The 62,747-nt window shown below is 39.6% G+C and overlaps 3 protein-coding genes and 1 long non-coding RNA gene across 4 annotated transcripts in view; 1 reads left to right on the top strand and 3 right to left on the bottom strand.

Annotated features, from left to right (window-relative positions):
• Nucleotides 1-7,338: 7,338 nt before the first annotated feature.
• TRAM1 (translocation associated membrane protein 1) lies at nucleotides 7,339-30,401 on the bottom strand. Its single transcript, XM_030479611.1, has 11 exons — nucleotides 27,730-30,401; nucleotides 24,836-24,899; nucleotides 24,189-24,310; nucleotides 23,869-23,985; nucleotides 22,927-22,985; nucleotides 22,454-22,538; nucleotides 18,803-18,873; nucleotides 18,610-18,714; nucleotides 17,915-18,058; nucleotides 16,796-16,953; nucleotides 7,339-13,595 (listed from the first exon to the last, which is right to left on the bottom strand). Exons 1-11 carry the CDS (start codon nucleotides 27,850-27,852, stop codon nucleotides 13,522-13,524), a joined length of 1,122 nt encoding a protein of 373 aa, XP_030335471.1. The 5' UTR covers nucleotides 27,853-30,401; the 3' UTR covers nucleotides 7,339-13,521.
• Nucleotides 30,402-31,583: 1,182 nt separating this feature from the next.
• On the bottom strand, nucleotides 31,584-47,151 carry LACTB2 (lactamase beta 2). The gene is made up of 7 exons (XM_030479623.1): nucleotides 46,929-47,151; nucleotides 46,263-46,426; nucleotides 44,872-44,995; nucleotides 42,450-42,628; nucleotides 38,187-38,335; nucleotides 36,667-36,748; nucleotides 31,584-34,056 (listed from the first exon to the last, which is right to left on the bottom strand). The coding sequence occupies exons 1-7, from the start codon at nucleotides 47,048-47,050 to the stop codon at nucleotides 34,013-34,015; spliced, it is 864 nt and encodes a 287-aa protein (XP_030335483.1). The 5' UTR covers nucleotides 47,051-47,151; the 3' UTR covers nucleotides 31,584-34,012.
• Nucleotides 38,672-42,435, bottom strand: LOC115605358. Its single transcript, XR_003990574.1, has 2 exons — nucleotides 40,776-42,435; nucleotides 38,672-40,678 (listed from the first exon to the last, which is right to left on the bottom strand). It is a non-coding gene; the product is annotated as an uncharacterized LOC115605358 (long non-coding RNA).
• A 15,247-nt stretch (nucleotides 47,152-62,398) lies between the features above and the next one.
• Nucleotides 62,399-62,747, top strand: part of XKR9 (XK related 9) — a 1,753-nt gene continuing 1,404 nt past the window's right edge. The window contains 1 exon segment of the mRNA XM_030479602.1: nucleotides 62,399-62,510. Coding sequence (XP_030335462.1) covers nucleotides 62,414-62,510 — 97 coding nt within the window. The 5' untranslated portion in view covers nucleotides 62,399-62,413.

Here is a 62,747-nt window from a genome sequence, read left to right as displayed (position 1 = left end):
CTTACCAGGGAGCCGACAAGCAGAAATCTACAACTCCATACAAAAGAGGCTGTAAGCAGTCGAGTTTTTCATATACAAACATGCCTGAACTGTTGCCCCCTAGATAACGAAGAGTTAAACTCACAGACTAGCTTGGAAATTAAAGATATGAAACTACCGGATTCATTCCTTCACAGGATTAACACACCCTCTTAAATCTCTTCTCAGAGCATGCAGAATCCTCGACAAGACTTTCTGTGAGCATTTCAAGACTTCAGTGCATTCAGAGACCTCAACAATTTACTTTTTAATTCACCTGAATGGCCATTCCAAGTCCTACATGCAGTGTAATGACATCGTCCCTTACCACGTGTAAGAATATATGAGATGGGTTATTAATGCTGTTTCATAGAGCCATACCAATGCACTCTAATGGCTTGAAGCCTCCTCCCTCACCCTGGTTTCCAACCTGATAGCAAAACAGAGGATGACTCTCATTTTGCCTTAATGCAGCGGACCCTTCCTTATGCAATTTGCATAATAAACTTGCAGAAACAGGTCCTCAAAGACAAAAATAAAATAAAATAGCACCACTTCCAGTCACGCTGCAATTTAATCAACAGAACAATGAATTATTTTCTATGCTTTCACTGCTAACAAATCACAACTTATTTATAAAGCTCAGTACATTAGAATTGTTATATGAAATATTACTGTACAACAAATTCCTCCCCAGAACCACTGCAGTGTGAAGATAGGAACTGAAGACTATGGAATTATTGAAATTTGTGTTCTCTTTTAACTCAATAGCAAGTTATTTGAACAAGAAAGCATTATTTCATTATAGAGTGTGAGTAATATGCTTATTCACAGGAGTAACAGCTAACTCGGGTACTTCCAGCTGATACCAGGCAACATTCAAATTTATCTAAAATACATAGCTACTGTTATTTGTTGCAGAGAATGGTTGGAGATCAAGAACTAGAATACCTTGAACATAGGGCACACAATGTCATTTAATCCCAGACAAAAAGGCAAATGTTCTCTCTGAGGTTTTTCCACCCCACCTTCTGCAAATCTCTTTCAGACCGTTTGTTGCATTCATGGTGCAAATGTCCTTGAAAGAGAAAAATAAAGAGAGCATGAAGGTGGTGCTTTAGAAGCAAACTGCAGCTACATATGCCCATGCTTTCCAGGAACTCGCAGCTGCTTTTTCTCCTCAGTAGTGGCTGCAGCTGATCTCGTTCTTTTAAGAAAGCTAGCCCCACCCGTACAGGAGTTTCTCCTCCAACAGCCTCCCCACACTCCCCCATCATTAGGGAACCATAATTCAAGCTTAAATACCTCGGAAAGAAATTCATTTTCCTGCAGCAAAGGAAGACTGATGCACAAACATTAGAGCAATCTAATTTTAGATCATTCAGACAATACGCTGGATCCTTAGCACATTTATTTAAGGCTATTTATAGTCCTCCAGACGCTGCTGGAAGTATAGTCATCCATTGTGGAGCTACTCTGCTGCACTCCTGGTTGGGAGGGAGGGAGGCAGGGAGGAAGGAGGGAGGAGGCAATCAAGAGTCTGATTGTTCTGGGGAACACAGGTACGGAGGTGTTAGATGAAATGTTCATTTGCAGACTGAACACAGATCGAAAGGTTCAGCCGCTTAGCGACTCCACTGCTGCCAAAAACCATAGGGGCACTGTAGAACTTGGAAGTCCCAAACCAAGCCAAATTACAGGCCCAGATACAAACGCTGCTTATAGCTGCAGGCATGGAAAAGGGACTGTGTGCCAGAGTAGGGGGAAAAACCCTGAAAAATTTTCAAACCTCTGGGGGCACAGAATAAATGGCTACACTGTACCTCAGAGCCCCAGCGTTGAAGTCAGCAGCTTCTTCATAGGCATGTGACTTCCAAACAAAGTTCTTCTTTTTGTTGTAGGCACTTGCAAGCTCATCTAAAGGCTGGCTCTCCACAGTCTGTAGGGCTGGGTTATCAGGAGGCCTCTCAAACCCTTCTTCAGTTCTTCTTTTTAATTTATTTTGTTTTAAATATCAACGTATCTTCTGGCTTCAGGTGAATTTTAACAACATATCTAAAGCAACATTTCCAATGCACGCATCCAGTGGTTGAATAGTAATTCAGTTCCCCATGGTACCATAGAAGCTTTTGAACCATCAGCTCCAGCGCCAGTTCTTCTGCTGCAAGGTGAGGACATATTGCTTCTCCAGTTCTCCTTGTCTGATACATGGATCATCTTTTCTCACATTTAGATGCAAGTCCTGGTGCTGTTAGCTATCCTAGAGCAGACATGCTATTTTAACTGCCAGTGTCAGTCAGATATCCAGGCCAAAGGACTCTTTGAGTTGAAAGTATGGAAAATCAAAAGTGCTACAGCACAGCATCTTGTTTTCATCACAGTGTGTCTTGAGTAGGAAAATCTGCTTTTGAACTTATTGGTGGTTTTTGTCAACCTTCCCCATGAAGCTGAATCACCTGGCCACACAGAACCCAAGGCATTACCATTTTTCTTTAAAGCAGCAGCTGCAAGGCACAGCAAATACAACACATTTCAAGGTCGCAGATCTTTAAGTCAGTGTCCTAGTATCTATGTGAGCTAAATACGATCCACTATTTAGACAGGAACACATAGAAAGTTTAAAATGATTAGTCCAAGGTTCACAAAAAGACTGATATAGATTCAGAAACGGAACTTAACTCATTGTGGTTTTCAAGTTAACGTCTTAACCATACTGTGCAGCAACTGAGTTTGCTATCAGATGTAAGTCTGCCTTTGAAAGTATTAGAAGGCTTATGTTGGGTGATCAAGCCATATTGCTCTGAACTGCAAATGATGGTTTCTCACTGGAAGAGAACAACTTCACGTGTTATGAAATTACCATGGACAAGGATAAGTAACTAATAAAATGGGAAAGGACAAAAGAAACTGGCATAACAACTCCTGAAGTAGCTCTACCTCGGAGATTTTTGTTTCTAAAAATTATGTCTTGTGATTAGTTACAACGCTTTAAGAACTAGCTGATCTCCAGTGAAGGAAATCCAAGCTACTCCCAGCAATGAGGGCAGACCAGCAGCATTCCTGTCAAAAGGGGTTAATTTGTTACGCTGCCTTTTTTCAAGACCTCATGATCCCAGGCCTTTGAAACAGCCAGTGTTTGCTATTGAAATACTGCAGAACTAATGTATTACGGCCAGTTTAGGCATCTGCATACAGACGCTACCATTGAAAAGCATTTTCCTGAATCATTTAAAAGATGTTTTAATAGCATCAGCAAGAACAACAGAGAACCACCGCATGGGCGCTACGCTATGAACCAACCCAACAGGCCACTGGAGAGTGAGCATGGCCAAAGAAGACCAGGCTGTGTTCTACATAAAGCCTTTTGCTTCCCTGTTGGCAAGTTACTGTTTATTTTCCTTATGAGGAACTATTGTATCCCCAGTCAATGTCCTAAAATGAGTATGTCAACATTTCACTGTTCTAGGAATATAGTTATGCAACTCAACCAACACGTAAAAGCATGCAGCAGGATCAGCTAAAACAATGCAAAATGTGTATCAGAAAAACGTGGTTTAAGATAAAAAAGTTAGGTCTAGAAGTGAATGAACTGGTATGAGCTACTTCCCAATAAACGTAAAATAACATACAAGCCCAAGCATTTAGGTGAAGTAGAAAAGGCACATAAAAGATAGCAGAGTTAATCAGACATACAGCACAGTTTCTGCACAAGAAAATACTAAATAGACTGGGAACCCCCAGGCTCGAAACAGAGACTTATAAAATCATGTGTAGTATGAGAGAGATGAAGAGGGAATGATTATTCACTACTTGAGACTCACACAAGGAAGTCATCAGGTTTAAAATACAAGCCAAAGGAAATACTTTTCCCAAACAAGGCATAGTTAAATTGTGTAACTTATTGAGTGTTGTGGATGCCAAGTATTTAAATGGGTTCAAGAGGGATTATACAAATGCATGTAGAATACTTCCATTGGTGGCTATAAAAAAAAGCAATAAAAGTTTTGATGCAAGCAGATGCTTCAGAAGTCCCTCAGCTGATGACCGACAGAAACTGGGTGGATGACACAGGATGACACTTCCCTCAGTCGCGCGTCCCTTCCCTAAAGCACCATGAAGGCAGGACACTGGAGCGCGTGGTCTTCTGGGTTTGTCCAGGGCAGCAGCTCTTTGCAAAGGAGCCATGGAGACAAGAAGTCTGCCAGGCTCCTCTGTAAGAGGAACCTCCAGGGTTAACCATAGTTTCTCTCAGCCTCCACTGGGCTCATTCTCATGACTTTGCTGACTTGTGGGGCAGAGAAGAGGAAGAGGGGAGAGAGACAGGAGGAGTAGAGAGGGCCGGCAGAACTATGGCACCATTCATGCTGCATCTAGAAACTACACCAACATTTCCTTCACCTTCTAAAAATTTTCCTCTAGAAAGCTTCTGAGAGTTTTCTTGACAGCACAGACAGTTTACAATGTCTGAAAGGGGTTTTTTTATGGCATGCTATGAACAAAACTTAAATACCACTGCCAAGAATTAAAATGATTTACATCATTCTCTCCAGGGTGGGGCATACTCTATTTAGTTCGAGGCTCCTAATATCCCCCATGCTGCTGAGCTGCATTTATCGCTATAAATTAAAATGTTTCCATTTCAAATCCCCTCAGTTCTTGAAGCAGGGCAGGGTTGGTGGTGGGGAAATGGGGGTATGTATTAAAATCCTGAGGGAATCAACTGTTTCCAGCACAACTGCAGCTCCTGGCTCCTACTGCATTTCTGCAGGTCTGAGTGCAGCCATTTGTCTCCAAAGCAATAGCCAGGGCAGAACGAGAGTGCTCAACATTGTACCTTCTCCGTGTCAGGACTCCAAGTCTTGAGACCCGTTTTCAAATGCACTTCCACAGATGTGGAGCCACATAAATGGACTTTTTGCACAGTGTCTGTCTCAGAGGTCAGCATAGCAATACTGAGCTGGTGATCAGGACAGTCAGACACTCAACCTGTCACTGGCAATTCAATGAATTACAAATCAAGGCAAACTCACAGCTCATAACATGATTCAGCCAGTTTGCCATCTCTTACCAGGACTACCCAAATCCGGATGTTCAGGAAAATTTTGCCCAGACTCCACCGAAGTCCCAGGACATTCCTGACGGAGAGCCATATTTCTTATTATTCTTCCAGAGCTAGATCATGCTGCACTGCAATGCTTTCTGACAGCAAAAGCATCCTAGCCCAGAACAGCTAAAGCCAGTGCAGAGTGTTTTATTTTCTGGTCAGACTAGGGTAGAATTACCCCAAAGACAACAACAAAAATTAGTGTATCCCACAGTGTTTCCCAGTGCCACCCCAAAACTTTCTTGTATATAAAAGGGGGCATATGCTAAAGGAACAAGACATTTCCTCATAATTAAAGGCAAAATCTGTGAGCTGAATATTTTAACTTATATTTTCTGAGAAGTTGCTTTAACCACTGCAGGGAAAGTTTTCATCCTGCAGCATCTAAAGGGAGATGTCCATAAGAAATACTCCTACAAAATAAGGGTCTCCTACTGGCAGATAAAAGCTGACATTTCTTTTTAGTTCAGGAAACAATTTTATAAGCTCCTCTAACAGTAACTTTGTTTTGAAAGCATCAAAAATTGGTGGAAACAGAGATCAGGTTTTCTGTACTTTCCCCTTCCCCAAGGATTAAGCAAAGAAGTCAGCATCTGGCACAGCACCATGTAGTTGCTTACAGAACTGAATACAGCCTGTAGATGTAATCCGAGGCTTTGCATTCTCAGCGCTGTTTTTAATCTAAGATGTTGCACTTTTGGGTTAAGATAAAGCTTTAATACTGGAGGTCTACACCCTGCTTTCTTAACCAGAAGCGAGGGAGTAGCTTTGGGCCAAGGACACCTTACAAGGCCTATAGAAAACACCACGGGTTTTATTATTGCGTCACCACCAAGATCCAAAACTACAAAGAGTTGGGTCTAATTTAATTCAATGCTCTGTTTTCTGATTTACAACAGAGATGCTGTTTAAAAGGAAATAAGTAATTTTTGCTGAAAGTGCAGCAAAACCACGGGCCTCTCTATGTATTTTTGCCTGCTACCCGCAGACACCGTAAGTCAAGCCCAGCTGAGGCAGCCTATGGTGGCCTCTAGTGGCTGTTTTTCCCACATCCCAAACTCATCACACGATCTGGCTCTTAAGACTCCATATGCTCCACCTCCCATCAGTATCTGCTGTGTCATTCTGAGTGGCAGTGGGACGAGATGATGATTTCGAGAGGTGCAGGAGGGGAAAGATAAGGCAGGACCCGTTACAGTCATCTTAGATGCCTGTGCTCACCAGCTATGGTGGAGACAGTCACTTTGCAGGTACACCTATTGGCAAGGTGCTTCTGGTTCTCACATGTTTTCCTCCGATTTTCTAACACAACTTAACCTACGGTTTAAGCTACATTGTCCATCAGCAAAGCCAAGAACCAGATGCATCCTCGTGGGAAATTGATCTTAGTATTTTCTTTTGATTAATTTGAGGAATTAAAAGTTACGAATGCAGGTTTTAAGAATGATTTAGTAGTTCAGTAGTTCTTCAAAAGCAACAATCTGATGTATCTTCAGGTGAACTGAACACAGATCCTGGGATCTAGTCAACCCCTCCACCATGTAGCAAATGAAACCCACAGGAGGGTAACATTTATGACAAAGGTTTCCTAAACCCACTCTAACTTTCCCTAACTCGAGCAACAGTCCTCAGTTCCCCCCCGTCTTGCTCAGATCATCAATGTATCAGTGTAGAGGTTCAGTTTCAGACTGGATGAAATTTTACTCTTCCATATCAGTGAAGCTGAAGTCTACAAAGGCTTTAAAAGTTGCTGAGTTGAAGAGCTTGGAAATACTTCAATTTGAATGGTAAGCTCCCAGGCCACACCAGACATTGCCCAGTGCAGTTTTTGGTATTCTCTAAGGTTGTGGTTACCCTCTCAAGCTTGAAAGTGCTATTCAAAGGGTACAAAACATTGCACAAGCATTACAGCAAACAAGCCCACTTTCCCAAGAGGGAGGACCAATGCAGTTTCTCAGCTTGACAGGAGGTGAGAAACTCAGCCTTGAACTCCTGCTAATTCTGTGCAAGCTCCAGCTCCAGCCTGAGTACCAAACCATTTCTCTTCAGCCAAAGATGTCCTGGCTCTATGTTCACTGGTTCAAGTGTATAACCCCAAACAGAACATTCTATTTGTCTTTGACCAGTATCTCTCTGCCACTGATGCTTCTGGACTGTAAGCAAAGCCAGATGCAATTTACACGCCTCCATTTTTGTAACAGACTATTCAAGCACAGTTTTAATTTGATACTCTTTATTATGATATCCAGGAAAACAATAACAAGGTGATTGTTTATTACAGCTTCCACAGACTGGGCTCCAGACCTTACTGTCCTGGGTACACACACGCACACACACGCACGCACAAAAGACAACCCTTGCCACAAAGAACTTACAATCTAGATAAACAAAACAAAGAATGATTAATCAAGAAACAAAGAGGAGGAATCACCTGCATGAGAACACAAGATAGTTTTGGCTTGGCTTCTAGTCTGGAGTTCACAGGCTGAAATTCTGAACCTGTTACAGAATTCTCACCACCATGGGCTGAACTTTCATCTGTTCATTACAATGCAAGATACATTCTTCAACATTTATAACCAATATAAGGAGAACAAAAAGCTCCAGTTCTAGACCATAATTTGTCAAGTGGAATACAGCAAAACTACAGACTAGAGATTCAGAGATCTAAAGTAACAGTGAACTGCAATAAGGAAGAACAAAAAACCATCCAGGAACACCAATTTCTGCTAAACCAGTTCAAGCTTACTAATATTTTTTTCACTTCAGTATATCAAATTGCCTAACACTCTTGTGTGTAGAATGAAGAAGTACCAACTGTGTTGTGCTGCATGACAATGCCTGACCTTTAATGTTAACCACAATAAGGACAAAAAATGAATACTGAGAAGCTGTCAAATCGTAAAACTACACTTTTGCTGCTCTGATTCTGCAAAAAGTTTCAAACACAAAAAGAAGAAAAAGGAGTTGGCATTTCTGGCACTCACATCACAGATCTGCCATGCTTGAGCTGGATAAAAATGAACTGTTTGCAGAAACCTAAAATAAAAGTGACAGGACACATACAGAGAGATCAAGAGCAAGCGCACTGGATTCAAACCTAGGTAGTATTTTCTTTTTTAAACCTAAAATAAGAGTTGTTGCCTTTTGTCTTGTCAACATCAAAAGAACTTCTCTAAAAGGCAGAAAGCAGCCTACTGCAGCTGCAGCCCAGCACTCCTCACCCATTGTTCACAGAAGGGGAACTGACAGCTGTAGATGCCAACAGTGGTTCTGTTTCACCCACAAAGGCACTTGCTAGCTGCATGTGAGCTATATCCAAATGCTACATTGCAATACAAGTTGTATCAGAATGTATTCATCCTAAAGAGTTTCAGTTCCCAATAAATGCGTTCTGATGACAGCCAACACACTGATGTGCTTACTTCTTGCACATCTGATCCAGAAACATTCTGGCACTGCTTTTATTTTAGTTATGAAAAGCACACCAAATTCCTTAATGTGTATAGAACTAGGCTTAGTAAATCCTAAACCGACTAGTTCAGGGAGCAGTGAAAGGAGTGGATACCCACCACACATCCATAACAATTTACCATATAAAGAAAAAACCCAAAACAAGAAGCATGGGCTAATCCAATGCTCTAAAGATAATCCACAACTAACAATGTAAGAAATTAAAATTTGATGAACAGATGATAACTGACATCAGTCCTTTGAAGAGTCTTATTCTTTTCAAAGGATCTCCTTACATTTTCCCCACACCTTAATTTTGTAGGACATTCTTATACCCTGCACAAGAGAGAATCCAAGTATTTGTGTAACAAGATGACTCTTATTACAGCCTCCAAGCATTAAACCATAGTCCCCTGGAACATAGTATCTCTGTATGTAGGCTCTCACCAATGTGTAAATGCTACAAGTATCACAACTGTTTCTACCCATTCAAGCCCCTTCAATACTGAAATTTTCCAGAGAACAATTAGGACTGCAGTGACCAACACCACACAGGGAGCCCACTGAAGCTGCCTCTCTCCATCTTCTACAACACAGGCCCAAAGGGCTGAGTCACGAATGGAACCAAACCCAAGCATGACCTAGGAAGCAGCTGGAAAACAGGAAAACAAAATAAGAGAAACCAAACAACCCCCCCCCTCCACATACTTAGATAGGCAGACAGTGCAACTCTTGTGAAGCCCTCTGGAAGACCTACTCCAATACATAAAAGGTTCATGTGGAGGAGAAAAAAAAAAATAAAAATCACCCCCCCAAAAAGCAAAAAAGCTGTAGTTTCCCAGATGTTAAGAAAAGTAATCTTGTTTTTTTAATCCAAAGGGAACTACCTTTTCAGAGTTGCTATTTCTACACCACCAATATCATCTTACACTGCTTGGAAATCCCAGAAAGGTATCTCAGTTCAGTAAAGCACATTGAGCGTTTTCCCTTCCCGCATAGTATCTGACAAAAATCCACTAACACTTACACAGTTTGGCATGTAGGAGCTACCAGAGAGACCAGTTTCCTTCTGGTATAGATGACTGGAAGCCCTTTGATGAGATCTCCCAACTCATACTGTAATCTAGAGTAACTTTCAACCCAATGCACAGTCGAAAGGGATAGCTGCTGTAGAGCTTGATCCACCTTTTCCCTGTATCTTTTCTTCTTGCTTACACATAAATACTTGTATACCTCCAGGATTAGTATTGGGCAACTAATCCAGTGGAAAAACAACTAAGCAAACAAGCTAGTTTTCAGCCGCACTACCTCCCTGATCTAGCTCACCATGCAACCAGAGAGGCTTGTGCTAGACATAGCAAGGGGCAAGAACCCCAATTCTGGCAGTGACCTACATTACTTCCAACTTAGCATGACCATGAAAATGATTCCTTCCCTTTAATATCCAGTTTTGCCTTCAACAAAATCACCTCAGGTGCAGTGAGTCAGAAATCTGCAAAGAGCAAGAAGGCTGCAGATATGTATTAACCTCTTCTACAGAAGTCCATTTGTACCAAAGCACCACATTGCTTATCACAATTCTGGGTTGCATAACTCCAAAAACACAACTAAAATTTTCAAAGAAACACGTACTCAGAAAAAACATCAAATGCTTATCAATAACTACTGATTTTCTAAATGCATTATTCCAAAATACTTAATTTACTTTCAGCATATTCTAACATCAGCAAAAACAGCCTATGCATTTTCTCTGCATGGTAAATCCATTGATCATTCCTAAGTTTGGGCACAGGATCACCTGACAAGCAGTATTTCCAAAGAGCCACATTCATGATTAATTCACACAGGAGAAATCAATTTTTGCAACTAGTCAAGAGGAGAAAGTGTCCAGATAAAAACAAAAACTCTGAAAATTAATTTCAGCTGCTCTGTGTTCCTTGTTTGTACTTTGAAGTTACACATAATTACTCAGTAAAATACTAGATTCTGGCACATAAACCAAACAGACTCTGGGGAGGGGAAAACAATGTCTTGAACTAATCTGTTGTAAGTCTTGAAAGGTTCTGACAAGAGGGGGCAGGGAGGAGGGAGTTTAAGAAAAAAAAAAAAAAACCCAAAACCCTATCCACAGTCTGTATCAATTACTCATTTCAAATCCATCTAAACAGACAAAGCCTTTTCTTTGTGAGACCTGGTAATTGACCAGGATAAATTACTACAGCCTAAGCAAAAATTATTTTATTAGGCGTGTAAATGACTGAAGAGCTCATTATTACATTCCTATTTCCAATTTTCCTGATTCCGTAATTAAGAAAACATGATTAGACAACTAATCTTCTTCCAGCTTACTGAATGCCAGATTACAGACAAAGAGCCAAAATGCAGTAACGTTTGAAAATCAATTTTAAGCAATTCAAAAGAAGTTATCCTGGCAAACAACAATCTTAGGCCAAAACAAGTAACAACAAACCAGAAACAGGAGCCTCAAAATCTTCTAAATTCACAGGTGTTTCCACCCCAAGGTAGAAAAATAAAAATTACTGCTTTTGCCTCAGCCAGAATGATAAATACGTATTTTTAGTTATGACACAAGAGGCAGAAGATCCTGGCTTCTGACACCCTATCCAAATTCTAGAACAACTGAAATTACTCTCTTATTTGGAAGAAAGCAACAACTCCTATAAGGCAAGGATGAAGAGGAAGCCATTGTGGAAACAAAAGTGTTTTTTCAAGAAGCCCAAAGGCCAAGAACATCCATAAGGCCAAAAGGAGACAAAAAGTAATGTCAGTATTAACAGGCAATATACTCTTTTCCAAGTTTTTGGAAGTGAACCTGACTTTTAGATTTCAAGATTACTGTGACAAAGAATGAGGTTTACAAGATACCATTTGCCTTAGGGAAACAACTATTACAACCTTCAGACTCCAACAAGTCTTAAAGATTTTAAGAAGTACCTTAAACGCTCCTTTCAGAATTTGTTCCTCCACCCTTTATGATTTTCACAGCCCCAATACAACCAGATATCACCAGCAAACTGACTTAAGAGTCAAAGTACCAGACCAGAAACTTTAAAAAGTTGCCCTTTTTGGCTTAAGGTACAACTTGAGAGCAAGGCACATGCAATACTAATATCTGTGAAGGTCTTTATAGAAACATCACACATGAAACATGGTTTTAGTATTTAATATCTGCAATTCCCTCAAAATTTGAGTTCAGATTTTCCATTTCATGGTCAGATCAGACATATTCACAGTTTTGTCAACTGGGTTTTATTTCCTCAACTAAAGACACAGTATAGCTACTTCCACAGAAGCCAACTGGGCATCCTGCAGCACACGCTGCCCCAGAGGTCTCAAGCTAAGCAAGACCAACTCCACTTCAGGAGCTGTGAAGCAGATACATGGGAACTGTGACTGAAATTGCCCAAAACATTGAAAAAATTATACTGCAATAACTCTCAATAGCTCTAAACAACTGAAGAATGGATAGTTATTTGCAGAGAAGATTTTGTACTAGAAACATTTATTCTGTATAGTAAGCAATCGAACTGTAGAAGATACAGAAGGCAGATTTATAACTTTGTTGGGTATAAACTCAACTATAGTAACAGTTTTTTAATTAAAACTATTTTATTTATCAGCTTGATTGCTCACAATTACTCCTCTCAATCAATAAGCAGTCCAATACTTGGCTTAACTTGAAAGACCGATTTAGCAACTTCTTCTTAAGACTGAATTAAACCTCCAACTCATTCTCAAGTGAAATTGGTTGAATTATACCTGTTACAAAAGGGTACACAGGAAACATTAACTGCATATTAAACTGGAAAAATAACTGGACAAAGCTTCACATCAAATACAATTACAAAATACAGATAATGGAAAAATTCTTAAATTAAGATTTTTCCAGTTGTAGCAAAGGGCACAATCAGTTTTAAGAAGTTGTAGCTTTTAAATACTTTTTCATAAAAATATATATAGGAGAAATCAAACCATTTCCTAACAGAGGTGAAACAAAGCAAAGCAGTCAGAATAAAGGAATGTTTCTTGTAACTCTATCCATTTATCTAACAAATTCCCTCTCCACGGAGCATTAAGATGCGTCCTAGAACAAACACAAGCACCACACTGGAAGAACCTCCACCCTCTAAAATGAGACAGACAAGTTTTCAGAGAAGGTCCAATGCACAGTAATTGTCCAAGATACATACACTTTAAAGCACAGACAGGAGTTAACAGTGCTACTGAAATCAACTCTTCCTATGACCATACACACTCCCTTCTAATGTTCAAGTGCTAAAGCTATATCTCAAAAAGGTTTTTTGCTCCTTGTATGAGATTTCTAACCAACAAACAACAAGACTCTGGAACATTTCCAATTAGTTCAGTTTTGTTTTAATGACATGGGGCAATTCTTAGAGCACACATTGTGTAGCTAATGACTACAAAATAAAGAGGTTTATTGGTGTGGTCTTGGAATCCCAATTTGAACTGTAAATTTGACTCCAGGTAATTAACTCAAAAGCCAGAGTATCTGAAAATGCATACTAAGTTTTTACCTCAATTTTGCAATACTTCTTGAGGAACTTGGAAAAAGTGAAGTTGGTAGAACAGTATATATCACCAAGATTACAAAAGCTGGAAGGAAATAATACATTGCAACAGTGATCCTCACTAAGTGAAGTTATTTCATCACAATAAATGTTTAAAAAAGTGTCAATGTTATTTAAAAAGTGTTGTATTCCCCTCCCACCCAAGTATTTGAAGATAAACCTTTTTCCTTAGTCAAAATGGCTTTTAAAAAAAGTTTCTCAAAACAACAGCAATAATCAAAAAACATGAATTGTATTTTCTTTAATCCATAACATCTCTAGTGCTGAAGGGCCATCCATGTAAAAAGCAGATTCTTTGGGGACATTAGTCAGTTAACTTAATAAAACCCAGTTTTACGAGGATTTATCCTTCCTGCTACGAGGCGAGTCTGCTCCATTTGAGGTCACTGTTCCATTTATTCCATTTTCTAGAAAAAAGAAGAAAAACATTTTTCAAATACAGTGAGACACTTTATATTTTATTACTTTTTTTTTTTAGGTCCTATACAAATAGTCCTCTAACTTCTTTTCTGATGTATCTTCTTTGTTTAAAGAAAAACAACCCTCATCATTAAACCTCATCATAATTCAACAGTATAGTGAAGTTTTTACAAAGTGCAAAATTTAAAGTTTACTATGATAAAGTCTGGTTTCCTGACATGGCCACACATTTAAGCATGTGATTATATATATCTAGACTGAAAATAAAGACCAGCTATAATACTTTAGAAGATATTATCTTAAAATGTAAACCACTCAACCTGTAGATGTAACTGTCCTTTGAAATTCTGGAGAGACAGGTCACACAATACAATTCCCTGGCATAGGTCTTTATTGTTTATCCCACTCATTTAATATTTTAATTCTTGCTGAAATTACACTTCTTCACTCACCTTTACAAGCTTTTCACATACATAGGAAACCTTTATATATACACACGTTTTTAAAAGTATATAATGTAACATATAGAATTTATTTATGTTCTGATGAAGGTATTTACACAGAAAAGATGGGCCTAAGTAAAACACGAGTTGGATTTGAGATGAATATGTGTATACCTGAAGACTTCAAGCATGAGACCAGGCACCTATCTAAGAATACAAAGCAAGAACATGTTATCAGTGGCAACTTCTATCCCACTTCTGGGCCAACTGAAAGGTCTCAAGAGTTTTAATCTGTTCAAGCACCACAGAGGATTTTATAGCAAATGTTTGTCCTAGAACAATGACCCACAATCTGTGTATTTATAATGCACACAACTTGCAGTAAAATGGAGCAACATGATACCACTGTGAATCGAAAGTATCCCTTTTATTCAGTGTCATCACAACCCAAGGAAGGAGATACGCTGCCTGACAGTAAATAAATTCAAAAAAACAGATCTGAAGAGCAGAGTGCATAGCCAGCTATAATGCTTGCTGCTTAACATCTCTGCTCCAATTTATAGTATCATTCTGACTCCAAGCAACTGCTGTGGGCTTTTTTAACTGGTTAAATTAATGTTTTCCATCTACAGATGTGTTGCAGATCACCACAGAATGTGGCCAACCCACAAAAAACAACTGTTGATCTCCGTCTCTCCCCCACTCCACCCAAATGCTCCCATTTAGGCAAACAAGCAACTCCAAAAAAAACCCCCAAACCCAAATTCAGAAACATGAGAATGAGACCAGACATGGGCCCAATTAATCACATAGGAAAAGTCAAAGCCTATCCAACACTCGATTGTAAACGGTACCACCATTTTAAGCCTACATAAGATGGACTTCGGATACTTTTCAAAAAGTTCATGTTATTCATCAATCAAGCTTACAAACAATGAGCTGGACCCAAGTCAGCTAACTGAAATCATATTTTCTTAAACAGTTAAGTCAAAACAAGTGAAAGTAAAACAAAGAACAAGAATCAGCATGTGCCTGGGTACTCCACCTACATCACCAGTAGGATTTTTCTACTGTCATTTCTTGCTTTTGGCACAGTCTAAAAGTAACACAATGTGCCCTGGCTCCAAGAATCCATCCAACCACAAAAAAAGGGAGAAGAAAAAAGAAAAAGAAAAAAAAATCCAGACTGTTTTAAACAATTTTATTGCACATATTACTCTTTCAAAAACACTGTCTTGCTGCATCTTGTGCAAGTGTTCTGAACAGAAAACATTGCAGGAATCTTCAAAACAGAAGCATCTGAAACAGCACTAGCCTTTTGGATTTTAAAGTTCTTTTCTTTCCATTTAAAATAAGCTGTAAAATTCTTCAGTCCTTAACAAAGGCATAACTCAATTATTTTGTGAATTAAACCACAATGCCAACTAAATGACTTTTTCTCTATTTGTTTACCACTTTCAAGTCTCCACTGAAGCTGGGTGAAAACCAGCAACTTCAACAAATTGCAGGAATTAAATAGTTTAACAAATTTTAGAAAGCTGCTACATTTTTGATTCGCTGTTTAAAATGCCATTTAAGTTTATGCTTTAAAAATATTCGTCATAGAAGATTTAAATTAATTCCACAAAAAAAAGACAGATGCAATGAACATGAAGCTCTGATTAAATAGTACGCCTACATAGGAAACTACCTCCACTCCAGTCCAACTGTATTTTCTGACAAAAACAAAAAACCCCAACACCACACAAAAGCCAAGTAGTGGTAATTACAAATCATCAAAAGGGAGTACAAGAATACTCTAAAGAACATGATTTTAATAAAAATAAGAACTTGGAAAGCCCCCAGAACAATACTGAATTGATCTCTGACCACAAATCTCAATTCTCAGTGCAATGCTCTTTACACGTTACATTCAATGTATCATGAAGTGAATAGGTTGGCAATACATGCATGCCAAAATAAGCTTTTGAAACAATTTAAGCAGTTTCAGAAAAGTGCACAGGTTATTCAAGCTAGCAATTACAAACACAGAAGTTTAACTGTTGGTACAACAGAAATACTGAAATGTGGGGATTGTTTTTCAAGGGAGCACATAATTTTCCTTGTAGGAAAAAGCATTCAGTTCATCTTCCATGGCCTTTCCATAAAGAGTGTGACATAATCAAGTCAAACCTTGAGTCATTAATTCATTTCCCAAGGCTTCTACACAGACTTAGAGTAGTAAGTAGGTATTACCCCCCCTTAAAATTAGTGACAAAATACTATCTTTAGTAAAAACAGTCCAATATAAGCTTATTTTCTGAATGGATCAAACCATCTCCTTGCCTTAAACCCTCAGAATTTAGTGGCAATGAGAAGTAAGCTTGGAATTCATTGCAAGGAAAATTCAGCAGTAATTGATTATGAGAACAGATCTAAACCTGTGCCTGTTCCCCTTTTATAAGGGGAATAAGCATGACACATTTTGCTCAAGTGATAAAATTATACCTAATAAGAATCTCATGTTGCATTAACTACATACTAATTCCTTCATTCAGCCAATCAGAAGAGAAAATCCAAACAACTAAAATATAGAGATTTTTTAATTAACCCACCCAACAATATCCACCAATACCGTCTCTGTAACTGAGCCATCTCAATTGCAAATTAAACCTAAAATGTTTCTCTAGCAAGTACATTAAAGAAGACTCTCCGTTACCTAAGTTTTGAGAAGTCATGGCAACAGAAAAACTGAAAACACAAACCTCTTTCTTTTCTGGAGTTCTTTCCTTTAGCTGTTACAAACTTCTTTTTCACTGACTGAGGCTGAGAAGAATGCTCTCTCCACCTCCGAAGCTGGAAATTAATGAACTTCCACATCATAAATGCTTGAGTCATGCAGATGGAGGCCAGCACACTGATTCTAGAAATTGAACACATGTAAAGGTTTATCAGTAAGCTTATCTCATGCAAATATGACAGAAAAGTAGAACACCACCTCAGATAGTTTCTTGAATGTCATGAACTGCTTTTTTACTCAGGCTCCTCAAATACATTAGAGTGATTCTGTCTCAAAAACATGAATTTGTAAAAGTTCAGTTTTGCTTGGATTTTCTTTTGTGACTTTCTTTCTCCCCACCGGTAGCATCCATTTTCTAAGCCATGCAAAAGTTAGCTCATGTAGGGCGACTGGGCTTAGCACAGCTGAACAAAACTAGATACAGAGCCAAAGTCTCTGCTCCCCATCAAAACCAGGAAGTACTAGAATTTTTCCCTGCTTTCTCCTTTCTTAGTATTACTCTCAGGCTTCCAGGTAGTAACAGCTGAAAATGGTTTAAGAGAGTCTTGCAGTTCTGCATAGCAATTCTGCAGGGCAATGCTGACATTGTCAGTGTTTTAATAACTTCTTTTTCTGGATTTAGTTTATAAAAACGCCAGGTGGTTGGCTGAACATTCTGCAACACACAGCAGCAACAGGAGCTGTAATAAAGGCAGACAAAGAGGTAGGAATCTTCAAACAGGACCAAAGATGCTCTGGGCATAATGCCTTGACCTCTACAAATAAAATTACTTCAATTCTCTAAAACATTTGAAAGTAATTTCTGTCAATATTAGCAAGATATTCCTTTAAATTCTGGGGTTTTTTTCCAACAAAAAACCCCAAGCAACCAGTTACAGATTTATCAGCTGTACATAGTAAATTCTTCAATTCATTTCACTGCGCCTTACAAGTTGTTACATAAGCTATTCCTATTGATCCCATTGGTTGCATGAAAACACCTAACCTAATTCAGAATTACTAGCATTAACACCATATCACTTACACTGTGTATTTCACACAGGTTTACAACTCATGCTTTAGAACCATTCCAAGTTTACTTTACCTAACGGCCAGGATATTAAAGTTTCCAGTACTGAAATTCAGCTGCTGATCTTCTGCTCTTGCCAGTCCAAAGCCAAAAGTGAGGACCGAGAGAATCAAGGTGAGAAGCCTTCCCAAAACAAAGAGAACTGCCCAGAGTGAAAATCTACCAAGAAAAACACCACAAACACTAAATGAATTTTCCATTCACAAGTACTAACAATGCAAATATTTACTCTTCACCATGTGAATTCGTTTGAGATTTAAGAACTTACCTAAATCCATTATTGTGCACCTGTCCTAAACTGGTCTTGTATTTCTAATACTCATAGAAGACAAAAAAGCAAGAAAAGCCCTGCCTCACCATTATTTTCTTTACAAACCAAAAGTATGTTCTGAAAACTGATTTAGACTTAATAGGAAATGTTTTCCAATACTATTAGAACATAAGCATGTTACTAGTTTGTATAGAACTGGCTATATTAGCAATCTATGCTGTTCCTTTCTCTACCAATCTTCTTTTTTTAAGTATTAGTACAAAGTGTAAGGTTTTGTTTCATTTTATACTGCTACTAACATTTATTTCAACAGTATGTAGAACTGTGGCCTCAAAGGAAAGGCTGTTTGAACATTATTGTTATTTTGGTTTCAGGTTAGTTAAATGCACAGGGCTTTGAGACAGAAATTATACTAATTTAGAAGATAAAGTCTACGTACCCTTTCTGGTATTTTTCATCACTGAAGTAAAAAAGACGGGATATGTGGAAAAGAAATTCAACGAAGTAATGCAATACCAGAAGAACAAGTCCAAGATGGGTCAGACTATCAAAACAAATAAAACAAACATTCAGACGTTTTGTTAGATGTTTAAGACAGAAAATGAAGCCAGCAAAATTTACCATTTACTTACTTCAGGAGATAGGCTCCAGCAATATGAAAGAGATAAAGTCCAATGTAGACAATCTGGCGAAAGATATCCTCCTATTAAGAAAGAAAAGTACTTATGCATTATATACAATGCTACACATTATGGTACAACGTTACATAATACCACAAACTTTGAAATTCTTCTTGGTTTATGAGCTACCTTAACGTGGCTTGTTTGGCACTGAATTACTCAGCCTAGATAATCTAATTCCACATATATAACTTATTGCTTACTTACTAGTAATATTTGATATCTTACACTTGTGCTATTGTGAGCAAATGCATCAAACATGAAAAAGATGCTTTTTAAAAGGGCCTGGTTTTATTTGATGCAACTACTGTGAATTTATACTACCTACTACAATACTTATTTGGTATGTATTACTGCATCATCAGATAACTTCCTACAGTTCTGCATGTTTGTGGCCCGTCAGATTCTGTCAAGTTGCTACAGAAATAAAGTAACAGTCTATGAACCTAAAATGAACAGGTTTCCAAGTGTTGACATCCATTTTAAAAATCCAAGATCTTTCAAGATTCTGGCAGACTGCTGCTGGCAAATACAGAGAATAATGTTATTAACCAGTCATGCGAAGCCACATGGTCACACTTCCAGCTAGGTTTTAGCCGGCCTTGTTAAATTGAACACTTCACAGAGATGAAATAAGAAAGAGGAAGAGACATGAATTCAAGTATAGACACACAGCACACTGAAAGCAGAAGGTGCCATCTGTGAACAGAAGAAACACTAAAATAAGCTAGACCACGGTACAAATCTGTCTTGAAGCTGTATGCAGAGTACATTCAGTTGTGCTTAAGAAACTCCTACTTTTTGGAAAGATTCCCTAAACTTCAAGCAAGGGGCTTCAGTTTTATCTTGTATGCATATAATAATTTTCTTTTTTAAAAAATGCCTAAAAATTTACTCTTGTAAGATCTATGCTATGTTATGCAATATTCCACCTCAAAGCCAACAAAAACACAGAATTAAACACTTGTCACAGCAGCAAACACACACATACACAAGGAGCAAGAAAATAGATAAAGACCTACTCTAAGTTATCTGAAAGAAAACAAAAAGAGAGTTCTTTCAGACAAATCAGAGAATAGCCAGTACAAATGCTCAGTTTCTCCAAGTACTACCAGGATGAGCCTTTTGCACTTCATTTTCAGAACTGAGGTAACATTTAAACAGCCCATGCTGCACACTCAGACAAGCTGCCAGACTGAAGGCCTCCTGCAACAATGCAGGTGGAGATATACACTACTATACGGAAAACCAAATTAAGAACTTTTTTCTTGTCTACATCAGCAGTACAGACAACTAGACCTGAGTAAAAGAAGTGAGTTCCTTCAAGAGAAAGAATAAGGCATAGAAGCCAAGATGGCAGAGGTTAAATTGTGGTGAAAGAAATAGCAACAATGAACTTGCTAAAACAAACGAATAATGCAGAAGTCAAGAGGCCAAGATTCCAAGCAGTGACCCAGCAAAACACTACTATTCGATAGATCACTCTGCCACTTGCAACAGCTGTCTTGAATTTATGATAAAAAACCCCTCCATACTTGGTTATTAAGTTAAATTTCAAAGATATCACTACCACAATATGGGAACATCATCTGCAGTGTATCTGCAAAACATCAAGTGTTTAACATGTGTCTGATCAGCATGAAAACAAAACACCCCATCACTATCTTCCCAAGCCTCTTCTATGCTCTCGAACAAAGACCTATGGTTGCATAACACATCTGTTTCATTTTCTTCAATAAGGCAGAACTCTGGCAACAGAGATGCAGTCTAGCCACAGCAACAACAGTCACAGAATGGTTTGGGTTGGAAGGGACCTTTAAAGCTCATCTAGTTCCAACCCCTCCTGCCATGGGGCAGGGACACCTTCCACTAGACCAGGTTGTTGAAAGCCCCAACCTGGCCTTGAACACTTCCAGGATGGGGCATCTCAGCTTCTCAGGGCAACCTGTGCCAGTGCCTCACCACCCTCATCATACGGAATTTCTTCCCAGTATCTTAATCTACCTCTTTCAGATTAAAATCATTGTCCCTTGTCCTGCCACTACAGGCCCTGATAAACAGCCTTTCTCCATCTTTCTTATAAGCCCATTTTGAATATTGAAAGGCCACAAAAGGTCTCCCTGGAATCAACTCTCCTCCAGGCTGAACAACCTCAACTCTCTCAGCCTTTCTTCAGAGGAAAGGTGCTCCAGCCCTCTGATCATCTTCATGGCCCTCCTTCTGGACCTGCTCAGATTCATAACTTTCTTGTGGTGGGGACCCCAGAGCTGGACACAGTACGCCAGGTGGATTCTCACCAGTGTGGAGTAGAAGGGGAGAATCACCTCCTTCAACCTGCTGGCCAAACTTTCCATTCATCCCCAACCTGTATTGATGTTGGGGATTCCCATGACTCAGTTGCAGGACCTTGCACGTGGCCTTGCAGAACTTCATGAGGTTCACTTGGACCCAATCCTCAAGCCTGTCAAGATCCCTTGGGATCACATCCCTTTCCTCAAGCAAATCAACTGCATCATTCAGCTTGGAGTCAATCTGCAAACTTGCTGAGAGCGCACCCAAATCCCACTGTCTACATTACTGATGAAGATAAACAAAACCAGCATTGGTCCCAGTACAGACCCTTGAAGAATGCCACTCAGTACTAGCTTTCACTTGGATGTTGAGCCATTGACTGTAACTCTTTGGAAGCAGCCAGTTCCTTATCCATCTAATAGTCCACCCATGAAATTCATCTCTCCAACTTAGAGGTACAAATGCTGTGGGAGACCATATCAAAAGCCTTAACAGAAGTTCAGGTATATGACATTAGGAGTTCTTCCTCATCCACTTATGCAGTTAATCCACCATAGACAGCCACTAAATTAGTCAAGATTTGCCCTTAGTGAAGCCATGTTAAGAGTTTAAATGAATGAAGTTTAAAAAGAAAACTGCATATACAAAATGAGCCTGAACAAAAACATGCAAAGAGACTACTTAAATTGATCCCGGAAGACAAAAAGCGTGCTACAACAAAATCTACAGCAAACTCAGTGTTCTGAGAACCTCAACAGAGAAAACCCTTAGGGGTAAAAGGATGCTGTTAAAAATTGAGCATTAAAAACAAATTTCAGTACACAACTATCCAGAACTTCTGCTCCAGACAGTGGTATTTAAATCAAATCCCAGAGTTTAATATTCCTTGTACTTAAGAAATTACTCACTGCTTATATCTACACCTGTATTATGATTCATTAAGCAATTGTGATTTCAATGAGACTATTCAGACTACTAATTACAAGAAACAAAAAAAGAGTTTGGAAAGAAAATCTCACATTCATTTGTTCAAGGGAAAATTCTTTTAGTAGACGAGAAATATTTACACAACAGATACACAGCAATTTTACTGCTATTGTAAATACAGGATTTAACTAAAAAAGAATTAACTACTTTCTCACACAGACATTTCAGCACCCAAAATTCCATCAGGAAAAGTGGATAACACAAGCAAGAACAAAGTAAGAAATCTAGGGTAACACATTACTCTAGAAGTCCAAAAGAAATTCACTATTCTACTGTTTTAAGTTGCTTGCTTTGGAGTTCTTTTCATTTCCACTTTGAACTTACTTTTTTAGTTTTCTGGAAGTACAGTTCTGGAAAAGCATGAAACCAGTATGCCAACTGTAAGATGTAGAAAAACTTCATTTGAAACCTGTACAATACAGGAAGAATTGAAGAATATTACTTTTTATCGATGAATTTAAAACATTTCAGAAACTTGCTAGTGAACACATTTAATCACTGCCTCTAAAGAAAAATGGAGATCCTTTCTGCAAGCCAACTAAAAAGACTTTTTTTTAAGAAACATTAAGACAACTAAAGCTTGCAAAAACTTAATTCTTTAAATAACAGCTAACAGAAAGAGAACTCTGCAGCTACAAACTGACAGAGAATCAAGTTCCTTCATAAATATGAGCAAAAATACATGAACGACTAATACAGTTTTACAGACTACTTATTCCACATGAATTGTCCATGACACACCCTAAGATTAAAATACTCCCTCCTCTCCCCAACAATCCTCTAATGAGAGGCCTTACGGAATCAGAGTGTGTGGATAGTCCCTCCACAGAGAGGTTGGATCTGATATATAATTCTCCTAAAAGAAAACAAACAACAAAACCAATAAACCCTCAAAGATGCCACTTCCTAGTCAGAAATAATGAATGAGCATACATACATGTATTTATGTATATTCATGTGTACATACAAACATGCACACACCTACACACACAACTAAAAGCTGCAGATCAATATATTTCCTTTTATTAAAAAACCCCAAACCCACAAAAACACCAACTAAAAAAAAAGACCCAATACAAAAAACCCCCAGAAAACCTCACAAATCCCTAAACCAAAACCCAGCTGGTTTAGAAAATAAAAAGCAACCAAACAAATCAAGCATTCATTCAAGATACAGTATCTTTATGAGATGGTGGTTATTTCAGCATCACTGTAGCTATAATTCTTCCCTTGTAAACTGCTGACTAGCTTGGAGCTTAACTAAGAGAAGGAAAACTTTTATGGAGTCATTATGTTAAAGAAAAAAACCCACTTTTTTTTAAACTAAGCTCATACACATGCAGCCACTAGCAAAGAGCATATCATCTGAAAGCACACTCACCTGGAGCCTACAGCAATCTGTTCATCCACACATTCCCTAGACTGCCAAACTGCTATGCATGATGCTTTTTTTTTTACATTTATTTTACACTAACAAGCCAACACAGAAAAAAACTACAGAGAATGAAGTATCATAATAAGGATTAAAAAGCTTTAGCTTATTCAGTCGACTCAGACTGAGCAACAGTAACACTACTGGACTTCATACTCAGTTATGACTACAGCCTACACAGAATCCCTAAACTTGTCCCTGCTTTAATATTAAATCCAGCTAAAACCAGAAAAATAAGCCAAAAATTTATCATTGTAATTGCAGTTTTTGAACTCTTGTAATACATCAGAAGAGAAAGCATACTTACAGAGACAAGAATACTTGTTCCCCAAACACAGGAGAAAAGGTAGAATGCACTAAGTTGCCCAGACTCATTGAACTTGCTATGCTTCGTTTTTGAAAAGTGCATTTTCCTATTAATTTTCTGAAATGAAAGTCCATTGTTATTTATGTGCTGTAGTACTTAACATCTACCTGTCAACTGCACCTGAACATCTAAAAGTTTCAATGCATGTTATTAACAGTTAAAAGCTTTAATGCAAAAGTTTACTTTTAAGTTAATAGTCTTAAAGTCTAATTAAAACCTGACAATTATCTTCATGAAAGGAATTAATATTTTGTACTTACATCCAGTACGTACTCCTGAATTATAGCATGTATGATTATTGCTACAAGCATGTAAAAGAAAATTGTAGCCAAGTCTTTGATGCCATAGTGATAGAGAGAGATTGTTTCTGCAGATTGTTCTTCTAAAAGACAAACAGAAATAACTGTTAGGCACCAATACAGTTTAATAGCTGATAAGCTTGTTTCTCAAAGTGAAGCCTTTCAGACAATAGTTTGCAGTCAGCTGAATAAATATAGGTCAATCCATCATCATGAGCTAGGTCAGTAGATTGTTTACAGTCATCTTCTCCATCACATCACAAATTAAATTTGATTCTGGAAAGATATACTATAAAAATGAAAACTTAAGTGCATTTAGAAAGCTTACCCAAATGCACTTAAAGGGGACAATAAAATTATGTTAAACTATCATGCTGCTTTGACTAGCAAAGATCATCACTCACAAAATCAGAGTAAGAGTCAGATGGTGTTTTAGCACTAATGATGGATCCAGCAGAACAGAAACATTGTCCCCAACCTAATTAATTAAAATGAAGTTTTACTAAAAATAAAGTCCTTGAAAATTGCTTATTATCTATTCAAATTGACAAATTCACTTACCCTCAGTCTAGAAAGCACGGCATACTAACCTCCTGCAAGATACATACCTGTGGCAGGAATGGTAACATTATACTGAAGTGTAACAAAAATGACAGCTGCTTTTGCTGTAATCTGAAAGAGAAAAAAACCCAGAAGCGCTATAAAGTTTGTTTGATATAGTTTATTTCAGTGAAAACACTTGCCCATAGTTTTAGCACCCTTCCCCAACACGTTTGTCCCCTCCCACTAAACTGATCAACTCACATTATCACACCACTTCACCCGGCTTTCCAAAGGCAGAACACATTGCATGATCTCTGGGTATTCTGTAAGCAAACCTATCATTGCTTGAATGAAATATCCTCAGAAATGTTACTCACAAGTAAGTCTTTTCTACAATGTTAAAACAAAACCACATGGTGCAATTTTTTTCTCCAGTCCATACTGTATTATTACATTAACAGAACGTACAATACCATGTAATCCCTAGACCACGATGCATGCAGCAACAACTGAGAATAAGCCTCACTTAAAACTACTTTTTAACTTGACAAAATTTAAGGGCAATATCATATTCATAAATCTGCGGGTGATTTGGAAAATGTGGGCAGGAGAGGAGAAAAGGCATAAAGAATGGAGAAGCATTTCAGGCCAGCAGCATGCCAGCTCAATACAACTAGCATTCTTTTGACCCTGGGGATCCTTTGGCAAGCAGTGTAAAACAAAATAAATGAGATTTAGCAGTGATACTACCCCTTTATGATGGACAGTAAGAAAAAGCAGAATGGATAAAAGGGGGCGGTGGTGGTGATACTATAAAAGCCACCAATAAATAACCAGGAACACAAGTTCTTTATATAAATTGATTTTCAACTTTAACACATCTTTGCTGAATTCCAACACGAATCAACATGTCTTAACAGAGAGGGAAAACCAGCCAGGCTTTGCAATATTTACGAATTGATTGTTTCTTCTGTCTGTAAAAACCTAGCATCCTTATTGCATTTATAGGACTAACAAAAACTTCTTTATGAATCTTGGAAGGATACTTAAGAGTATTTAAAGTGATGATTAGGTTACTACCACTACACTCACAAGAAATAAGATTTATTCTTAAAACTAGTGCTTTGTAAAAAAGCCCTAAACTTTCTAGGGATCTCTGAACAGACAATGGACAGTTCGTCCCATGTAACTTCAGAGAATCCAAGTAGCTTGCCTGACTTAGTGAAGTTGCCTAGGGCTTCCTATTCATCAAGAGAGCCTTCAGAGGACAATTCAAAACGGTAGTCAACTCAGAACTGCCCTTTGAAGGCTCTGCCAACTACTCACAGTCCCAATTCAGAGTCAGGCAGTATGAACACCTTACCATACCAACATTAACCACAGCAGGTGATTTCCAAGACTTGTATCAATGCATGTGAAAAACAGTAACAATCTTCTCAGCCATACCACATCTATACCAACAAAGGCACATGGCCATTCAATGCTGGGATTACAACAACCTGGAAACAAAAGACTTCAGCACATCCGATCGTCCCCAAAACTTCCAACCTCACCAGTAATACTGTAACACAGTAAATCAAGAAGCAAACATAAAAGGTAACGGTTTAGGCCCATCTCTTTAACCTCAATCCCCAGAAAACCGCCTTGGTGGTTTTTAACAGTAAACCCAAGTATAAGAGCTTTCGTGGTCCACCCTGTTTTTTTCCTTTCCACGTATGTATTTCTTTTTTGAACTCCACTGGCCTCTACTGCTGAGCAGCTGGATAAAATTATTCTGAAAACCATCCACATAATAGAAAGGAGCACATAGAGCATAATAGAAACTTTAAACAAACACCCAAAAGCCAGAAACATTTAGCCAACAAAAATGGGAGTGTCTGACGGGACACCACTGAGAACATTTTGGAAGTCACACAGGTAAACTGGCTTTTCGGTTGTCTCGGTGGGTAACCAAGAAGCGCCAAAAGGCACGTTTTAGATCACTACAACCAACACGGGGGCACAAGGAGAGCGCCAGGCATACAAGCGCGCCCCGCAGCGCGGGGCCGAAGGGAGAGGTCCCTTCCACCGCTGTCACACCCGGCCGCAGCCTGACCCTCCGACGGGGGGAGGGAAGAGAGGATTACCCCGGTGCCACTCGAGACACCCAGACCGACCTCCTGCGGACTAACGGCTTCTCACACCGCGCTGAGCCCCAGGCGGGGACGCGGGCAGGGGGTGTGCGAGCGTGCGGCTGGAGACCCGCCGTCCCCCCCGCGCGGCGGCCGCACGCATACGTCGCCGCCCGTTCCCGCCGCGCGGCCTGACGGGAGCCGTAGTGCCGGCGGGGCCGCGCACACAAAGCGCGGGGATCGCCCGTCGCGCTGGGCCTCGCCTCCCCTCCCCCCCCCCCCCCCCCCCCCCCCCCCCCCCCCCCCCCCCCCCCCCCCCCCCGCACACTCCTCCCCCAGCCACCGCGCTCCGACTGCCACGTAACCCCGCCGCCAGCAGGAAACTCCCCCGCCGCCGCGGGAGGAAGCGCACCGCCCCGCTCCCCGTCCCCTCACGGCGGCGCCGCGCTGCAGGCTGGGGGGTTGCGGCACACGGCCTCCCCTCACTGGCGGCAAGTGGATCCGATAGCCAGGTCCTGCCGGCAGCCACGGACTGCGCCTCTCCGGGGAAGAGGGGCGTCCCCCGGGGTCCGGACCCGGCGAAGTGAAGATGAGCGGCGGGGACGGCGCCCGCGCTGGCGGGGCAGGGGTCGGCTGCTCTCCCCGTGCACAGCGGGGCCCGGGGCGGGCTGGCGGGTAGGTGCGCCGGGAGGCACCCACGCTGGCGGACGACAGCCGCAGCGACCTGCCACCCACCCGCCCCGGTGCGCCGGGACCCCCGCGCACTCCCCGCCCAGCACCCACAGCCTCCAGGGGAGGGGGAGAAGCGGGAAGAAGCCCCTGGGGTGGGGTCGCCGGTGCCGCCTCACCTCGAACATGAGCCCCAGCAGGAAGATCACGGCCACGCAGGACACGATGTCCGCATGGTTCTGCACGATGAACTCGTGGCTCAGCACCGGCGGGTTCTTGTTGCTCTTCTTGCGGATCGCCATGGCGGGCAGGGAGCTGGGCGCCGCCGCCGCCTCCCCGCTGCCAGCACAGCTCCTCTCGCCGCGGCCAGGAAGAGGCGGAGGGGGAGGAGGCGGCCGCGCAGCCGAGGAATGGCAGCGGGAAATGGCAGCCGCCGCCGCGCCGCTTCGCCTCGCTCCACCCCGCCCCTCCGCCAGCAGCGCCCCTGCCGGCCGGCGGCGCGCCTCCCTCCCGCCAGCCCGCCCCCGGGGCGGTGAGGGGCAGCGCCCGGCAGTTCAAACCCACCAACGGCGGGCGCCTGGTGCCTCCCCGCCCCTGGGAGGCCGCCGCGGGGCCTGCCCCCGGGGGCTCGGGCAGTGGTGCTGGGGGTGCTGCGTGGCCGGCGGTGCGGGCTGTTGCTCGCTAGCCCGGAGCCCGCGTAGGGCACTGGCGTGGCTTCCTTCTCCCACCGAGGCAGCGGCGACAGAAAATGGCCGTGGGTCCCGCTCCGGTGGCGGAGGAGGCGGCCGCGCTCCGGGGCAAACGGGGCGTGCGCCCTCCCGGTCAGCGGCCGGTCAGAGCCGCGTTGGACTCCGCTCCCCCCGGCACCCCGTGCTGTGCGGGTTCATCTTGGATCGACGGCCGCCCCCTGGGCTCTGGCTAAGCTTTGCTGCCGCCCGAGCGTCCGCGGCTGGGGCCAGGCCCCCGGAGGGCGCTATGGGGAGGCCGCGCTCGCTGTGGTTAGGGCTGAGGCGCAGCCGCAAGATACCCACAGCTTCCCTGCGCTGGCGCCTGCTCCCGTTACGCGTACAGCCAGGAATAACTTGCGTAACCCAAGTAACAGAAACGAAGAATGCAATGACAAGAAAGCCAGAAGGGAAGAAAAGCTATCCGGGGAGTAGAGAGATTGAAAGGGAGGTTAGATGCGGGTTAAAAAACCAGCCCAATGGCAGAAGGCTGTTGCCAGGTTAAAACACGAATGAAGAGGTTTGAGAAGTCGGCACAATGTAAACAACATCCAGACCGAACTGAACTGTCCAAGTTCCCCAAAACAAGTGCCACTTCTTGTTTATTAAATGTTCTGGCTGGCAGATACAGTGCATATATCTAGAAGAAAGATCAAGGACAGGAGTAATTTATGGCTGAAGTTCAGCATTGTCAGAACAGCTTTTGCTGCCAGTAGCTAATGAATACAGAGTAAGGGATTAAGATGCAGCTATTGGCATTGCCTTGCGAGAATTGAGAGTGTGCACCAAATACATCATATGAACTAGGTTGGTTTCTTCAAACGGTATGGAGCAGTGAGGACTCGTGGAGCAGACTGTCTGGTGTATGACCAGGTTTTTCCAACTATGAGACACCTTTACCAGCAGAAAAGGTACTGAGAGGTTTTGTATGAATTTATTAAATCAGGAGACAGGGATACTTGGTATCTAGAGATGATCTGTGGTATTTAAAAATACAGAGAAGGACACAGAGATTTTCCCCATCACAGCTGGAGATTTTTTTCAATATAAAAGAAAGGTTTAAACAGGACAATCATTCATATCTAAGTCCAAAGATGTTCTGTATTCTAGATCATCCCCTGGTTTTGGCTGGGGTAGAGTTAATTTTCTTCACAGTAGCTGGTGTGGGGCTAGGTTTTGGATCTGTGCTGTAAACTGTTGATAATAGAGGGATGTTTTAGTTCTCGCTGAGCAGTGCTTACACAGAGGCAAGGCCTTTTCTGCTCCTCACACCACCCCACCAGTGAGTAGGCTGGGGGTGCACAAGGAGTTGGGAGGGGACACAGCTGGGACAGCTGACCCCAACGGACCCAAGGGATGTCCCATACCGTATGACACGCTCAGCACATAAAACTGGGGGGAAGAAGGAGGAAAGGGGGAATGTTTGGAAGTATGGCACTTGCCTTCCCAAACAACCATTATGTGTGATGGAGCCCTGCTTTCCTGGAGATGGCGGAACATCTGCCTGTGATGGGAAGTGGTGAATGAACTCCTTGTTTTGCTTTGCTTGTGTGCATGGCTTTTGCTTTACCTATTGTACTGTCTTTAGAAACGAGTTTTCTCACTTTTACTCTTCAGTTCTCTCCCTCATCCCAACATGGGGGTAGTGAGCGAGCGGCTGCGTGGTGTTTAGCGAGTGGCTGCCTGGGGTTAAACCATGACACCTGGCCACCGCAGTTATTTTATAACCTTAAAATAAAAAGAACATTATTTCAGCAATAACACTGTAAAAGTATATCCTGACTGCATACCATATAGTCATGGATGTAACATACCTCACCTGTGAAGTATATTAGGTTGGGATAAAAATTAGAATCCCTTTTGCAGTGTAGTCTTGCATCTATGTCCCACCTCAGCCTTAAAAGAGATCAGGTCACCTCATCTCCACAGAACACAACAAATAGGACTGAACTGGGACAAGACATCCTTTCCTCAAGCTATAATCAGCGAGTACTTCGTTCCAGTGCCTCACTAGGACTCTCCTCATACAAGCACAGAGCCCCTTGTTTTCAACCTGGTTTTGTGTTTGTCGTGGTGGTACACTGTAAGCTGCTATAGTGAAATGGAAGACAAGGCAACCCATTGCCTCATCTGAACAGTTTCCAAACCTTCTGTTTATTGGAGTTCCCTCTTCAGCCACATGATAGTTCTTGTGGCTCCTTAGGCAAAGCAGGATGATCTAAACCAGCAGAGACCATCCGCCCTCAGTCTGCTTCTTGCCAGTGGGTTGCTGGTCTGTGTTTACCAGGTTTCTTTCCAGATGTCTGTATTTTGAAACACTAGGCCACTAAATGATTGTTTGAATGGGGGAAGCTTTTGACATCTTCTTACAGAAGCCACCTAGGCCTCCCTACTACCAAAACCTTGCCATGCAACCCCAATACCCCATTTCAGGGGGCAAGAGTGTGGAGGATTTGGTAAGAGGCGTATTACTGTGCCCACGGTGACAGAAGCAAGTTCCCTTCCTATTTGGGAACCTCTCCTGAATCCAGTGGTCATGAAACATACTTAAGAGACATAACCACAAATGACATTTTAAACGAAGTGTAAATAAGCAAGCTAGCAAGAAACAGAATAGAAAGTCCAAAAAGGTTGTAACTACCATCAAACCTTTTTCCTAGGTCTTAAACCTGGGAGTGCTGGTGGACATAAGCTCATGAGAAGTGAACAGTGTGCAGCTGTGGCAAAGAAAGCCAACAGGATGCTGGGTTACCTCAACAAGGGCATGACTAGCAGAGATAAAGATGTCATTATCCCACTCTACTCAGCGCTTGTCAGGCCACACCTGGAATACTGTGTTGTTTTGGTCCCCACTATACAAAAAAGATGTGGACAGGCTGGAGAGGGTCCAGAGAATGGCCATGAGGATGATCAGAGGACTGGGAAGCTGCATGAGGAAAGGCTGAGGGAGCTGGGCTTGTTCAGCCTACAGAAGAGAAGGCTCAGGGGAGACCTTATCACCATGTTCCAGTATTTAAAGGGTGGCTACAAACAAGAAGGAGACTCCCTTTTTACAGGGAGTCAGTCACATGGAAAACACCAGGGGTAATGGACACAAGTCCCACCAGGGGAGATTCCAATTTTATGACTCTCTGAATGCTGATCAGTGATGCTGCCTCTCAGGACACGATCTTCAAATTAGCTGGCAGAAGACTGGAAACACAGTTTGTGCTTCTTCCAGCTTCGGTCTCTGGCAGTTGAGAATATTAATGCATCAAATGACATTTGCCCTTTTAGCTTGATGAGGCAAGAAATTGCCCTTTCTCCTGTTTTTATTCTTAACTTTTAATGCATTCTGCACAGATGAATGTATTCATGTCAGGGATGTAAAAAGGCTAATCCCCATTTTTATACATACATGACATTTAGCTTACATTACCACTCTATTTTTAAATAAGCAAACACTCCTTCTGATTCATTATCTCATAATCAACAAGGAGTCCCAAGACTTTCACAACATGTCACAGCTGATGTAAATATCTTTTTTTGTATATACATCTTAGTGCAATTTCTGCTTTTAAAATTCCAGAGACACCATACACGATCATTAATGGCAAGGCTGGTTAAACTGCAATTTCACTCATTATTTGAGAGTGTCATCGGTTTGCTACAGCACAAAGCAGAACATGGAATTTTCTGATATGTATCCTCTTGCTTTTTTTGCCGCCTGCAAGTCCCAACAGTACTTTAACTGAAGTCTAAAGCCATTTCTGTGTATTTAAAGACGAAGCACAGTAAAACAGAAGATATCGTGCCTACCAGCAAATTTCTTCATTAGCTCAGAAAGTTCATGAGGCATCACCACTTCACACCAGTTTCCTGCTGGCTTAGGTTTTTAGATCTCATGACAGCAAACTGCCATTTCATGGATATTTCTGTTTTCCTGAAGCAAAATGACATCATTCAGAGCATATGAATTCAGTTTTTAAAAAAACCCCACAGTGATAATTCCATGTTTATTCCTAACAATCAAAGAGGTAATTATAAATTCATGAAATGGCTACAGGAAAACAGCAATTAGTAATGGCAAGAAGTCCATGTGAAAATTTCTGAGTAATTATGAAGAGAGAAATAATCCAAAAGGAATTGAAAAAATGTAAGGTTTGTGGGAGAAGGGGCACAAAAAAGTGGCCGAGATGGGAAATGAAGGTAAACAGAAAACACAAGAGGAGGAAAAACCAGGAGACCTGAAAAACACCCCAAAATGGCACTGCACAGGAAGTTCAAAGGGAGCAAGAGTCATGATGTGACCAAAAATCAAATCGATTAACTTTGCAAAAAGCCTAATTTTATAGAGCAGAAAGTTATTATTTCCCCTCCTCAGGGGAGGACTGAGTAGCCTCAGTCTGGTTACTACTTCAGATTATGATTTCAGTTCTAGATTGCTGTTCCTGGGAGTATCTGTGTTTTGGATTTGGCTCAGCTGATCAGCATAAATGCCATCAAATTCATAAAATAATGATAATAATTAAGACATGCCTTAAATATGCAACCATATGCATGTTTGACAGACCAGGGTACAGGATTGAATGGTGAAAGGTTTTCAAGGATTTTCAAGGACATATAATTGTCACTGGTGCTTTCAAACACACCATATCTGTATTTTTTGTTGGTGTTTTTTTGCTTGTTTGAGTATTTTTTAGTTTTGCTTTTCCTAAGGTTGAGCTAGCATTAAAAGATGTGTATGTATCATAAAAACTTCACACACGTTTGAATACAAAGTAATGCAAATATTTATACACCTCTGAAAGTTTAAGCTACACAGAGAACTGAACTTGCAGTTTAAATTAATCTTCATTGTATTTTAATACATTATACAGTATCTTACAATCAAATACAACCTTTTGTTAAAATATTTGTAGTTTAAATGGATTTAACAGCAAAACTTGAAGCTGCTAGTTAGAGAGCAATAGACAAACTTAACTTTATATGGTGCATATACATCTCAATTTATACAGCTTTTGAATTACATTCTTGCAGAGTCTTATAAAGAATTTAAAAGTCTGCTTCAACTCTGTGTTTTTTGACATTGATCAGTAAAAATTAATGAATCCTTTGAATGAATTCCATAGAAGTGGTGTTTCCACCAGAAAACAGAGAAGTGTGGAATTACTTTCAGTGTTTTTTTTCAAACCTACTGCAGTGAGCAACCAGCAAATATGTGCACAGGCAGCTAAATCAGAAAAGGAATATAAACCCCAGTATTTACATTTGTTAACAAAAATAACTTGGTTTTTAGAATGTACAGATAGCTTATTAGAAAATCAGTTTTTGAAAAGCACAAGCAAATGAGAACAGATTCAGAATAACATCTTTTCTATTCTTTTTACTAGAGATTTTTAATATATCTGATTCATTACATTTATAATATTGTAATATTCAGTTTTTAAGACCTTGCTATTTGTCTTCCGCCACTGATGATAATGCTGCTTCTTTTATAACAGAGGTAACATTCAGCTCTTTGCTCTCATTCTATTTTATTAACTCAGTATCTACCAGGTTATTTTTAAAATTCCCAAAATAATAATATGCAAACCATTAACTGACTGTTAGATGCTTTACATTTGTTAGAATTTAAAAAAAAAAGAAAAAAAAGGAAGAATTAGTTGTGATTTTGCTTGTTGTCTGGGCTCATAATTTTATTTTTTCATGCAGCAACTGTGCAGATTTAAAATATTCTTGAGCAATCTTGTGTAACTTATAAATTGTTTTTCCATCTGAGGTTGGGAGAGCCCTCATGTACTGTTAAGAAAAAAAGGCCAAATTAGTTGCAAACTAACATTTAGACACTATATATAAACATTAGACTATCTTAGACTTCACCTGTACATGCATATGTATGTCTATACATGTCGTTTTCATTAAAACTATTGGAACACTTTCTCCCAGGCCAGTGTTGAGTTTTAATGCAAGGTGATAAACATTCACTGTTTCACAATGTAACCTAACAATATAAAAAATAATAAAAAAGGGTTTAATAAACCTACAGTTATTTAAAGTTCAGAACATTAATATTTCTAGATACTAAGAAATTTGAGGTAGCAGAGCACTTCTTGCCTTTTCTGAAGTTTATGAGCTTAAGAGAAAAAAACCTTGTGCTGCTAAATTAAGAACAGTCAAATTATTTTTATCAACTGTGTTCTAAAAATGTGTAACAATGACCAAGATATTTGTATCAAAACATAGAAGAAAGCTTACATGCACCTACTGTACCATGCTCCTCTACACAAGGCATTATTTTTCTGTTTTAAGTGGGAAAAGCAAATCTGTAAAGGCAGTATCATTCCTAAGTGAAAGCATAAAAGTTAGGTACCGACATAAACTGCAATCCCTACAATGAAGTGGTGAATTAATGACTGCAGCAGACAGCATATGGCCATAATTTGCATTGAGTAACTCTCTTGTAATGTTGTAATATGCCTGTCATATTCATTATCAATAGTGACAACATGCTGCTTTGGAAAAATGCTTTGTGAAAATTAAGCAGACAGTGTTATGACTGCAACTCAAGTCTTCCATAGTGAGAACAAAACCTGAAATACTGCATCTCAGACTGTGTGGAAAGGACATCATATCAAAGCCAAATTAGTAAGTACCATGAGTACACAAGCATTTGTATGCTACACGCTCAGAACCAACAGAATCAACCTCCCTTAACAGATGTCCTTAATTTGAACAGAAAAACCGACAAAGGTCACATGATGTTACGTGCTTATCAGAGATCTGGGTCTAAGATATTTTTGTATTTAAAAATTTAGCAACTGTTTCCACACTGCAGAGATCAGCACAGAAAAACCCCAAGTGTTCTGATAAGATTGTTTTCCACCTTCTCTGTGAGCAGAAATTGAAGATTAAAAACCAAACCAAACCAAAAAACGCTAAAGGGCACCTATGCTTTGTGGAAAGCAGGAGCATGCAGCTGAATCAAGGACCTCCAACTGCAGTACAAGACTCACAACTATTCTTCCTCTAGTTACTTAAACTTCCTAGTAACTGCAAACAGTTGCAGCTAGGGGAACAGATATCTAACTGAAGCTCCGCATCTGCTGGCTCTTCAAAATTCTAACGTGATTTCTGAGGAAAACAGCTTTTTCTTTTTTTTTTTTTTGTCTGGTAAGCATGAAAAGGGTGCTTTTTTTGAAAACAAACAACAAAAAAACCCAAACCCAACCAAAAAAACCCACTCTGGCTTAAGAGATGAAAGTCACTATCTCACTCAAGCAAATTAATTCTTGGACATTTAAGATGCATACACAGACTCTTTTGTAGGAAGGACTGCAAGTCTGCCTTAAAGAGGAAGTTAATTTACCCACTACTTCATCTAAACAGAAAATGCTGTTGCTTAAGCTACTTTGGCAGCGAAAGGAAAGGATAAATAGTCAACAGCCTCTGATGGCCCAGAGGAATCTCATGGAACCAAACTGGAGAAATATGTAGGTCAATAATGTATGTTAATATCCAAGAATTGAGATCACATTCAAGCGCTGGTGCCATAAGTATCATGCTGGTAAGCTTTCATGGCATAAGGACATAATTTTTTGAACTTCAGTAGTGACTGTCTTTGTGTAACTCTAGTCTATCTTCTTTGAATAACAAGGTCATTATTACAAATATTAAGTCTCAACTGTTCAAACAATTAGCACCTAGTAGCTGATTTATTATTAAAATAAACAGAAGGCCTAAGCTGGAAGAAATACCCTAGTTTCATGTTATTCAGGTTGGTAAATGCTGAAAATGTGAAACAGTTGTAAATATTTGTGTAATTCTTTACTTATATGTAGACAGTCCTGGGTGCAGTTACATAATGTACAGAAAGAAGTATCTTCTTTAGCTTCTGGCTGAATAATGTTTCCACATGTGTATGCTATTACAGAAATAGAATATTTCACCTTGTAAAAGCACAATGTAGAAACAGCAAACTAAATATAGTTGCTCAACTTCAGTACTGCACTAACCAGAAATTGTAAAAACTTACCCTATGTGATTTTAACCATCTCTAGAACACAAACATACACGTTTAGGTAAGGCAGAAATGTAAAATGTAATCCCATCAAATGCTATATGCATGCACATTTAGGTAGGAATTTCAGCAAATACACAAGGTTCAAACACTAGCATTAGAGGAACGTATTCCATGGTATGTCTTACATAAAAATTAGAGGTATATGCATTGCAGTATATAATTGTATATGTTGTATATGTATTTTGTATATAATTCTACTTCAAATTGTCTGAAGGACAGCTACTGCAACTAATTGCAGGTTGAAATAATGCACTAAAATATGATGAGAAACAGCATACAGAAAATCAAAATGAAAATGATGCTCCTTCCACCCTCCATCCACAACTTACACACTTTTCCTTCTTTCTCCAACTTCTTCAAGTGGACTAGGAGGTTACTTTCTGCTGCTCCAAGTAAATTTTCAGGGATCTCCTAAGGGGAACACAAATAGGCATTCTCTATTTGTTTAAATATCTCCCAATTATTTTTTCAATATATGGAACTTGTAGTTTATTAATATAGATTTTCCTCTTCTGAATTGTTGAGTACTCAGTTATATAATGACAACAAACTGAAATGAGTAAATCAATTTTACAGCAGTTAAACTAGTAGCCTAATAACACACTTCTGTTTGCTTTGCTCATGTTTTGCATTATCCATCTGTACTACGCAAAGGTTGGCCAATGCTGAGAAAACTGCTTTTGTAAGCTTGGTTTGCACCAGGTTGTCAGCGTAGCTGAGCATTTTTAAAGACAACTTTAAAGATGCATTTGTCCACTGATACTTATCCCTTCTATTCCATGACAATATTTGCATGGGTTTAAATATCCTTTAGTAATTAATATCTGTAAATGAGTAAACAATTTAAAAATACAACTTCAGAAGGACAAAATGTCTCTTAATGTTTTCCAATGCTCATTAGGTAAAACCCAAAAACATTTCTCAACATCATCCTCTCCAGCTCTATCACCTTAAAAGTAAAGCCAGCTTTTTTAAAATTAAAAAGTTCTCCAAATAAAGAGTCTGGCAGAAAAATTCATTAGCAAACTAGCTCAGTAAATTGTGAATCTTAAAAAAACTCTGAAAGATTACACTTCTTTAAAAAATGTGAACGCTTTAGTAGGACTGACAGAATTCTATCATATAGTGACAGGACAAGTGGTTTGTGATTTACAGAAACATGTGAACAGCTGTATACTTAAAAACTGTATTTGTTCAGGCAGGGAAACTGCAGGAGCTAAACAGCCACAGTACATCAGCATCACAAAACTTTCCAAGGTGATGTAGTCATTCTTTTGGAAACTGAGCATCAGCATAACCATGAAAAATGAGCTGTGAAACTGTTTCAGACCTGTTCACAAACCACAGCCATTGGCAACTTTAACATCTTCCTTCAAAGCAAATGCTTCATCTCTTTTATCTCTACTTGCTAGGAGGACTAACCCTCGTACCACAGGTACAAATTACTGAGGTTACATGAAGAATAATGAAGCACTGAAAAAAATTCCTCTTAGACATGTCTAATGACACGCACAGGCTACCCAACTTCTGAGTGCAATATCCATCTCTGTGCAACTGCAGCGCATCTGCACCCTCCTGCAAACTGATAAATCAGAAACTAGAAGTTTTAACCAATCTTTCAGGAAACTAAAACCACCTTGACAAATAACAATTAACAGTCATCTCTTACTTCTCACTTAGAACTGAGCACTACAACTTTATTTTTGCTTGGTCCTATGAAACTATGCTTAGGACCATTGTCCTGGGTTCAGCAGGTCTTCACTCAAATACTTAAACTGTTACATACCATTTTATGAACATAACTTCTATTTTCTTTAGTTTGATCTAAAAACTTCTAATCAACAATTACCTTGTATACTATCTTCACAAGCTCTGAGGATGTATATGATTTTCCAACATTCTGCTGGAAAACATTCAGAATTTGCTGTTCACGTGCAATTCGGTGAGAAATGTAGCCTTGGATTCTAGTATTTGCATCACGTACTACTGGGCCATGACCTAAATCAAAACACACATAACAGAGCACTCTTACTTACATTTGGAATTAAGTATGTTATTGAATAACTGAATCATTCGTATGTAAACTCTGGTAGACTTAAAAGTCATAAGAAAGGAGCAGCACCTGTATGTACCACCCTGTCAGAGTACCCTTTTTTTTTTGGCATATAAATAGGTGAAAATTAAGTTTGGATGTCTGCATCACAGTCCTCAGTTGCAATGTGCTAAGACGGAAAGGAAAACTTAGGATCAAGGGAAGATTAGGCTATTAAAAAAAAAAAAAAGAAAAAAGGAAAGGAGTTCAGGAAAGGAGCTCACTGCTGAAGAGATTTTGTATTACCTCTGCCTGTACCACTGTCCCCAAAGGATATTGATACTGATGATTTTAACTAATGCTGGTCTTTCAACAGTAGTGGTGAGACAAAGGACTCATCTACTATTGTGCTGTTGGGGCTATCTAGCGAACACAAAGGCGAGAGAAGTAAATTTTAATTGCAACACATAAATTTTCCGCGACAGATCTTCAAAACTGACTCACACACTATACTTTATTCCCTTAAAAACATACTTTTGTAAGTCTGATCAAAAAAATTAGTAGAAGACAAATCAGTGAGCCAGCTGGAATGTGTCAGGGCAGGAATAAGCAATGCACAAGCAAGGTTGTATGTGGATCATTTTATGTCTGGCTGGTTAATAAACAAAATACATGTTTTTATTGCGGCAGATCAGAAACGTTCAACTGACTGAAAGGTCTTTGATTCAAACTAGTAAAAGGCTTAATTGGTAAAGGACTAATCTTTGTGGAAAGATCAAATGCTGCCTCATGATACACTAAAATGACAGATTAAATATTTTTCAGACATTGAGAGTTACATGCATAGAAATTAAACTTAATGTTTTACCTATGGAGAAATTTACTTGCATGAATATTTGTCACATGCTTTTTATAGCAAGGTTTTCTATTTCTTTACCTGTGTACCTCACCTGAAGTAGCAGCGGCAAATTCCAGCTTTGCCAGTATAAACTCCAAGTAATTTATAAAAAGGATAGAACAGAAACTACTTTAAAAAACCATAACTTTCTTTTAGAAGTTTTCTGCTATCATCCAAATCAGTTTCTTCTGAGGCTGACTATTTTCAAAAAACCATATTCTTTACTTGTGCTTTTGGGTTAACTGACTACATGGGGTTTTAGTTTTAAGGTTTTAAAATTAGAGCTTATTTTGCCTGAGGACAAGCAGTGTATAGAAAAAGAGCAACCAATTTTTCATGGTTTGAATATCCGTGAAATGAAGTGTCAAAGGAATCTCTTCTTCACAAGTCAAAATATTTATGCATATATTCACTTATACACTCACTTCAACAGTTTTGAAATGACAAAATGTACACTGAAGCTTACCTTGTGTAAAGGTAGTATTATAAATGACAAATATGAACATGTGAATATAAAACTGTAATCTCATATACACATATATTTAATGATTTCAAAGATACTTAATTTGAAGCTATTGTTACTTACAACATAAATTACAAATATGACATTATCTCTAGTAAATATGTTACCATTTATAAAACCAAAAGTTTAAATTTAGAAAAAATACATCAAGATATAAAGACACTATAATGGTAACTGTCCATTCCTTTTTCATCCTCTAATGACAGAAGTCACATTAAAGTATTCAAAATTAAGGCATGGAATCACAGGACAATCTTAAAACCAGTCCCTGCTCTTCTAAGTGATTTAATTGACCAATGTCAATTAATTGACCAATGTCGATTTAATTGACCAATGGAATGGAACCCACATTTTCCAAAGTTAAAGGCATTTCATATCCATTACAGCAAATGTGTATGCATATACATACATTAAAATGATGTCAGAAAGCTTAGAACTAAATCCAGATGTGGATCTTTCCCATCCGTAATTTTTCAGGGACAGCAACATAGTTAACTTCACCAATAAACAAATATCTGCATAAATGTAAAATGTTTCTGAGCATGTGAAACAGACGTCAAAATCGACTGTCTTTCCAGTAATTCAGATTTCGTATCCGGCCACTTCTTATTATTTCAGACTTCTGTATAGCCCAGATGATCAGAAACAGTAAATTTTTATTCTCGTAACACCCTACGAAGCAATACAGACTCTCTTACTTTACAGTACATTAAAGCACAAAGGATGAATTTGAAGAAAATAATCGGCTCATGAAACCTCACCCAGATTTCCTAACTCCAGTATGTTTTTTTTCTGTATTATCAAGCAACATCATTTATTACAGGATGGGGAGCCCTCTGCTGACTAAAAAGCCCTTTTCTGGTCCAAAGGATTCTCATCAACTATCGGCTGTAAATAGACTGTCACAAGCATTATGCCTGAATTCATTTCCACATTAAATCAAAAAAAGAAACGTGGAAGGGGAAGGCAGAATTCAGCTATTAACGGGTAGCCAGCAGTCAGCTTGTTACAGAAATTCATGCTCTCCTACATCTGAGGCTGCAATGTGAGTGCTAGAGCATGTAGAGAAACAGTTCAAGAATTATGAAGACCTAAAACTGCAACAAAGTCAAAGTACTGAGCTTATGCAGAATGTACTGGTAAAGCAAACTACCTTCTAGTTACCATGTTACTGTAGTACATACCACTAATTTAAACAATTGTTCTGATGGGGCAATAGCTATTGTTTACACAAACGCACATACATTTTATGATGCATGGATAAAAAAATAAAGTTAGTTCCAAACTATCTATCTCAATACTTAGCTACTCATCACTGAAAATGCCTAATATCCCACTGGCTTTCTTACTGCAAGTACAGCATGAACATACTTACAACAGTGTAGCGAAAAGTTACAAATAAAAGGCACAAATGTTCAACCTTGGTCAACGTAGAGTCTAGATAAATAATGATTAAGGAGAGAGTAAAATACAACAGATAAAATTGAATTTGGCATGTATGGAGTTTTGGAAGGCAGAAAATTAGAGGAACATACTGTGTTTTGAAGGTATTAAAGAAGGAAAGTAGAACATTCAACTGCTCAATAGATTGAGATTCTGGAGGCTAAAATATCATTAATTTTACCAGTAGTAAATTACTGTGAGCAAGTCACTCTTTCTGTCTATGTCAGCTTCCACATCCATGAAACATCTATAATGATATTTTTCTTAAATAGCATTTTTATGGTAAGACCTTAAAGCACTTAAAGAACAGCTACTTCAAAGAAGCATATTTTAAGAATGAACACAAAAGAGATTTGGTTATGTAGAGCTAAACACAGATGGTTAATGGAGGAAGACAGAACTGAGAATGTAGACACAGTTGCTCAGAATGACAAGTGGAAGAAGATGAAACAGAAAAAGTCAGAAGAAATCCTGAGATTTCTGAAAAAGCGAATGAGGAGCTTAAACCTTAGTCACATAATGATTTCTTAAAATCCAGTCTTGCCAAATAGACATGTGGTTTATTTGAAAAGTAAATGCATTCCCAAGGTTTGGGGGAGATAGAGGAAAAAAATGAAAGCAAAGTCACAGAATAAATGAATCGGTGACATTTTTAGAACATGGTGTTTGGCCTCTTGGCTCTTGTTCAAATTTAAGCTAAGTCATTAAATAAGACATCCATTTGACAGTTCTGCAGCTTTCCAAGATAAATTTGTGATTAATCAGTGCTGCAAAAGACAAGACATCTCTCTCCAAAAACGTTCCTAAGTTACTCACATTGTCAGCGTGTGTGGGGATGCAAAGGACCAAAAGAACAACTATTACTTTTTCTGCCAGGATACATTAAAGCGTACAGACAGAGTAATAGCAGAAACCCAGATTTGCTGTATGACTCCGACAGTGATTCTGGCCTCTGTATGCTCTGGGCACAGAAGCACAAGATTCACCCTCAAATAGAGAAATCTTGGGAAGAAAAGATACCTACTACTGAAAAATTCTCAAGTCTTGCAAACCACGATGCCATAAAGTCTTCTTGGCACTGGACATATATTAAGTAATGAACTTGAATTGTTAGATTAGGAATGGTGTTTGCTTACAATAAGAGTTCTCAGATTCTTAGAGGCTATAGTTAAAAAATATATAGTAAAACAGAGCAGTTATAAATAGAACCACTTACCTGGATATATTAAATCTGGTTTCATTTGTAACAACCTTTCCAAAGTTTTCATGTAATCATGCAGGTCTTCAATTACTGTTGTTCCTTCCCCTAAAATACAGTCACCAGAAAACACAGCATTTTCTTCTTCTAGATGTAAAGCCATATGATCATCAGTGTGTCCAGGCGTATATAAAACTCTGTTAAAAGAACAACAACAAAAAGCATAAGGCTTTTCATACAGCATATATGCTTTATTTTCAGAAGCTAGAAACAAATAATAAAATTATACATTTAGAGTAGCCCACAAACAGAAAAAAAATAGACCAAAAAAGGCTGAAATGTCAATGGAAACAGGGTATTGCTTTGTCTAATCCCAGCCTATTTTCTTATACCATGCAGAATATATCTCAAACCCACTTTTAGTTGCGTGACACATCATAATAAAAGTGCATTAAGGGAGCTGGCTAGCCATGTAGAATTTGTGTTATAAAGGGCTTTACTCTGAAGCTTTAAAAAAGAAAAATTGACATGTCATTTCCAGATTGAAATGTGTGAAGTTCTTGACATACACCTTGCATTTAGCAAAAGAAGGTAAGGACGATGTTGCCAATTCTTTTAGAAATTAACTAAAAACTGCTGGATCCAACCCAGATAAAGTTCTGTCTCCCAAAATTTATTTTTCCCTGAAAGCCCGGTGACAAAGTGGAGCTGTCAAATACAACAAGGAATCATGGTCTTCTAGCTGTTCTATGTGCAGGGCATTAAACGTCAATGGTAAGAATTCAGGACCTCACAGCTTGAATAAGTACTGCATTAGAATGAAGCAAAGGATGAATGGGCAGCTGATACGAGCTGCTAAGGAGGTGTACTGTAGTGTCCCTACACTATAACTTTTGAAAGGCAGAAGGCCTCATGATGAAGTTGATTCAAGCTGAAAGTAACACAACTCAGACCCACATCGCTGCTGAAATTCATGAGAATCTTCTTGTTAATGGCAGATGCATCAAAGCAGTGATTAGGAACTGACAGAGCTGGTGTCAAGCACGGTGTACAGGCCAACAGTGTACATGCTAAACAGCACCTAGCCACATTAGCAGAGGGCTGGGAGGCCAGAAGCACAGCACCACCTGATGCAATGACTTCCAGCTCTTACTGAATACTGAGTTCATCAGAAAGCAGGTGAGCCAATACCCTGCAGAGGCAACATAAAAACCAAGTTCATGGGTTGCTGCATCATGCCTTAGTAGGAAGTGGTATCCTCCAGTTCCTGATGAAACTTAACCACTAATATGGAAAAAAACAAAGGAAAAAGAACCCAACTCCGCCTGGCACACTTTGAAAACTTGGAAGGTGGCTAACCAAAATTTACAATGCAGATAGTGGTTATTTTGGAACCAGTGGTGGATCTAATTGTATCCTTACAGTGCTTACTGAATTAACAAGGTGGGAATACCTGCTTTTAACCAAGCATGAAGTTGGGTCGCATTACCCCAAACCTCAAAATGTGCCACCTCTGTCCTACTTGGATTCAAATTTAACGAGTTGTTTTCCATCTCTAAACCAATTTTGTCTAAACATGCCACTAACGGTCTGCAATATTCAATATAATACTCTCTATGTTGTTGTTTAGGTGCTTGCTTGTTTGTTTTGTTTGCCTTTTTTTTTTTTCACACTAACAAAATAAAATGCTTTTGGTCAAATACAGCCTTATATTTTTTCTTCCAATCAGCCAACTGGTATTTTCTACAAGTGGAATATAATTCACATATAAACTGAGGAAAACAAGCATGATTTGTCCTTAGAAGATTAATGCCTTGTTAATGAAAGAAGTGTGGTAACAGAACAGTCCAACCTTTTCAGTGTGTGTGTTTGTGTAAGGCAGAGTGGCTTTCTACTTCACATTGATTCAAGCTAAAAAGACAGGCAACATGCTCCCTGGGAGCATGGGAAGAAACCCTCCTGAATTGGCACCCTATGAGAACTTGACAGGTTAAAGGTTTAAGATTTAACATTTTAAGTGTGTTTTGGTATCTTCTTGGGAAATATTTTAAAACTAAAAAGAAAGGCATGCAAAACAATCCATCCAGACTACGATAAACTTCCCAAATGTATCAATTTTAATAATAATTACTCATCTAAGAGTGATGAGAAAGTAAGTAAAATCCTATTTGATTTTCCTGGAGGAAATATTTTTCAAGGGAAATGTTCTTAATTTCTCTGCTAAAGAAAAACTAGAGGCTAATTCCTGATAATCCTCATTCATAAAAACAATTTCTTAGTATAAACATACCCTGCTAGATCATGATAGGAAGTCTACACGTCCAGATGTAGAAAAGATTAGATGTATGGCTTGACAATCATTAGAAGTTAGGATACACGTATGTGTCAGAATTATGAAGAAAAGACATGATTCAGCAAACTTGCAGAAAATGGTGTTTACCTGAGTGTGGCTCCTTCTGTCCGTACCACATCTCCCTCTTTAAGATAAAAATATTTATGTCCTCCACTTATACTTTCTTCACGGTGAGGGACACGAGGAAGCTTACTGATGCGATATTCGGAGTCTATTTAAAAAAAAGCAAAGAAAATGATGTTTTGAATTTGTCACTAACAAAGCTTGATTATAACACAGTATGAATACAAAACCTGAAGCAAAAAATTCTGTACAGTAACTTTGTTTACAAGGTGACCTTATTCCAGAGCCACAAACACTGAATAGTGAAAGCCACCGAATCTGAACACTGTACTTTGTACCAGCAGCAATTTTGAAGATGAAAAAGCACGAGTTAAATAATAAAGAAATGTCAAGAATTACCATATTTTACAAATCTTCCTTCTTGACTCATCAAGAGCCAAAAACCACAAGTTTCTACGACAACGCATTTCTGTGCATTCTGTATTATGATTCACAGAAGCACCATTCGACATTTGCCTAACACTGGATGGAAGCTTTGATCTGCAGCTTCTCTCAGTGTCTGCCATCCTCACCGGTACATGAACTATGCATGCCTTGGTTGGAACAGCTACGGACAGCAACTCGGAAAGTTATCTATACCCTTTGTTAGTCTTTACAACCATGCTCATGGGTTGACAAGACCAAAAACCTCACAAAGGCATCCATGTTGTTTTAAATAATGCCTACGCTTTGTAGACAAGCACCTGTCAACTTTACAAAATGTGATAAAGCCTATGACAAAGCTTGTGACAAAGACCAAGACACTAAGAACTGCCACATTATCCATGCTGGTTATTCTTTTGCCAGATACTAAAGCAGAAACCTCTCTTACTGTTTATCAACACTAAATAGACATTTTTAGATCAGAATTTACCTGCAGGCTGCCCTACCCGCTTTCCTCTCATGATCTGAGGCCTATGAATTTGTCAGCAATTACTAATGGTTTGCTGTAAGGAATCTCAAAGTTATGCATGTTTCTTTTTTCAAGGATTCCATTATTTATTTTTTTCACACAGCAAAAATAATGGTCAATTTGTCATTACTGTCAATGTAGAAAGGAACGAGTATCAAGTTTTTCCCTGATCTCTTAATACCATGTAAACTGCTGATGTTAAATTAGGGTCTTATTGTTTACACATAAGAAAAATTCACTATAAAGGTATGCACAGGTGTTGAAGAAAACCTGCCACAACTACAATATTCAGATTACCCATTGCTCTTATTCCATACACTGCAGCAGTATCATGAAATTACATGTAGTTTATATGGAGATTCCAGAACAGTAATCCAGCTGATTTGCACAGAAGCACTCAGTCAAAGTTTTTTCTTTACCATGTATCTAACAATTTCAACCATACCCGAAATCTCTGGCCTACCATTAGGGATGTTTTCGCAGATATCAGCTATTCCACCGACGTGATCGTGATGCCAGTGTGTCACTAAAATTTCTTGAATTGAGATGCTGAACTCTGACAGTGCCTGCTTTAAACAGCCAATATATTCAGGAATATTTGGCTGCCCAGTGTCAATAAGGACTCTTCTACACCCAGACAAAAGAAAAAAAAGAGGAAAAACCCTCAAACAGTGAGATAATTCAGAGTGCTCATGTGACAGTTAATGTTACACTGCATAGCAATGTGGCAGTCAAGGATGCCTCCATATTCCAGACACCATCTCTTCCCTCCCTGATATTCCACCGCCCCGTGACACAGCAATTTACAAAGAGAGATAAATAAATAAATAATAAATAAACTTTGACCACACATTTCCAACTCCAGGACAAGCCGCAGGAGCCACCGTTTAGCACGGTGCTGGCCGGCAAGGCCTGAGCCGAGGCGCCCACCCGCTTCCCTCACGGAACTCCCTCGCCCGGCTGCGGATCCACACCCCACCCGCACAAACCACCTCCTGGAACCGGTCCCAGAGGCTTAACGCTGTAATGTTTGTTTTCTTCTCCTCTCTTTTTACTCTAATTAAGAGATTTCGGAACAACCGGAGGCAGCGCACAGGCCTAAAGCGGGGCCCCCGAGCAGGGTCGTTACCTGGACCCGGTGCCCACCAGGTAGGTGTTGGTGCCCTGCAGAGTCATGGGCCCCGGATTGCAGCCCAGTACCCGCACCACCCGCGACGAGAGCCGCTCGATGCGCGGCAGCAGCGACACCATCTCTGCAACTGCACCCCGCAAATAAACCTTCCCCCTTCCCCGCCGCCCTGCTCCCGGCTCCGCTCACACCGACACCGAGGGCGGGAAGACGGAAGCCACTACTTCCCCTGCTCCGCCTCTCGGCGCCGTACGCGGGACCTTCCGCCCGGTTGGGGGCGGCTTCTCACGGTCGTTTTCGATTAAATGCGGCCGCAAGAAACACCTCAAACACTGTGGTAATTCGGTGGAATAAAGGCGATGTTCTCCTTTGGCGGGTTGGTGCCTCGCTGCTGCCTTGTGAGAGGCAGGTCCGGGCTCTGCTGACTTCTTCCTAAAGCCGGAGGAATTTATTGTGGTGACAGCTGCGTCTTCTGTATATTCTGAGAACATTCCCGCTTAACAGCATATATAGGAGCTATATATGCTCCTGTATGTCATGTAAGAGCTATCCAGGTTTCATCATTTTAAGGAAAAATGGGGAGCTGCTGGAGGGTGTTCCAGTGAAAGGGCACTAAAGGGCTGGACATCTCTTCTGTGAGGAAAGGCTGAGAGAGCTGGGACTGTCCAGCCTGGAGATGGGGAGGCTCAGGAGGGATCTCATAAATGTATATAAATACCTGAAGGGACGATGCATAGAAGATTGAGTCAAGCTCTGTCACAGGACCATTGTCTCTGGTCTTCTCACAGGGCCCAGTGGCAGGACCAGAGGCAATGGGCGCAATCTGAAACACAGGATGTTCCCTCTGAAAATCAGGAACCACTTTTTCACTGTGAGGGTGACCGAGCACTGGCACTGGTTGCCCAGAGAGGTTGTGGAGTCTCCATCCTTGGAGATGTTCAAAAGCCGTCTGGACATGGTCCTGGGTAACTGGCTTTGTGTGGTCCTGCTTAGCAGAGGGGTTGGACCAGATCATCTCCAGAGGTCCCTTCCCACCTCAACCATTCTGCGACTTTGTGAAATTTTGTTAATGTCATCCAAATAGTAATACTGTATTTGCAAACGGCGTTCATTCTAAAGCCTGCAAAAAAGGTAAATTCACCTTTTTAGCTTTGCAGTGTCCCCTCTGAAACCCCTGGTTAATTGCATTTCAACTGACATTGTTAGAGAAATTAGAGCAGACTTGTTCTCTCCTTAAAGTACCTGCAAATGAAGAATAAAGATAATTTAACCTGAAATCAGAGCAGGTAATATTCCTGTGGGCAACTTTACCAATATTAGACTTTCAAATATTATCTGATTGTTTTATACCTATATAAGATCCTATATATTACCTGTAACAAATAAATGTAAATTTATAAGGTGATCATAGCAATACAAAGCACATAAAAGTGTTTGGTGATAGCATATTTTTTGCTTAAATGGTTTTTCATTATATGAAAATAGAGTTGCAACCCTTACATGGCATCTGGGGCCATTCCTAGGATTTGCCTGGGCAAACAGAACAGATTCCCACTGCCTTCTGAAGGGGCAGAAATTCCCAAACATGATCTTGATAGACAAGCTTCAGAAAGACTTGTTAGACAACCAACTCAGAGTACAGCGTGTAACTGAAAAACAAAACTTTGTGGCTTCAACAGGACTTTGTATCTCCATGAAACTTCAAAGTTTAAATTTTCTGGTCTGCTTAAATGGTAATGTGGGCAGGTAATGCCAGCAGTACATGCTGGGAGATGAGCTACAGATCCACCTAATGCGTTCGGTTCCTGGGCAGTGCGAGGCAGGGGATGGCACAAGGCAAGGAGGCAGCTCTGAGGCAGGCCCTGCTACCTGCCTAGCCATGCCTTACTTGCTAGTGTTGACTCCCAACTCCAGATTTTCAGCTGGCCTCCAAAATCAGAGAACAAATGGTGCCTTTCAGCTGCTTGGTCAGACAGCAGTGCTGACTGTCTTCTTCACTGTCCAGGGGCCAACTGGGATTGGGGCTTGCCTCTAGGCTGTTTCATCAGTGCTAATTTAGCTATAGTTAGTACACTTATAGTGCTAGCTGGTTCTTCAGCTACAAAAACAGTATTCATTACCTTGTGGGTACCCATTGAGCCAAAGAGTTTGCCTTGTGATGCACAAGAGGCCTGCTGGCAGTGTAGGTTGCAGGCCTGTATTATGCAGCAATTAAAAAAATCTACTCCTGGGCATGGACTTCAGTTGCAGCTGTTAATTGCAGGCATCATAAAAGCCACAAACAGAAACTGTGCCACAGTACAGTTAAGGGCCATTCTGTATTTAGGCCTTCAAGCCAATTTCTTTGATTTATCTGATGATAGATCAAAATTTTACTTATTTACATAAACCCATTACATATACTTCTTATTTGCAAGCTCATCAAAGCATGAGCTGCAGATAACAGAAAGGATGTTTCAGGTCAAAGGAAAGAAGCCCTTTTTTGTGCAGGTATGCTGCAGAAGTAGGCAAGACACCTCTATAGACAATATTCCAGTCTCTTCCCACATCATTTTCCTGTATACTGTTTTATAAGAAACTGTGGCTAGACCTGAACTTACCTAATCATGAGGTGCAATATTATGCTGATTTTGTAGCACACGTGTACACTAATTTGGTGGTATGTTCAACCAATTTTCAGTCTATAGGTAAAGTTTAGTTGCTGTGTGGCTAGAAGAAGGTACTACCTAAGCAAAGGTTTCTTATTCTAAGAAAAGTGTTTTCCTATTTCTAAGAAAACTTTGGAAGTTTAGAGATTTCTGAAATGATTTACATGAAGTTGTCAGGTCATTCACTCGGAAGCAGTAACATGCCAGTTATATATATAACATCACAAGATTTTAGATTTTTTTCCCTCAATCAAAAACTGTCCGGGGAACTGTAGACTTGTTCCCCAGGGAACACTTTCTACACCTATCACTGTCCTCTAGTAAAAGAGTAAATTTTCTAACGTTATGTAGCGGTTATGAATCTGTTTCGTCCGTAGGTGGCAGCAGTGGGTGCCTTTGGATAGCCTTTGGAAGTGCAGGTTCTTCTACTACCATCATTTCTTGCACCAGCCCATCGGTTTAAAAAACTGTTATTTCTCTTATAATGCGGGGATTAACAGGCACACCTGAATATCTTGCTATTATACTCTGTAATGTGGTACAAGCAAATGTGTGTGTATACCCTGAAGTTCTTTTGGTTCACTGACTGGTTTATGTTGTTAAGACAAAAATTTGAGGGGAAAAATCACAGAATCATAGATACTCTGAGGTGGGGAATGTTAGACTACCAGTTAAAAAAAAGAAGAGAAATAAAACCTAAAGTGAGATTGCTGGTGATAGACAATGTGCTATGTGATGGAGGACTGAATTTCTACAACTGTGAGAGACATAAAATGCAGTTTGGCATTTCTGAAAATCCCCCAAGGTCACTGTTTGCATTTTTTAGCACCTTTGAGTACTAGCATTTGGCTTTCTTCCCCATTTAAGCATAGATATTGAGGATAAATGCCTCTTTACTGTGGCTGTGTAATAGCCTAATAGATCTAAGCACAAGCGTGTAGTTTGTGATAATTCGAAACAATTGAATGATGCATAGAAAATTTCTTGAAATACTTATCTTTATAGACATTGGTACGTGGCAGTCTTGCAGAGAGGATTTTTGGCTGGTAGGTTTTCATGTTATTTCAATACAGTTCTAGCTGCTATTTCTGAAACATATTTTAAGTTAGATATGCGTATATTTCTTGGCACTTGGAGAATTTTTCATTCAGTTTCATTATGTTTTTATGCTTGTTACCTGATACAGAGATAAGTAATGAGACCTTAAACCAAAAAGAAATTAAGCTGATTTTTCAGAGAATGTAGGCCTCAAGATTCCTGCATTAAGAGGCAGCATTGTGTAGAAAATGTAGGAAGTCAGTTCAGCTGGTCCGTAGGAGATGCTTAGGCAGGATAATGAGGGGACTGGGGAATCTCTCCCATGAGAAAAGGCTGAGAGAGTTGGGACTGTTCAGCCTGGAGAAGAGAAGGCTCAGGGAAATCTCATCAATGACTATAAATACCTGAAGGGAGGGTGCAAAGAGGGCTGAGCCAGTCTCTTCCCAGTCATGCCCAGTGACAGGACCAGAAGCAATGGGCACTATCTGAAACAGAGGATGTTCCCTCTGAACATCAAGAAAACACTTTTTCACTGTGAGGTTGGCCGAGCACTGGCAGAGGCTGCCCGGAGGGGTTATGGATCTCCGTCCTTGGAGATACTCAAAAGCTGTTCGGACATAGTCCTGGGCAGCCTGATCTATGTGGCCCTGCTTGAGCAAGGGGGTTGAACCAGATCATCTCCAGAGGTCACTTGCCACCTCAGCTGTTTCGTGACTTTGTGAGCTTCTCCTAAAAATCTGTATGTTAATACTGCTCAGAGCATAAATACTCCATGTGAGTTCAAGTTTTGGGTTCTCTGGACAGGTGACCGGGGGTTCTGCTCTAGCAGGGTACAGAATAGCAGCAGTGGTAGAAAACTGCTGTCAGCTTGTACAATATAGTGGAGTAATTAACGAAAAAGCAGACGAACCTGTAACACTGAGCTGAAGCCATCAGCCAACACATTCTTTCAAACCATACGTTTTCTTTTGTAACTTCCATTAATACCAATGGCAAAACCATTCATTGACTGCAAAGCTTAAGTAGCAAAAGTAAAGACACTTACACAAAGAATCTTCAAAAATCCGGAGGTTTTTCAGGTCAATGTTTCATCCTGTTTATTTCTATGCTAGTTCTATTGAGTACCTTAGTTTCCAATGTCTGGAATAAGTCAACTGTTCCAAAGGTAAAATATACAATGTCCTGTTAACACTAATCAAAACAGAGGAAAAAGGTCCTTCCTACCCTGTTTGGAAGCAAATAACAGGATGTGTACTGAATACCATAGGAGTTCTGTCACAATTTAGAGATGTGCTTTGTTTGATGGCAAGTCTAACTAGAAAACAAATAATTCATCCAGACAGTAATTCAGCTAATGAACTGCATGATTTACACTCCAAGAATGAGATACACAAAGCTTTTTTCTCTCTCTGTGTTACAGGGGTTTTGTAATTTTTTAATAACAACAATGGTCACAGCAGTGAGTTTGTGACTTGGCTGATTTAAGATGTCCTCCTTTGAAGTTGTAGGAGCTTAGTCACTATCTGGGCAAATAGCTTGCAAAACCTATTACAAATTTAAAAAAGCTGAGGCGGAACTATAAGAATTTAAAGTATATACCAGACTCAGTATATAATGTATTTATTGCTCTGCTGGTAAATTATGTATATTTCTATATTACAGGCAGAACATATCTCAAATGACCAAAATTCTTCAAACATAAAGGAATGATAATCATTGACTAAGATCAATAGTGATTTTTTTAGGATTTAAAAGAAACCTCTGTTGTAATGGAAGGCAGTTACTTTTGAAATCTGGCCCAGGTCCATGGAGAGGGGCAGCCTTGGTAAAAGCTGCTAAATGTAGATAGTCTAGTCCACAGTCAGTTTGCCAGAGTTTTGTCTTGTCTGCAGCTACTCTTGCAGTCTCATCCATCGAGTCAAGTGAAGATTGTGAAGAACCAGTGGCCCAGTCCATTCCAGTGGATTTTCTGCAAGTGGAACCATCAAGACAGAGGAATTTAAAACAGGATGGGCATGATGAATCACTTCTGTTTTTCTTGGCAAAGATTACATAGGTTTATGCTGGTATCAGACATTCAATTTGCTGCAAAAACACACAGTAGTTTAGTCCAACATTGAAAGAAATATTGTCCACAAAAACTATATTCTAACAGAGTGCTTGCATTCATTTGATCCTTTATAGGACAGAACAGGTGTTGTAATTGCTGAGCTGCTTATTCTCTGAAGTTATTTTACTGTGGAGCAATATACAACTACATTTTTAAGTAGTGCAGTCATGATGCTCACAGCCGTTATGAAGAGCTTTTTGGGCTTGCACACAGTGGGCCTGTTAGCTTTGAATCATCACGGAGATGATTCTGCGCTAACAGAAAGGCCTCTGTTGCACTTATTCAGAAGGCTGTTCTGGATAATGCATTGTCCCACTGATGTCCTAAGTTGTTTTCCCAGTGTATTGTCTTGCAGGAATGAGCCATGTGCAACTGAGCCAGGAATTCTGCAGTAATGCTTTGGATTCAGACAGTGGTTTTTGAAGTTTTGGAAAATTAATTTGATTTGTTGATCCTGTTCTTCAGGTGATGACATGAAAATAATATTTCAAGCACTGCAAAAACTGCTTATGTTTATGATGTTTCTGACATATAAGGAGGAAGCAGGAAGGCAAAGCACTGATACTGTTTCCTATGAAGATACAGGTAGGGTTGTATTTCCTGTCCCTAAGAGCTAGAAAAGCTCTAAGTGGCTCTGGCTGAGGGTATGCATTATCCTGTGCAGCACAGTCATAGAGGCTGAATCACAACACCTGCAGCTCACTAAGCATGCATAAAAATTGCATGTATATTGAGTCCTGATAGCTCAGCTGGAGGAGACTCTTGCAAACTCCTGTGGTTTTACCAGAGGAGAACAATTTTAATCACTTGTCCCTGGACATGTACATTCTCTTTATGTATCATTACACAGAAAAGCTTTTTGTACATATTTTAAAGTGCATTGTACTACAGTTTTCGATTATAGCCAAAAAGATTGTTCTTTTTTTTATTAATCTTTGAGATACATACATGTTTGTACAAATAAATAAATTAATATATATATGTATAAAACCCCATATAGATAGAAACACACACATTTACACATATATGTTCCCATAAACATCTATTGGCTCCTGCTCAATAGGTCTAACAAACTAAAAGTCTAAATTTGAGCATGTGTACACATGTATAAACATACAGAGGGAAAGTGGTACTCTTGTTTGGTTGGTTGGTTTGTTTTTTACTTTTACGGATAAAGTGTGAAATTAATTTGTTGAAGGAAATTTTATAATATATTAAATTTAGTATTAAGTATAGACAGGAACTTCTCAATTTTTAGAATAGAATTTTTATAACAAATTCATAAGAATGACAGTTCTTGACAGGTAGCAAATCATTAACCGTGTGACATGGTTTTCATATGATTTTAGTTTCAGTTTGTATTATGTCAGTAAGCCCTTTAATTTTTCTTGGAATACAAGTCTCGTAAAGGTATGAATGGGAAACCTGCAAATATGCAAATCTACAATTTTTTAAAGTGAAAAATCTCTATCCATGGCCAGTATTAAGGTAAGTCTGCATTTTGTGTAGCATTTTAAATGTGTTGTGAGAACTGAAGGCCTTGCTAATAACATTTTATTGTTTCTGCTTTATCACAAAATGATTCTGTAGAAGTATGTTAGTTTTTAGAGCAGCCTTATATTTATGTTGGCTGGCAATCACGTTACTTTTCTTGCTCCTGTTATGTTAGATCTCAGATGTTTAATAAGACCGGGGACAATAACTGTGACTGATACAAGACACTCTGTCCTGTGGCACTTAATTGTCCCCCACCTGGTACATGAGACCATGGTGCTCTTTGGAGTGCTATCATGCATAAAATATAGGGGATATTAAGGTCTGAGATCTTCAACAGAGATTTCATGTGCACCTGTGAGCAGGCATTTGTGCTTGGGCTTGGAATTAAGATACTGAACGTTTGGGAATTCAGATTTGTGAGTCTCTGATAGACTTTTTTTTTTTAATGTTACCATAAGCAAATGTAAAGCCTGTGTTTTACCACCCACACCAAGGCTCTTTCAATACTAGATTCCTTATTCAAGGTAATTACGAGACTGTGAGCAAGTTGACATGCTTGATAATGTATGGCTCCTTATTTATCTCAGTTTACCTGATGGCTTCATATACGACCAAGACATCCAGACAGGTTTGCAGACTGCTGGCATAGCAGCAGTTTGGGCAGTATGTGTGTCAGAAGTAGAAATCACCTGGCTCACAGCTACTCCTTATGCTGTTGTTTCAGAGGAACCTGGGCATAGCCTGTAAAACTTCTTTTCTTACTAGGGATAATATGATAATGAGATAATTCCTGTTTGTGAAGTGATCAAATACAAAGGGATATGAAGGTTGTAAAGAGGAAGAAATCCAATTACCCTATTTATTAATTTCAGGTACGAAATTAGAGCCTACTCCTTGACACTCAAATGTCTAGTACAGTATTACTCATTACATGTGAACCTTGGTATACTGCCTACTTCATAAATTGCCTACCCAAAGAATATTCTGTTTGGATCCAGACTTGACTATTACTGCTGTTTTCCCTGCAGCAGTCAAATAATGAACCCATTTTTTTTTTTTATCTGTCCTAACAACCGTGCATAATGTTCTTGCCACAAAAAAGGATACAAAAGTGGTACATCAAGCTGCAGAATGACATAATGTTCTTATACACAGTAAATACAGTTTCCTTGAGAATCTTCTTGAATGAACCCTAGTAATAAACTCTCAAATTGGTTCTTACACAAGTTTTCAGATTATGAAATACTTGTAAACACAAAATTCAGTTTATGATGGACTTTGCATCAATTTAAAAATCTATTTTAAAATGAGAAATCATGTTGCTTTAAGACCATTTATTAAGAAATGCTTAATATGGCTTCAGGGACAAACCCTCTTCTGGCCTTAGTAATTATTGCTCCATGTAAGCGAATGGATTTTTTTCTGCTTATGCCAGAGATCAGTTATGTCAGGTTTTGAGGGAAATATTGATCTTCTTTCATTTTACCTTTAATTAATAATTTTTATAATTCACAGCCTAACTCTATTTGATTCATCAGCCATTTGATAGAGCATATTAAATAAAAATGCTTGCTTTACAGAGTAACACTTGTAACTCATAAATATAGTTTTAAATGTAATGTTGAGAAGGGGATTCATTTGATTACACTAAGCAGGTGAGACAGCTGAGGTAAGAGGTAACTTTTGAACCTAAGGGTCTAACCACATGTAGAAACCCCACCAAGATTTGTGAGAGAAATTAATAGTTGAATAGTTGGTAAGAATACTTGCAGCAGTATTTCCCACTGTGTTAATGGTGACAGGAACCTTTGTTTGCTGAAAGTCACATGTCCAGGAATAGTTTAAGATACCATATGCGTAACATTCTGTGGTGGCTTTGCTATGAAATTATCATTAGCATTAGCATTATAGAGATAATTTTAAAACAGGTGAAAGATGTTGGTGAAAAGTCCTGAACTTTAATTATTTTGGATATGCAGTGTGCAAGAAATGTGAGTGAATCTGGATTTATTAAGGGCACTTAATAAAATACTTAAAATGCCTCCTTTAACTTCCTACACTATTCTGTGGGTAGCGATGAAAGATGTGTTTATGCCAGTGTAAAAATTCCCCATGTTTTATGCACTTGATGTTATAATGGATTAAAGAAAATGACAGAGCTTTTAGGTGTCACAATTAACTTTTACCTTTCTATATTTTTTTTCTTTTACCTGTCAGTTTTACTTTCCTGCTCCTCCTCCTCTTAGAACCCTGAAGTTTTAGATTTCACAGAGGAGTTTTTGCTGACAGGTTTAATTTTTCTGGTGTCAAGTATTGGAAAAATTTAGAAATACTACATTTTGAAGAAAAAGAAAATTCCTCTTCAGTTTCTCTCGATGGTTTCTTATTCACTAACCAGATCCATGGATATGGGTTGGTTTCTGTGAGATATACAAAGTCCTGGCCACAGGAACTCTCTCAGGTCCCATCTTTCAGAGGGGATGTCTTGGGGTCCATTGTGGCACTCTCCTTTTGTATGTCCTCAAGGCTTTCATCTTCAGGTATGGCTTGTGACTTAGAAATCTGCCTTCTCTGAGTTTGTTTCTTCCAAAGGAGATTAAAGCCATGACTGCTTTTTCTGATAACTGGTGATAAATGTTAAGCCAGTACCACTGGTGTAGAATGACAGAAGCTGCTCTTTCAATGTCTGGTCAAAACGCCCCCTCCTTCCGCTTTCTCTTCCTTGAGCTCATCCTCTGTAACCTGTTCAGGATGGTAATTCTGGTTTCACCTTTGGCTCAGTTTTACACTCCCAGGTTGCCCCTAAAATTTCCTGCTGATTAGTGCCTGTCTCTAAGACACCTTTCTATTTCATCTTTCAACAAAGACTTTCAGAATTCAGATCCAAACTCTGATCGTCTATAACTCTAGATACTGTAATCTTGACTCAGTGCTTGTATCTATTCAAAATGCTGCTTTTATGGGCAAATCTTCATGATTTAGCTTACCGCTAAAGTAGTACACTAAACTAATAAACTGTTGGATTTACCTGAACTCATACCCTTTCAAATTATTACCTCTTACCATGATTTTCTATGATTTTTGAAGTTTCCTTCCCAGAATTAGCCTCATCTTTGCTGAGTGGCTTATTATCTAGTACGCATAAGTTTGCCCTTTGCACTGAACAGTGTTGTTCACTTGTTCTTTATTGCACAAATATTTTCTCCTATGCTGCAACTTATGTTTGGAAAATGTTCAAGTTGATATGTATAAATTACAAAGTTCTTTCAGCCACTCCTCAAAATTCAGCAGTGTGATAATGCATATTGTAAAATGTAAATTGATAATAGCAGGCTGACAACTGTGCTTGTACCTTTGTGATCAACTATTACATACTTCCTGTTATATGTGTTTTCTTAGGTGTATCCATGTACAACTCCTTCCTGTTCTCCCTCTTAATAATCTGGTTTATTTATCCAGTTAATTTAGACAATGAATCTCTCAGGTTTATCTCTACAGTCAATGGATAAAAATAGATTTAGTTAGGAGTCAGGTCATACTTGTTAAGGTGAGCTTCTCCAGAAGGTCATTTGGGACAGGAACCTATATTCTTCATTCACTACAGAGGAAAATAGGGGCCTAGCCAGTAATTATGATTTGTCCAGTGAACTTAGGATGCCTGAAATCATAAGATGTGAATGCATCTTACCAAATTATCTTCCTTCATTTCTATCTTTCCTTCTTACCTTCTTCCCTCTCTTGTATATCATTTACACCTCTTGCTCCATTTTGAATCAGGGAACTTCACTATGTTATGTTTGTACAGTGCATAGCACAGTGGGAATCAGTCTGGTTGTGTTGTCACACCACCAATGCTAAATCATAAAGAAATCATATGTGTGTATACACTTATGTACGTATATGTATTAAAAATAGAGAAAAAATAGAATTAAAATTATTTCATATCTAATAAGGCTTTAGTTTCTTTTAATGGAAAAGATGTAGACCTGTGTGGCCATATGAAATGTTATTCTCTGCAAGGAGACAAAATTAAGTTGGTGAAGCATATATTAGCTATGCTGATTAAAATGATTTTCAGCCTGATGCATTTAAATGGACCACACAGATGTTGGTATTGTTGGGAACAGAGTGTGGCATAACAGGCAACATTAAGACAGTAACACAGTCAGTGGATGTGGAAAAAGGGGACATTTCCCTGGGGCACAATATGAATTCTGGAGTCCACTAATGTGTAGCAGTTTGCAGCATCAGTCAAAGACATTGTAAGAGAGTAGAAAATTTGACTCTGACCTACCCTTTAGTATGGACTGAAGTAGTGAAAAATACTATGGCATATCATCTTATAATAATATAAACCTAGTATACCATACTGAGGAGGAATACGCTTCTGAAAACTGATGAGTGATGCACAGGTGTGCATCCAGCTGAAATATTGCTTTTACAACACCTCTGCTTCTTGCCTTGCATGCTATCTGCCTTCTCAGCTGGGAGCTCTGCAGCTTGAAATTTGTGTGGCTGGTTTCCACTTCTTGCTGCTTGGACAAACACAGGTTCTAGTGAATGAGTCCATGGACAACTAACAGATTGGTCTACCCAGTTGTTTTTTCTTGAAAACATTGCAAACTCTTTAGCTGTTTACATCTTGGGTGCAAGAACCAGATGTTTTGGAATACTAGTTCTTGTATAAACTGAAAAAGCGATAGATGCCTTGCCAAACAGTTTGGTTCTTTGCTTATGAGCAATTATTCAGAGAACAGTAAGATAAATACACAAAAACATAAAAGTAGAAGACAGTTTCCTTTGGGAGTGATGGATCTAGAGCCAGCTACAGTATGGCCTGAATGGCAGGGCTGCAGTCTATGAGTCTCTGCAAGGAGAAGGGCCAAGGATCTTCCCATAACGCTTCTCAGTAGTAACATAGCTGCCCCACACCTGGTAGTGATGCTTCCAGGTAGCAATTCTCACTTGTATGGTTGACATGTTTTAACATACCAAGGAATAAGTCATGATTCCTTTAGCATGCTCTTAACCCACAACCTGCAAATCCTGGCTGTCTTGCTTGTAGCTATGGAAGCACCCCTGACACTGTCTCCTCTGTGGTTATAGGATTTGGTCTTTAAAGGTGGTGAAGGTCATAGAATCGTAGAATCATAGAATAGTTAGGGTTGGAAAGGACCTTAAGATCATCTAGTTGAACCCCTCTGCCATGGGCAGGGACACATCGCACTAAACCATGTCACTCAAAGCTCTATCCAACCTGGCCTTGAACACCTCCAGGGATGGGGCATTCACAACTTCCTTGGGCAACCCGTTCCAGTGCCTCACCACCCTCACTGTAAAGAACTTCTTCATTATATCTAATCTAAACTAAAGTTTGAAGCCATTACCCCTTGTCCTGCCACTACAGTCCCTAATGAAGAGTTCCTCCCCAGCATCCTTATAGGCCCCCTTCAGATACTGGAAGGCTGCTCTGAGGTCTTCACGCAGCCTTCTCTTCTCCAGGCCGAACAGCCCCAGCTTTCTCAGCCTGTCTTCATACGGGAGGTGCTCCAGCCCCCATATCATCCTTGTGGCCTTCCTCTGGACTTGCTCCAACAGCTCCATGTCCTTTTTATGTTGAGGACACCAGAACTGTACACAAAACTCCAAGTGAGGTCTCAGGAGAGCAGCATAGAGGGGCAGGATCACCCCCTTCAACTTGCTGGTCACACTTCTTTTGATGCAGCCCAGGATACGGTTGGCTTTCTAGGCTACAAGCACACACTGCCTGCTCGTGTTAAATTTCTCATCAACCAACACCCCAAAGTCCTTCTCTGCAGGGCTGCTCTGAGTCTCTTGTCTACCCAACCTGTAGCTGTGCTTGGGATTGCCCCCAAAGATTCTTCCTAGCTCTGTTTGTAAGCAGAAAGGGACTGTGCTCCACTGTCATACTGTCATTCTGTGAGATCCAGATGTCTAATGATCTGCTGTTCCCAGTTTTCTATGTAAAGGAAATGCAACTGCATGGGTTTCATGGGGTCCGTAGTGCATATGATCCTATGGACAATCAGGGAATCGGCAACCTGTGGCACTTCGGCATGAATCTTGAAATCATCTTAGATGAAGCCTTAGGGAATGCAAGTAGGAGGCAAGCTAAGGCATAGGACCTTGCCTTTCTCAGCCTCCATGTTAGCAGGCTTGTACAACTGTGTAAGATAACCAAGTGATAGTCTGTGGTGTTCTGCTTGATTTCTCAAGAAAATAGATCTGAATGAATGATGTAATCTTCATAATCCAGATAACTAAATTCTTCTGTTGAGGGGGAGGGCTTTTACAATGTTTATAATGCTAGAAAAATCAGCTGAATAACAGTGAGTTTTCTTGAAGCAAGGACTGCTTATGCTGTTCTTGCCTGCCAGTTACAGTCAAAATAGGTTCATTGGAGAAGAATTTTGGAAGCTCAAGATGTCTGGGACTGAGTAGGCAGAAATAGGCTTAAAAGTGATTTCTGAAGGCTGTTATGATCAAAATCCTGTTTATGGGCTATTTCCCCGTTTAATCTATCTTTGAAAAGAGCACTGCTTACCTCCCTTGGCTTCCAAAGTAGTAGTGCAATGAGTCAGATCATTCACCAGGGCTGTGTGTCTCTGTGTATGAGTCCATTGACACAGGTTGCCCAGAGAAGCTGTGGACGTCCCATCCCTGGCAGTGTCCAAGGCTAGGCTGGCGGGGCTTTGTGCAACCTGGTCTAGTGGAAGGTGTCCCTCCGGGGGAAAAGAATGTAAAGGCTTCCAGGCTGTCTATCAGCCCCAAGGTACCTGCAGTGTTTTTAGGGTCAATGCTTTTTGTTTCAAGAAGGAATCCACTCCCCATCTTGTGCTGCACTTGAGAGGTGGCATGCAGATCTTCAGGAAGACCCTGACTGGCAAGATCACCCTGGAGGTTGAGCACAGGGGAGTTGGCAGCGGGGGTTGGAACCAGATGGTCTTTAAGGTCCCTTCCAACCCCAACCGTTCTAGGATTCTATGATTAGGGACAGCAGAAATACTATTATTTCCAGCAGGTGCAGTTCTGGTCCTACATCAGGTTGTAGCCACCATCCTGTTTTCCTAAACACACTTGTGCTCATTATCATGTACAACAGCTGGTTCCTTCCTTAATTATCAAAATGATTTTTGATTAAAACTTAAGCATTCTCTCCCCTCTAAGGTGCTATACCCACCTCCAGGCCTGAAACAAGGGTCTTGAAAATGGGAATAAGAGATAGCTTTTATATATCTCTAAGCAGAGCACTAAAGATATCCAAACCAGAAAAGATTCTTTACCACACAGAATATACACCAGTTGTGACTAACTAATCCCATGTATCTTTGAATTTACTGCTTTTTTAGAGGAAGTGTTCGTTTAAGCTTAATTGAAAATAAACCAGAACTGTTCTAAAAGTCATTCAGATGCACTCATTTGCCAAGGCAAATGGCTTCTTCATGTAAAACCACTCAGATTATTAACAGAATTTGTCAACCCAGGAACCCATGTGTCTTGAAAATAATTTTCTGAAATTATAGTCTTCCTGAGTATTTAGAAAATAATAATGTAGTGATTTTTTTTTCAGCCTGTTGCATGTTTGCAATTCATCAGATATCCTTGGGGCTTATGGATCTGTATTATATAGATGTGGATGTTCACAGCTGGATATTCACTAATACTCTTAAAAGGATACAAAGAAATTGAACAAGTATCTCAAAAAGAGACTGAGGAGAGATGCTAGGAGAATTTTCAGAAATGCAGTACTTCTAAAGAAATAAGAATGTAACAGAATAAAGCTTGTAATATTTATTCAGGCAAGTCTCATTCGGCTTTAGTAGTTTTTACATTGCACTGATATTGTTGGGCTTAAAATATTATCTGATATCACTGATACTAGATAGATATCGAACAAAATTTTATCTTAGCAGAAGGTGCTGGATTACATTCAAAGATAAAATGTGAATGGAGAATGACATTGGAAAAAACATTGTTAGGCTATATCATTTTATTGAATTGTAGTTCTAAAAACCACTGTCTAATCAAGTCTCCTTTTTTATAGGTATTGGTTTGCTTTGAAATATGGCTACCAAGCTGCATTTAAACAAAAAAGCAGTGGAGATGCACCAGAAACAGACTCTCCCAACCTCCTTCAGAAACAAGCCATTGATGTAGTGACTGATATTAACATGCTCAGGATATTCAAGACTTTTCTTGAGACTACACCACAACTTTGTGTCCAGATTTATATCCTCATGGAACACGGCAAAAGTAATTTCTCTCAATGTGAGTCCTTCTCCTCAATTTGCAAGTGGAGTATCTTACCTAAAAAGATAACTCGTGATTGGATAACATTTTAAACATGCCTTGGAAAAGATGCACTCTGCCGTATGATTACTCTGCATTTAGTTAGAATTTCTGACTAATAGATGGTCCATTCTGCTCAATCCATGAGAAGAAAGATTTCACAATAACAAGTCACGGAATCTAATATAAACATGATACATCACTTGAAAGTAATGC

This window comes from Strigops habroptila, chromosome 1, assembly GCF_004027225.2.
Source record: "Strigops habroptila isolate Jane chromosome 1, bStrHab1.2.pri, whole genome shotgun sequence".
Classification (NCBI taxonomy): domain Eukaryota; kingdom Metazoa; phylum Chordata; class Aves; order Psittaciformes; family Psittacidae; genus Strigops; species Strigops habroptila.
The sequence above is the reverse complement of the archived record's forward strand: the minus strand, read 5'-3'. Positions and strand labels throughout refer to the sequence as shown.

Bases quoted from the DNA above. Each gene is read 5' to 3' on its own strand.
- TRAM1 (XM_030479611.1), bottom strand. From the start codon at position 27,852: ATGGCGATCCGCAAGAAGAGCAACAAGAACCCGCCGGTGCTGAGCCAC. The intron at 24,900-27,729 runs GTGAGGCGGCAC...TTTCTCTTTCAG, and splicing joins TGCTGGGGCTCATGTTCGAG to ATTACAGCAAAAGCAGCTGT. The intron at 23,986-24,188 runs GTAAGTACAAAA...CTTTCATTTCAG, and splicing joins TTCAGGAGTACGTACTGGAT to AAAATTAATAGGAAAATGCA.
- LACTB2 (XM_030479623.1), bottom strand. From the start codon at position 47,050: ATGGTGTCGCTGCTGCCGCGCATCGAGCGGCTCTCGTCGCGGGTGGTG. The intron at 46,427-46,928 runs GTAACGACCCTG...GTCTGGGTGTAG, and splicing joins CTGGTGGGCACCGGGTCCAG to AAGAGTCCTTATTGACACTG. The intron at 44,996-46,262 runs GTAGGCCAGAGA...TTTTTTAAATAG, and splicing joins CTGCGAAAACATCCCTAATG to ACTCCGAATATCGCATCAGT.